The sequence below is a fragment of the Heterodontus francisci genome, chromosome 48 (assembly GCF_036365525.1).
Source record: "Heterodontus francisci isolate sHetFra1 chromosome 48, sHetFra1.hap1, whole genome shotgun sequence".
In the NCBI taxonomy this organism is placed as follows: domain Eukaryota; kingdom Metazoa; phylum Chordata; class Chondrichthyes; order Heterodontiformes; family Heterodontidae; genus Heterodontus; species Heterodontus francisci.
Window position 1 is genome coordinate 11,076,708 of NC_090418.1, and position 64,060 is coordinate 11,140,767.

At 47.3% G+C, this 64,060-nt stretch overlaps 1 protein-coding gene across 2 annotated transcripts; it reads left to right on the top strand.

Moving 5' to 3' along the window:
- Positions 1-25,060: 25,060 nt before the first annotated feature.
- LOC137357356 (solute carrier family 2, facilitated glucose transporter member 4-like) lies at positions 25,061-58,069 on the top strand. Of its 2 annotated transcripts, XM_068023620.1 has the most exons (11): positions 25,061-25,141; positions 41,614-41,709; positions 47,928-48,103; positions 48,845-48,969; positions 49,323-49,438; positions 49,639-49,801; positions 50,389-50,576; positions 53,080-53,184; positions 54,574-54,675; positions 56,627-56,830; positions 57,630-58,069. In XM_068023620.1, exons 1-11 carry the CDS (start codon positions 25,103-25,105, stop codon positions 57,834-57,836), a joined length of 1,521 nt encoding a protein of 506 aa, XP_067879721.1. In that variant the 5' UTR covers positions 25,061-25,102; the 3' UTR covers positions 57,837-58,069. The 2 variants fall into 2 exon arrangements, with proteins under 2 accessions (XP_067879721.1, XP_067879722.1); XM_068023621.1 differs by lacking the exons at positions 25,061-25,141; positions 47,928-48,103 and having other exon boundaries at positions 41,696-41,709.
- The last annotated feature ends 5,991 nt before the right edge of the window (positions 58,070-64,060 follow it).

Sequence of the window (64,060 nt, forward strand, 5' to 3'; positions counted from 1 at the left end):
CACAGTGCTGTTAGGGAGGGAGTTCCAGGATTTTGACCCAGCGACAGTGAAGGAACGGCCGATATAGTTCCAAGTCAGGATGGTGTGTGACTTGGAGGGGAACTTGCAGGTGGTGGTGTTCCCATGCATCTGCTGCCCTTGTCCTTCTAGGTGGTGGAGGTTGCGGGTTTGGAAGGTGCTGTCGAAGGAGGCTTGGTGAGTTGCTGCAGTGCATCTTGTAGATGGTACACACTGCTGCCACTGTGCGTCGGTGGTGGAGGGAGTGAATGTGTGTGGATGGGGTGCCAATCAAGCGGGCTGCTTTGTCCTGGATGGTGTCGAGCTTCTTGTGTTGTTGGAGCTGCACCCATCCAGGCAAGTGGAGAGTGTTCCATCACACTCCTGACTTGTGCCTTGTAGACCTTGGACAAGCGTTGGGGAGTCAGAAGGGAGATAATTGTTACAGAATTCCCAGCCTTTGACCTGCTCTTGTAGCTACAGTATTTATATGGCTGATCCAGTTCAGTTTCTGGTCAATGGTGACTTCTCAGCATGTTGATAGTGGGGGATTCAGTGATGGTAATGCCATTGAATGTCAATGGGAGATGGTTAGTTTCTCTCTTGTTGGAAATGGTCATTGCCTGGCACTTATGTGGCTCGAATGTTACTTACCACTTATCAGCCCAAGCCTGGATATTGTCCAGGTCTTGCTGCATTTCTACATGGACTGCTTCAGTATCTGAGGTGTCGCAAATGGTACTGAACATTGTGCAATCATCAGCGAACAGCCCCACTTCTGACCTTATGATTGAAGGAAGGTCATTGATGTAGCAACCACAAGCATCCTCCTTTGCACTAGGTACGACTCCAACCAGTGGAGACCTTTCCCCCTGATTCCTATTGACTTCAATTTTGCTGGGGCTCCTTGATGCCATACTTGGCTAAATGCTGCCTTGGTGTCAAGGGCAGTCACTCTCACCACCTCTTACGTTCGGCTCTTTTCTCCATGTTTCAACCAAGGCTGTAATGAGGTCAGGAGCTGAGTGGCCCTGGCCGAACCCAAACTAAGCACTGGTGAACAGGTTATTGGTGTGCACGTGCCACCCTTTTAGCATTGTTGAGACAACTTACATCATTTTCCTGATGATTGAGAGTAGACTGATGGGGCGGTAATTGGCCGGGTTGGACTTGTCCTGCTTTTTCTGGACTATTTCCCACAGTGTCGGGTAGATGCCAGTGTTATAACATAAAGGAGACAAATTTGCAGGGTTACGGAGAAAGAGTGGGGGAGGTGGGTGGGTGAGTGGGGCGAATTGGATAACTGTCAGAGATCTAGCACTAGCATGAATGGCCTCCTTCTGTGCTGCAACATGCTCTGATCCTGTTCAACAAAAGGGATGAGGTCTACTTCATCCCATCCAATATTGAATATGTATCCAAAAGAGAAGACTGCAGTGGGAATGATTTAGATTTTAGATTTAGAGATGCAGCACTGAAACAGGCCCTTTAGCCCACCAAGTCTGTGCCTCACCATTAACCACCCATTTATACTAATCCTACATTCCTACCACATCCCCACCTGTCCCTATGTTCCCCTACCACCTACCTATACTAGGGGCAATTTATAATGGCCAATTTACCTATCAACCTGCAAGTCTTTGGCATGTGGGAGGAAACCGGAGCACCCGGAGGAAACCCACGCAGACACAGGGAGAACTTTCAAACTCCACACAGGCAGTACCCAGAATTGAACCCGGGTCGCTGGAGCTGTGAGGCTGCGGTGCTAACCACTGCGCCAACTGTGCCGCTGAGTTTCCGCTAGGCTTCCCACCTCCCCATCCTTGGCCAGGATGCCGAGGCCAATGACAGCTATCTCACCAGAGACCAGAGTTTCAACCCAGTGTGAAGGCAGGGATGAAATTCTCCTTCCTCACTACCACAGTAAAAGAAAGAGAGGCTTGCATTTATATAGTGCCTTTCACAACATCAAGACATCCCAGCATGCTTTACAGCGAATGAAGTACCCTTTTTGAAGTGTAGTCACGGTTGCAATGTTATGAGGGACATCAACTCAGCCCCAAAGGCGAACCAAACACTTTTTCTCTTCGTCGGTACTGCGTAGGTCAACACAGACTTTACCCGCTGAGGGAATACTGCTCTGTCGGAGGTGCTGTCTTTCAGGTGGGATGTCAAACCGAGGGTCCCACCTGCCCTTTAAGCTGGATGTATAAGATTCCAAGGCCACCATTTTGAAGAGGAGCAAGGGGAGTTCCCTCCAGTGTCCTGGCCAACATCTCTCCCTCAACCTACATCTCTGAAAGATAACAGATGATCTGGGTCATTCTCGCATTGCTGTTTGTGGGAGCTTGCTGTGCGCAAATTGACTGCTGCTCTTCCTGCATTACAACAGTGACTTCAAAAATACCTCACTGGCTCTCAGGCACTTTGAGATGTCTTGAGGTCACGAAAGGGGCAAAGGAAGAAATTAAGGAGAAACCTCTTTCCCCAGGGAGCAGTGAGAATGTGGAACTTGCCACCACAGGGAGTGGTTGAGGTGAATAGTGTCGATACATTTAAGGGGAAGCTGGATAAACACATGAGGGAGAAAGGATAGGGTGAGATGAAGTGGGATGGGAGAAGGCTCGTGTGGAGCAGAAACACCAACATGGAGCAGTTGGGCCGAACGGCCTGTTTCTGTGCTGTACATTCTATCTGACGTAAGTTTAAGTCCTTCCTTGTCTCTTTGCGAGGGAGCTGGTAGTTTTTATAGAGGGCTGTCACAACCCCTAGGAATGCTGGGATAGTTCCACCTCCATTGCACTCTGTTGCCTTCCTCTGTCCTCCAAGGAGAGAAAGCAAGAAGAAACACTTGCACACCCGAGACAGGCAGTCTGTAAAGTGAGGAAGATCATGAGAAGAGAGAGGCGGAGTACAGTGATGCTGCTTGGATCATATACCGGGGCGGAGCACCATTTTTAATTACATTTATGATCTTTGCAGCAAGACAATGTATTAGGTAGCTACACCTGGTGTGTGTCAGCTGTAGCTCAATGGGGAGTAGTCTTCGCTCCAAATCCAAAGGTTGTGGGTTTAAGTCCCACTCCAGGTTGATACTCCCAGTGTAGTTCTGAGGGAGTGCTGCACTGTTGGGTGTGCTGATGGGTGAGATGTTAAACTGAGCCTCTCTACCTCGTCACTTGGATGTTAAAGATGTTATGGTGCTATTGGTATGGGAGTTGTGTCCTGGCTGTTATTCCTCCCTTGAGCAAGGTGAGATTAATGAGAATCGTTATATCATTGCTGTCTGGGGGAACTTGAGTTTGGAAAAGTAAGAGGAACAAAAGTCAAACTGTGCCATTGTAGGAAGGCTGAGTGTTGATTGCTGATGAGCATTGTAACTTTGTTTCCCTTTCTCCAAAGTTCGGGAGTAAAGAGCAGCAGAATTAAAAATTTCAATTTACTTTTATTATTTAAAAAAAGGGGATAAGTAAAACATTTAGTTCAGTTCCCCATATTTAAGTGACAGCAACAGAAAGGAAGTGAGCTGGTGAGTTTTTTTTAAGTAATAAGGTTTAATAGTAGTGGTAACATTTATTATCTAATAGATAAAGGAATGGCAGGGCAGTTCCAACCTCTTGAGTGCACATCCTGTGCTCTGTGGGAACTCCAGGACTCTTCCCATGTCCTAGATAACCATATGTGCAGGAAGTGTCGTCAATTGCAGCAGCTGACAATTGCAGTTGCGGAACTTGAGCAGCAGCTGGCATCCCTGCAGCACATCCATGGGGACAAGAGCTTCATGGATAGTACATTTGTAGATGTGGTCACCCCACAGCTTAAGTGTATGCAGGGAGAGAGGGAATGGGTGACCACCAAGTAGTCGAGGAGAATCAGGCAGGTAGTGCAGGAGTTCCTTGAGTGCATCTCACTCTCCAACCAGTATTCAGTTCTGAATACTGATGAGAGTGATGGTTCATATGGGGAGTGCAAACTGAGCCAAGTCCATGACACCACGGGTGGCTCAGCTGTACAGGGGTTACAAGGAAGACTGGAAGAGCAATAGTGATAGGTGATGCGATAGTTAGCGGAATAGAGAGGGTTTCTGTGGCTGTGGATGTGCCTCCCTAATGCCAGGGTCAAGGATGTCACTGAACGACTGCAGAGCACCCTGAGGGCGGAAGGTGAACAGCTAACAGTCATGGTCCACATTAGTACCAATGACATAGGTAAAATGAGGGATGTGGTCCTGCAGTCAGTATTTAGGGAGCGAGGTAGGAAATTAGCAAGTAGGACCTCAAAAGTAGTAATCTCCGGATTACTCTGGTACCACATGCAGGTGAGTATAGAAATAGGAGGATAAAGCAGATGAATACGTGGCTGGAAAGATGGTGCAGGAGGGAGGTATATAGGTTCCTGGGACATTGGGACCAGCTCTGGGGAAGATGGGACCTCGACAGGCCGGACGGGTTGCACTTAAACAGAGCCGGAACCAATTTCCTTGCGGGGCAATTTGCTAGTGCTATTGGGGAGGGTTTAAACTAACTTGGCAGGGGTGTGGGAACCAGGAGGAAATATCAGAGAGGAATACCAAGTGGCACAGAATACTGGGAGAGACAGATAGTACTAGAGTAGGAAATAGTAAGTTACGAGGTGGGTTCAGAGTAAGGGGGAAAGTAATAAAGTCTAAATTAGGGTTAATGTGCATGATTGTGATTGCGCGGAGTGTGGTTAATAAGACTGGTGAGGTGCAGACGCAGATTGCCATGTGGAAATATGATGTTGTGGTTGGAACAGAGACCTGGCTCAAAGAAGTTGAGGACTGGGTATTAAATATTCCTGGATACAAGGTGTTCAGGAAAGATAGGAAAGGGGGAGGGATGGTGGTATTGATTAAGGAGAACATTGCAGTGCTGGAGATGTCCCAGAGGGGTGAAGGGCAGAATCTATTTGGCTAGAGCTAAGAAACAAAAAAGCTGCAATTACATTGCTCGGTGTTGACCAGTGGGAAGGACGCGGAGAAACAAATTTGCAAGGAAATTACAGAGGAGTGCAAGAATTATAGAGCATTATAATTATCTGAATATAGACTTGGATAGTAGTAGTGTAAAGAGCAGAGAGGGGCAAGAGTTCCTAGAGAGTGTTCAGGAGAATTTTCTGTGGCAGTATGTTTCCAGTTTAATGAGAAATTAAGCAAATGGATCAAGTACCAGTAGGAAACATTTAGGGGACAGTGATCATTGTATCATAAGGTTTAGGTTGGCTATGGAAACGGACAAGGAATAATCCAGGATTAGAATAATTAACTGGGGGAAAGCCAACGTCAATAGGGTAAGAATGGACCTGACCCAGACAAATTGGAATCAAAGGTTGGCAGGCAAAACTGTAACTGAACAATGGGCTACAGTCAAAGAAGAGATAGTTCGGGGAGAGTCAAAGTATATTCCCATGAAGCGGAAAGGTAGAGCAAACAAATCCAGAGCTCCCTGGATTACAAAGGAGATAGAGATTAGGATGAAGAAGAAAAACTGTGCTTATGACCGATGTCAGGTGGATAATACAACTGAGAACCTGGCTGAATATAGACGGTTCAGAGGGAAATTGAAAAAGCAAATATGAGAAGCAAAGAGAGAGTAGGAGAAGAGACTGGCAGTGAACATAAGAGGGAATTCAAAAGTCTTCTATAGGCTTATAAGTGGTAAAAAGGTGGTAAAAGGAGGAGTGGGGCCAGTTGGGGAACAGAAAAGGGATACAGGCATGGAGGCAGAGGGCATGGCTGAGGTATTAAATGAATACTCTGCATTTGCCTTTACCAAGAAACACATGAAAAATAGAACATACGAACATACGAATTAGGAGCAGGAGTAGGCCACTCAGCCCTTCGAGCCTGCTCTGCCATTCAAGTTCACAATCAAGTTGTCTCTTACTCTTCTAAATTCCAGTGGATACAAGCCTAGCCTGTCCAATCTTTCCTCATAAGACACCCTGCCCATTCCAGGTATTAGTCTAGTAATCCTTCTCTGTACTGCCTCCAACGCATTTACATCCTTCCTTAAATAAGGAGACCAGTACTGTACACAGTACTCCAGATGTGGTCTCACCAATGCCCTGTATAACTGAAGCATAACCTCCCTACTTTTGTATTCCATTCCCCTCGCGATATACGATAACATTCTATTAGCTTTCCTAATTAGGTGCTGTACCTACATACTAACCTTCTGCGATTCATGCACTAGGACACCCAGATCCCTCTGCATCTCAGAGCTCTGCAATCTCTCACCATTTAGATAATATGCTTCTTTTTTATTCTTCCTGCCAAAGTGGACAATTTCCCACTTTCCCACATTATACTCCATTTTCCAGGTCTTTGCCCACTCACTTAACCTGTATCCCTTTGTAACCTCCTTATGTCCTCATCACAAGTTACCTTCTTACCTATCTTTGTGTCATCAGCAAATTTCGGTGAGAGTGACTGCCCTTGACATCAAGGCAGCATTTGACCGAGCATGGCATCTAGGAGCCCTCGCAAAACTGAGATCAATGGGAATCAGGAGGAAAACCCTCCGCTGGTTGGAGTCATACCTAGCGCAAAGGAAGATGGTTGTGGTTGTTGGAGGTCAATCATCTGAGCTCCAGGACATCACTGCAGGAGTTCCTCAGGGCAGTGTCCTAGGCCTAATCACCTTCAGCTGCTTCATCAGTGACCTTCCTTCAGTCATCAAGTAAGAAGTGGGGATGTTCGCTGATGATTGCACAATGTTCAGCACCATTCGTGACTCCTCAGATACTGAAGCAGTCCGTGTAGAAATACAGCAAGACCTGGACAATATCCAGGCTTGGACTGATAAGTGACAAGTAACATTCGAGCCACACAAGTGCCAGGCAAAGACCATCTCCAACAAGAGAGAATCTAACCATCTCCCCTTGACATTCAATTGTTGAATCCCCCACTATCAACATCCTAGGAGCTACCATTGACCAGAAACTGAACTGGACCAGCCATATAAATACCGTGGCTACAAGAGCAGGTCAGAGGCTAGGAATCCTGCGGCGAATAACTCACCTCCTGACTCCCCAAAGCCTGTCCACCATCTACAAGGCACAAGTCAGGAGTGTGATGGAATACTCTCCACTTGCCTGGATGGGTGCAGCTCCAACAACACTCAAGAAGCTCGACACCATCCAGGACAAAGCAGCCCGCTTGATTGGCACCCCATCTACAAACATTCACTCCCTCCACCACCAACGCACAGTGGCAGCAGTGTGTACCATCGACAAGATGCACGGCAGCAATGCACCAAGGCTCCTTCGACAGCACCTTCCAAACCCGCGACCTCCACCAACTAGAAGGACAAGGGCAGAAAATGCATGGGAACACCACTGCCTGCAAGTCCCCTCCAAGTCACACACTATCCTGACTACATCGGAACTATATTGCCGTTCCTTCACTGTCGCTGGGTCAAAATCCTGGAACTCCCTTCCTAACAGCACTGTGGGTGTACCTACCCCACATGGACTGCAGCGGTTCAAGAAGGCAGCTCACCACCTCCTTCTCAAGGGCAATTAGGGATGGGCAATAAATGCTGGGCTGGCCAGCGATGCCCACATTCCATGAATGAATAAAAAAAAATTAGCAATAATACATTCAGTCCCTTCATCTAAGTCATTTATATAAATTGTAAAAAGTTGAGGCCCCAGCACAGATCCCTGTGGCACACTACTCATTACATCTTGTCAACCAGAACATGACTCATTTATGCCTACTCTCTGTTTTCTGTTAGCTAACCAATCTTCTATCCATGCCAATATGTTCCCCCCTACACCATGAGCTTCTATTTTCTGCAATAACCTTTGATGTGGCACCTTATCAAATGCCTTCTGGAAATCCAAGTACAATACATCCACTGGTTCCCCTTCATCCACTGGACATGTAACTCCCTCAAAGAACTCCAATAAATTGGTTATACACGATTTCCCTTTCTCAAAACCATGTCGACTCTGCCTGATTACCTTGAATTTTTCTAAATGCCTTGCTATACCATCTTTAATAATAGTTTTTAACATTTTCCCTAAGACAGATGTTAAGCTAATTGGCCCATAGTTTCCTGCTTTGTGTCTCCCTCCCTTTTTGAATAAAGGAGTTACATTCGCTATTTTCCAATCTAACGGTACCTTCCCCTTAGTCCAACTAAGGAACTAAGGAAGAAGATGCTGTGCAGGACATGGTGAAAGAGGAAGTAATTCAGACACTTGAAGGGCTTGAAATTGATGAGGAGGAAGTATTGGATAGGCTGTCTGTACTTAAAGTTGATAAGGCACCAGGAATGGAGGGCCGAATGGCCTGTTCCTGTGCTGTACTGTTCTTTGTTCTTTGACTGGATGAGATGCTTCCAAGGATACTGAGGGAAGTGAGGGTGGAAATTGTAGAGGCACTGACCATAATTTTCCAATCTGCTTTGGACCAAAGGGTGATGCCAGAGGACTGGAGAATTGCAAATGTTAGACCCTTGTCCAAAAAAGGGTGTAAAGATAATCCCAGCAATTACAGGCCAGTCAGTTTAATCATGGTGATGGAGAAGCTTCTAGAAACGATAATTCGGGACAAAATTAATGGTTACTTGGAGAAATGTGGGTTAATTAAGGAAAGCCAGTATGGATTTGTTGAGGGAAAATCGTGTCTTTTTATAACTTGCTTGAGTTTCTTGATGAGGTAACAGAGAGGGTTGATGAAGGTAATGTGGTTAAGTGGTGCACATGGACTTGCAAAAGGTGTTTGATAAAGACACAACAGACCTGTGAGCAAAGTTATAGCTCATGGAATAAAAGGGATAGTAGAAACAAAATTGGCTGAGTGACAGGAAACAGAGAGTTATTGGTTATTTTTCAGACTGGAGGAAGGTATGTAGTGGAGTTCCCCAGGGGCAGTGTTCAGACGCCTGCTTTTCTTAATATATATTAATGGCCTCAATCTTGGTGTACAGGGCACAATTTCAAAATATGCCGATGACACTAAACTTGGAAGTATTGTGAACTGTGAGGAGGATAGTGTAGAACTCCAAAAGGACATAGACAGGTTGGTGGAATGGGCGGACAAGTGACGGATGACATTTCATGCAGAGAAGTGTGTAGTGATTCATTCTGGTGCAAAGAACACAGGGAGACAATATAAAATACAGGGTACATTTCGAAAGGGGGTGCAGGAGCAGAGGGATCTGGGTGTATACGCGCATAAATCATTGAAAGTGGACAGGTTGAGAGAGCATACAGCATCCGAGGTTTTATTCAAAGGGGTATAGAATACAAAAGCAACAAAGTTATGTTAAACTTGTGTAAAACACTGGTTCAGCCTCAACTGGAATATTGCCTCCCGTTCTGGGCACCACACTTCAGGAAGGATGTGAAGACGTTAGAGAGAGTGTGGAAAAGATTCACGAGAATGGTTCCAGGGATGAGGAACTTCAGTTACACAGATAGATTGGAGAAGCTGGGGCTGTCTTTTTCGGAGAAGAGAAGGTTGAGAGGAGATTTGATGGAGGTGTTCAAAATCATGAGGGGTCTGGACAGAGTAGATAGGGAGAAACTGTTCCCATTGGTGGAAGGATCGAGAACAAGAGAGCACAGATTTAAGGTAATTGGCAAAAGAAGCAAATATGACAAGAGGGAAAATCCTTTTCACGCAGGGAGTAGTTAGGTTCTGGAATGCACAGCCTGATAGGGTGGTGGAGGCAGGTTCAGTTGAGGCTTTCACGAGGGAAATGTGCAGGGATACAGGGGAGAAAACGGGGCACTAGATGAATTGCACCTACAGAAAGCCAGCACAGACATGACGGGCTGAATGGCCTCCTTCTGTGCATTCTATGAATCAATGATTCTTATACTCCTATGACAAAGGAACTTCACAGAGTGCTTCATTGTCTGTGGAAGTTCTCTGCAACGTCTGAAAGTCACTGTAGAAATGCAACGTTTTCCCTCTAGATTTGTGCTGCCTGCCCGACGTTTCCTTGAAAGCCATCTGAAAGGCCTCACCGCCCAAAGCACCAACAAACCCCAAACAAAGGGCGGCACAGTGGCGCAGTGATTAGCACCGCAGCCTCACAGCTCCAGGGACCTGGGTTCGATTCTGGGTACTGCCTGTGCGGAGTTTGCAGGTTCTCCCTGTGACCGCGTGGGTTTTCGCCGGGTGCTCCGGTTTCCTCCCACAGCCAAAGACTTGCAGGTGATAGGTAAATTGGCCAATGTAAATTGCCCCTAGTGTAGGTAAGTGGTAGGGAATATGGGATTACTGTAGGGTTAGTATAAATGGGTGGTTGTTGGTCGGCACAGACTCGGTGGGCCGAAGGGCCTGTTTCAGTGCTGTATCTCTAAATAAATAATAAATAAACCCCCCTTCATTCAGAAGGCTGATTCGCCACCAAATAAAAGCACAGGCGGTGTATTCCGATTTAAGTTGCAGGCCGGGAGCTGAAACAGCGTTAGTCACTAAAGCACTCAGTGGAGATCGGCATCTGGATCAGGAGTGAGTCGGGACAGGATTAGCTCAACAGGGAGTGTTAATGACAAGTCGGCACTTTTGGCTTGGTGTAACTGGTGGTGACGTGGGTGAGATTAGCAAAGGCCGTGTGTAATCCTGTTTCTGCTTTTGTGTACATGACGTGGACATTAACTCGCTGAACCCAGGGAGAGTTACAGGGCAAAAGAAACTTCCAGCGTCCAAAACCCTCAGCTGAGAATCTCAACTCTTAACCTATTTGAACCCTTTCCTTTCCCTCATCCCTTTCAGTACATTAGAAATGTTCCCAATTCCCTGACACTCCTTCACCTCCTTTGCGGTGGTGGCTCGCTGGGCAGCCCTCTCACCTCTGAGTCTTTGGGTTCAAGTTCCACCGCCAGTACTCGAGCAGAAAAATCTGGGCTGACGCTCCCAGTGCAGTACTGAGGGAGTGCTGCACTGTCAGGAGGTGCTGTCTTTCAGGTGGGATGTTCAACCGTGGCCCTGTCTGCCCTGTCAGGTGGATGTAAAAGATTCCACGGCCACTATTGGAAGAAGAGCAGGGGGGGACTTTTCCCCAGTGTCCTGGGCCCACTATGTATCCCCCAACCATCATTGCTCAACAAAAAATGATAATCTGGTCATTATCGTGTTGTTGCTTGTGGGATCTTGCTGTGCGCACATTGGATGTCCCATTTCCTACACTGCAACAGTGCCTACACTTCAAAAGTACTTCATAGGCTCCAAAGCGCTCTGGGGGCATCCTGAGGTCATGAAAGTCGCTATATAAATGCAAATCCCATTCTTTTATTCCCTTTTCCCGACAGTGAATTTTCAGTGGACAGTGGAGGACGCGGGGGGTAGCTAGGTTTGAACTTGTAAAAGGTAAATTTAAGACCAATATCAAGAAGTCCTTCTTCCCAGAGTGAGCGAGCGGCACACGGCATGGGCTCCAGAGTAGAGGAACCGAGGGAAAAAATCTGGAATATTTTCAGAAACAATTGGAAGGGGCTGTAGACCGGGGGGAAGGGGCAGGGAGGTGGATGGGCAAAACCGTTTTGGCGCCAACCATTTACAAAGTCACAAACGTAAACTGCTCACTTCCCCAAAAAAAAAGTCTGTGTTCGTCACTTCCCCACTGCCGCCCCACCGGGTTTTCTACAGGCCCTGAGGCCCCCAGGTCCAACCTACGCTGAGCTGGCCAGTCTCGGTTGGGTGCGAGTGTAGATCGGGTAAGGACAGGGTCTGATGTAGTCGTGTTGGCATTCACTCTCCAGTCTCGCGTGCCACTATTGGCCACTCAGGCGGGGTAGCTGAGTGCCCTTGGGGTGGGGTGAGGGGGAGCCATAGTCCAGTGGGAGTCAGGGAGGCCGAGACTATGAGACAGGGAAACAAAGCTTAATAAAAAGGGATAGTACATTTCTGAGCTCCCAGAGCCTCGGTGTCCCAGCTCGCCTGATAAGATGCGCAAAGAGGGTGTATCTCGAATCTGGGAAACTAAATAACATGACACAGCACAAACAGAGCGCGTGCCAGCACATGCTAGACATAGACGCCTAATGTCACCCATTGCAGCAAGCACACTCTGTACCGTCTGCATTGGTCACCAGACCCTGGGCGGGAGCATGCGGACAGCACAGAGTCATTGCAGCCATGTGGCCACTGGTCAGCAGACAGCTCCCAAAGCCAAACTAAACCTACCCTTTGTGAAGCATATGGGGCTATATATAGTCTGACTGTAACTAATACATGTCACACACCTGCTACTCCGTGCCAGTCGCAGAATTGGTTCATGTGGTGATCTTTGCATTGGGAGTGCGGGGGGGGGGGGAAATCAAAGGTTAGTCCAGTGTAACTCCCTCATTGAATTCTAAACCCGCGTCAACAGTGGCCCAGTTGGTTGACACACACGAGCCTCTGAGTCTGGAGGTAACCGGGTCAAGCTCGCCTGCAGAGACTTGAGCCCCATAACCTCGGCCGACACTTCCCAGCGAAGTACTGAGGGAGTGCTGCACTGCCAGAGGCGCTGTCTTTCACATGAGACATTAACCCAAGGCCCTGTCTGCCTTCTCGGTTGGACGTAAAAGATCCCCAGGCCGCTATCAGATAAAGAGCAGACGACTTTTAAAAATTCCTTCTCGTTGTCGCTAGCGTTTATTGCCCTCGAGAAGGTGACGTGAGCTTTCTTTATAAATTGTTATACAGTCGGTTGTCTCAAAAACCATCCCTGAAGAATGGAAGGTGAGCTCATTGAAATGTATAAAATACTTTGAGGGTTTGACAGGGTAGATGCTGACAGGCTGGTTCCCCCTGGGCTGGAGAGTCTAGAACAAGGGGGTATAATCTCAGGATAAGGGGTTGGCCATTTAGGACAGAGATGAGGAGAAATTTCTTCACTCAGAGGGTGGTGAATCTTTGGAATTCTCTACCCCAGAGATCGAAAGATTTTTTGGGCACTAACGCAATTCCTGCCCCTTCTTACGCGCTCAAGCTGCATCGCTGAAACGGATCATCTCTCAGTTATGCCATTGGCTGCTTGTGGGATCTTTCTGTGCGCCAATTGGCAGCCGCGCTTCCCTGCCTTACAGCAGTAACGACACTTCAGAAGCACGCCAGTTGGCTGTGATGTGATCTCGGCACGTCCCGAGGATGCGAGAGGTGCTATACAAATGCAAACCCGTCAAGATTGTGCCCGGTCATTTCCTTTAAGCACTTTTATTTAAGCAGTGATGATGTGGAGGGATGAGGGAGGGGGAGACTGTCAGTCAACAATGATCTAATTGGTCACTTTCCAATTGGTGCAGGAAGGTGGGTGCGCCCATTGGATGGGCATGTTGGGTGACCAATGGCAGACTTTTGGGGGCGGGACGGTTGGGAGTCACATGATGAAACCAAATTGAGTTGGCAATCACTTCCACAGTCTCAGTTCCTACTCACTAACAGTGACGGAGATTGTTAGTTATACACACTGGCCAGATAGTAGGTAGAGAGAGAGGCTTCAAGCCACTCAGAAGGTCAGACGCAAAGCAACCCAGTGTGCACTCTTACAAGTATTTGAATTGTGTGTCACTTAGCAGCCAAGCCTGGAATGTCTTCAGAGGACATTTGGCATAGGGTTAGGGATTGTCGGGGGGGAGTTTTTAGGTATATTCTATTGGATCCAGTTACGAAACAATGGCCCACATGCAGGCCAACTCTCCTAGTGTGGCAGTGAGGGAGTGCTGCATTGTCGGAGGTGCCGTCTTTCTGATGCGACATTAAACCGAGGCCTCGTCTGCCCTCTCGGGTGGGCGTACACGGCCCCACAGCTGCTACTGGAATAAGAGCAGGGCAGTTCTTAATTAGGTCACGGCAGATCTGTAGCTTAACTCCATCTACCCGCTTAGGGTCTGTAACCACTGCCCGAGAAAAATCTAACAAGCACAGTTGTGAAATTTCCAATCGACCCCCAGCCCTGGCAGTTTTTTTGGGAGGGAGGGAGATCCAGATTCCCACTCCCCTTTGTGTGAAGAAGTGCTTCCTGACATCATCCCTGAACAGCCTGGCTTGAATTTTAAGGTTATGTTCCCCCCCCCCTCCACACCCCCAATCTCCCAGCTCCCTCTTGTTCTGCACTCACCCACCACAGGAAAACGATCCCATGGACATAATTCAAAGAAGAGCAGGGGAGTTCTCCCCAGTGTCCAAGATCAATATTAATCCCTCAACCAACATCTCTACAGAAAAGAGAATCAGGTTCTCTGGTCATCACCATGTTGCTGTTTGTGGGATCTTGCTGTGCACAAATTGGCTGCCGCGTTTCCCACACTACAACAGTGACTACACTCCAAAAAGCACTTCATTGGCTGCACAGCACTCTGGGACGCCCCGAGGTGATGAAAGGCTCTTTCGAAATGCAATTGCCTTCCCCTCCTTTTTTAATGCCTTGCACTGAGTCAACTCGGAAAGATCCCGGATCGAAGCGCTAACTGTACCAGCTCAGCTGAGGCTGCAGGGGGCGTTGCAGTTGGCACCATCGGCCTTGAGCCAGTGAGCAGGAAAGTCAGCCGTTGATTCCTGCTCCTGAGTGGTCTCCGGTGACCAGCGCCCCCTCGCCTCGCCTCCTCACCCACCCCGGACACCAGACGAGGCTCCCAGGATGAGGATAACCACTTGGTGTCAGGTTGCTACAGGGGTACCAGTGCCAGCACGAGCCGTTACCTACGGGAGAGAGAGAAATGGAGCGAGCTGAAGTCGATGGTGCTTGAGATTTCCTGTTTCCTCCTTCAGCCACTCCTCTCTGGCCCCTTCCCCTACCGCAGATCACCTTTGTCCTCTGAAGCTGGCATTCAGGAATCAAAAGGATTTTGGTGGGTAGCATCGGTGAATATTTTTCAGGCCGGTGACGCAGCAGGTGCGGCAGTCTCAGTACATTCCTGGAGGCGGTGAAGTGAGATCAGCTGCAGCAAATCAAGACCCGAACCAACGCTGACAGACATCACTTCCTGACCCTAGGCCCCGCACAGTGCGACCCTTTCTCTCTCTACACGCTCCGACTCCTTCTGTCCTTGTGTTTCTCTCACTCCCTCTCTCTAAGCCTCCAACAATTCCATTCTCTCTCTCTCTGTACAGTCTGTCTCCTTCTTTTGTTGTGTGATTGCCTTTAAGAGTGATGTCCCTTTAAGATCTTAGTATGCTAATGAGCTAAATGCCAGGATGCAGTCATGTGACACAGAGCCAGTCACTCTGTAACTGTAGCAGCTAGATGAAGGTTCTGTAAATAGTTAGTTCTGTACTGTATTAGATAGTTAGTTGCTAATAAACTTGTTTTAAGATTGTCAGCCAACTGGACTCCACGCATTTCATTTATGCTGCATCAGACAACATAAAAAGAACTCATTACATGGTTGCAGCTCCTCATTACATGGTGGCAGCTCCTCATTACATGGTGGCAGCTCCTCATTGCATCTTCCCCAAGCAATGACTCATACCCGGTCTCTCTGTCCCTTTGTCCATCTCTATTTCTATGTCTCTTTGTCACCCTGTCTGTCTCTGTATCTCTCTCTATCCCGATCTCTCTTTCTGTATCTCTTAATCTCGATCGCTATCTCAGTCTTCCCTCTAGCTCTTTGTCACTATCTCTCTCCTGTCTATTTCTCTCTCTCTATCCCTACCTATTTCTATTCCTCACTTACTCTTTGTCCCTGTTTCTCAGTCTCTATCTGTCCCTGTCCTCTATCTCTATCCTCTCTCTCTCGCCTTACCCATATCTATCTCTATTTCTTGCTATGTCTCTCTCCCTGTACCTCACACTAATCAGCTCTGGCTCAGCTCTACCCCTCTTGCCCCTGAGTCAGAAGGTTGTGCGTTCAACTCCCACATCAGAGACTTGAGCACAACAATCTAGGCTGACACTCCCATTGCACTACTGAGGGAGTGCTGCATTGTCAGAGATAACATCATTAAGGAAAGCTCAAGAATGCTGCTGGGATGTGCATCAGGAGCAAGCATTTCAAAGGATCAAGGAGATGCTGATTTCACCAAATATCTTAACGCATGGGCTCAGGTGTGTGTGTGTGTGTGTGTGAGTGAGTGGTGACAGGGAATATCGAAGATACAGAAGAAATGATTTCAAATTGCTAGGTATGTGCAGTGCACAAACAGGATCAGAGGAACCCCTTATCTCGACCCGATCCCCAACCAAACCGTGGGAACATCTGGAAAATCCTACCTGATCGTCATCGACTGTTTTTCAAGGTGGATCGAGGTCAAACGGTTGTACACAACAGCGCTGAGGCAGTCATTTGTGCGTTACAAGAAATCTTTGCCGCACATGGTATACCTGAACAGATAGTGTCCGATAATGGGCCACAATTTTCAAACGACTACTTCACACACTTTGCGGAAAACCGTGGATTTGTACATCTTACAACTTCACTTAGATATCCACAATCTAATGGAGAAGCTGAGAGAGGAGTCAGAACTATTAAAGCACTGTTAAAGAAAAATGAAGATTTTCATATGCACTCCTGAATTAGATAACTACCCCATTGCTATGATTCTCACCATCCGAACTGTTGATGGGAAGGAAGCTTAGAACACAACTTCCAATCCTAACCAAAAAGTTACTTCCAGGGCTTCAAGTCCTGGATTACCAAAGAGTTCAAGATAGAGAAAAGTCTTACCGAAAGCAACAAGCCTGTTATGATAATAGGAAATATCATACCAGGAACCTACCAAAGTTGACAGAACGACAAAAGATATGGGCATGAGACCAAAGCAGAGAAGGAGTAATCGTGCAGAGAGATGAGAATCAGCAGCGACCTTATTCAGTGCGTACTTCAGAAGAGGCAGGAGGAAAATTACTCTTGATCGTCAAAGACGTCAATCGGTCAGATATTTGGATGAACCAGACATTGACCCTGAAATTCAGAAAGCACCAGATACTACAAATCTCAAAGAAGGCCATCCAAGTCAAGGAACAAGAGTTCAGAGAAAGACTACTGATGTTCTGAATTCTGACAACAACACGAGGGAGAGTTGTGAGGCCTCTTGACAGACTGAATCTGTGATATCAGAGACATTGGGGAGAGATGGGGTGGTAAGTAAATATAAAAAACTGAATGTATGAATATAAGGGAATGTATGAATATATATATGGACAAAGACTTGGGGGAGATGTAGCACAAGGGGCAAAAAGAGTTAGTGATTGACACAGTGTAAGGAATACCTCCCACCATGATGTTGAAAGAGATCATATGTGAGAGAGACTTGGAGGGAGATTCAGTATGGGATCAGAGGAGTCACACAGACAGGTGTGAAGCTGTACATAGTTTGAACGTAATAAAGAGTTAATGTTCAAAGTACAGAAAACATCATTTTTGGTACGATAGACTAACCAAGTATATTATGGTGACAGCAGACAAAGTAAACTTACAATAGCTCTTTGTATAATCCTCCTCTGTCTCTATTCCCCCTCTCTGTGTCCAATCCCTCTCTGTCTATTGTCCACTTTTTTAAAAGAAAAATCAATTTTTGTAACTGCTCGGGTTGAGTTCTTGTATTTTCAATTGCTGCACTCTACGTGACCGGAACATCTATCTATAGCATGCTGCATCCTCTATTTAGCATGCATGTAGTCCTGTGTTGTACCTTCACCAGATAGGCATGCCTGGTGCTCCTCCTGGCATGCTTTCCTACACCTCATTGAACCAGGGTTGATCTCCTGGCTTGATGGTAATGGTAGAGTGGGGGATATGCCAGGCCATGAGGTTACCAGATTGTGGTTGAATATAATTCTGCTGCTACTGATGGCCCACAGCGCCTCACGGATCCCCTGTTTTGAGCTGCTGGACCTGTTCTGAGTCTATCACATTTAGCACAGTGGTAGGACCACACAACACAATGGAGGGTATCCTCAATGTGATGGCAGGACTTTGTCTCCACAAGGACTGTGGTCACTCCTACCAATACTGTCATGGACAGATGCATCTGCAACAGGTAAATTGGTGAGGATGAGGTCAAGTATGTTTTTCCCTCTTGTTCTCTCACCACTTGCCGCAGGTCCAATTTAGCAGATTTGTCCTTCAGGATTCAGTCAGTAGTGGTGCTACCGAGCCACTCTTGATGATGTACATTGAAGTCCCCCACCCAGAGTACACTCTGTGCCCTTGCCTCCCTCAGTGCTTCTTCCAAGTGGTGTTCAACATTGAGGGGTACTGATTCATCAGCTGATGGAGGACAGTAGGTAGTAATCAGTAGGAGGTTTCCTTGCCCATATTTGGCATGGTGGCATGAGACTTCATAGGGTCCAGAGTCAATGTTGAGGACCTCGATGTCCACTCCCTCCAGACTGTATACTACTGTGCCGCCACCACTGGTGGATCTGTCCTGGGGATGGGATAGAACATACCCAGGGGTGGCAATGGAGATATCTGGGCGTTGGTCGTAAGGTATGATTAGGTGAGTATGACTTTGTTAGCCCATTGCTCAACTAGTCTGTGGGACAGCTCTCTCAATTTTGTTTATATATATATATATATATATACCCTTGTCTTTCTCTGTATACCTTGATTTATCTATTACTGTCCCCCTGTCCTTTCCCATCCCTGACTCTCAGTTTATACATATACATCTCGCAGCGTCTCTCTGTATCCCAGTCTCTCCCTATGTACATCCTTTTTTCTCTTTCTATCCCTCTCTCTCCTTCTCTCTCTTTCTATCCTTGTCTCTTTTTTCACTCTGTCTATCCCTCTCCATCTCCCTATCTCTCTCGACCTATCTCCATTCGTCTCTCTATGTCACTTTCTCTCCATCACTGTCCCTCTCATTCGATTCATGTTTCTTTCTGTCTATCCCTCTCTCCCTCTCCTTATCACTCTATCTCTATCTCCCTTTCTCTCTATTCCTCCTCCTCTCCCTCTCCTTATCTCTCTCTCTCTCTCCCTGTCTCTCTCTTCCTCTCCATCACCCTCTCTCTATCCCTGTCTCTGTCTCCCTCTCTCCCTCTCTCTATCCCTATCTCTGTCTCACTCTCTCCCTCTCTCTATCCCTGTCCCTGACTCACTCTCTCTCTCCCCCTATCCCTGTCTCTCTCTTCTCTTTATCCCTGTCTCTGTCTCTCTCCTTCTCTCTATCCCTGTCTGTCTCACTCTCTCCCTCTCTCTAGCCCTGTCTCTGTCTCACTCTCTCCCTCCCTCTATCCCTGTTTCAATCTCTCTCTCTCTTTCCCTATCCCTGTCTCTGTCCCTCTCCCTCTCTCTATCACTATCTCTCTCCTTCTCTCTATCCCCGTCTGTCTTTTTCCCTCTGTCTATCCTTGTCTCTGTCTCAATCTCTCTCCCTCTCCCTAACCCTGTTTTTGTCCCTCTTCTCTCTATCCCTGTCTATGTCTCTTTCCCTGTCCCTATCCCTGACTCAATCTCTCTCTCTCTCTCCCTATCCCTGTCTCTCTCCCTCTCTCTATCCATCTCTCTCCTTCTCTCTGTCTCTGTCTCTTTCCCTCTCTCTGTCTCTGTCTCTTTCCCTCTCTCTATCCCTGTCTCTGTCTCCCTTTCTCTCCCTATCCCTGTCTCTGTCTCTTTCCGCTCTATCCCTGTCTCTGTCTCACTCTCTCCTTCTCTCTATCCCTGTTTCTGTCTCAATCTCTCTCTCCCTAGCCCTGTTGCAGTCTCAATCTCTATCTCTCTATCCCTGTCTCTCTCCCGCTCTCTATCCATGTCTCCCTCCTTCTCTCTCCCTCTCCCCGTCTGTCTCAATCTCTCTCTCTCTTGCCCTATCCCTGTCTCTGTCCCACTCCCTCCCTCTATCCCTGTCCCTCTCCTTCTCTCTATCCCTGTCTGTCTCACTCTCTCCCTCTCTTTATCCCTGTCTGTCTCACTTTCTCCTTCACTTTATCCCTGTCTCTGTCTCACTCGCTCCTTCTCTTTATCCCTGTCTCTGTCTCACTCTCTCCTTCTCTCTATCCCTGTCTGTCTCACTCTCTCCCTCTCTATATCCCTGTCTGTCTCACTTTCTCCTTCTCTTTATCCCTGTCTCTGTCTCACTCACTCCTTCTCTTTATCCCTGTCTCTGTCTCACTCACTCCTTCTCTTTATCCCTGTCTCTGTCTCACTCTCTCCTTCTCTTTACCCTTGTCTCTGTCTCACTCTCTCCCTCTCTCTATCCATGTCTCTGTCTCACTCTCTCCCTCTCTCTTTCGTTTTCTCTCTATCCCTGTCTCTGTCCCTCTCCCTCTCTCTATCCCTGTCTCTGTCGCACTCTCTTCTCTCTATCCCTGTCTGTCTCACTCCCTCCCTCCCTCTATCCCTGTCTCTGTCTCACTCTCTCTTTCTCTCTATCTCTGTCTCTGTCTCACTCTCTCCTTCTCTTTATCCCTTTCTCTGTCTCACTCTCTCATTCTCTTTATCCCTGTGTCTGTCTCACTCTCTCCTCTTTATCCCTGTCTCTCTCTCGCTCTCTCCTTCTCTTTATCCCTGTCTCTGTCTCACCCTCTCCTTCTCTTTATCCCTGTCTCTGTCTCACTCTCTCCCTCTCTCTATCCCTGTCTCAGTCTCACTCTCTCAATCTCTTTATCCCTGTCTCTGTCTCACTCTCTCCTTCTCTCTATCCCTGTCTCTGTCACTCTCTCCTTCTCTCTATCCCTGTCTCTGTCTCTCTCTCTCCTTCACTCTATCACAGTCTCTCTATCCTTCTCTGTATCCCTGTCTCTGTCTCACTCTCTCCTTCTCTTTATCCCTGTCTCTGTCTCACTCTCTCCTTCTCTCTATCCCTGTCTCTGTCTCACTCTCTCCTTCTCTCTATCCATGTCTCTGTCTCACTCTCCCCTTCTCTCTATCCCTGTCTCTGTCTCACTATCTCCTTCTCTCTTTCCCTGTCTGTCTCACTCTCTCATTCTCTTTATCCCTGTCTCTGTCTCAGTCTCTCTATCCTTCTCTCTATCCCTGTCTCTGTCTCACTCTCTCATTCTCTTTATCCCTGTCTCTGTCTCATTCTCTCCTTCTCTTTATCCCTGTCTCTGTCTCACTCTCTCCCTCTCTCTATCCCTGTCTCTGTCTCACTCTCTCATTCTCTTTATCCCTGTCTCTATCTCACTCTTTCCTTCTCTCTATCCCTGTCTCTGTCTCACTATCTCCTTCTCTCTTTCCCTGTCTGTCTCACTCTCTCATTCTCTTTATCCCTGTCTCTGTCTCACTCTCTCGCTCTCTCTATCCCTGTCTCTGTCTCATTCTTTCCTTCTCTCTATCCCTGTCTCTGTCTCACTCTCTCCTTCTCTTTATCCCTGTCTCTGTCTCACTATCTCCTTCTCTCTTTCCCTGTCTCTGTCTCACCCGTTCCTTCTCTTTATCCCTGTCTCTGTCTCCCTCTCTCCCTCTCTCTATCCCTGTCTCACTCTCTGATTCTCTTTATCCCAGTCTCTATCTCACTCTTTCCTTCTCTCTATCCCTGTCTCTGTCTCACTCTCTCCTTCTCTCTATCCCTGTCTCTGTCTCACTCTCTCCTTCTCTCTTTCCCTGTCTCAGTCTCACTCTCTCATTCTCTTTATCCCTGTCTCTGTCTCACTCTCTCCTTCTCTCTATCCCTGTCTCTGTCACTCTCTCTCCTTCTCTCTATCCCTGTCTCTGTCTCTCTCTCTCCTTCTCTCTATCCCTGTCTCTGTCACAGTCTCTCTATCCTTCTCTCTATCCCTGTCTGTCTCACTCTCTCCTTCTCTTTGTCCCTTTCTCTGTCTCACTCTCTCATTCTCTTTATCCCTGTCTCTGTCTCACTCTCTCATTCTCTTTATCCCTGTCTCTGTCTCACTCTCTCATTCTCTTTATCCCTGTTTCTGTCTCACTCTCTCATTCTCTTTATCCCTGTCTCTGTCTCACTCTCTCCTTCTCTTTATCCCTGTCTCTGTCTCACTCTCTCATTCTCTTTATCCCTGTCTCTGTCTCACCCTCTCCTTCTCTTTATCCCTGTCTCTGTCTCACTCTTTCCTTCTCTCTATCCCTGTTTCTGTCTCACTCTCTCCTTCTCTCTATCCCTGTTTCTGTCTCACTCTCTCCTTCTCTCTATCCCTGCCTCTGTCTCACTATCTCCTTCTCTCTTTCCCTGTCTCAGTCTCACTCTCTCATTCACTTTATCCCTGTCTCTGTCTCACTCTCTCCTTCTCTCTATCCCTGTCTCTGTCACTCTCTCTCCTTCTCTCTATCCCTGTCTCTGTCTCACTCTCTCCTTCTCTTTACCCTTGTCTCTGTCTCACTCTCTCCCTCTCTCTATCCATGTCTCTGTCTCACTCTCTCCCTCTCTCTATCCCTGTTTCACTCTCTCTCTCTCTCGTTTTCTCTCTATCCCTGTCTCTGTCCCTCTCCCTCTCTCTATCCCTGTCTCTGTCGCACTCTCTTCTCTCTATCCCTGTCTGTCTCACTCCCTCCCTCCCTCTATCCCTGTCTCTGTCTCACTCTCTCTTTCTCTCTATCTCTGTCTCTGTCTCACTCTCTCCTCTTTATCCCTTTCTCTGTCTCACTCTCTCCTTCTCTTTATCCCTGTCTCTCTCTCGCTCTCTCCTTCTCTTTATCCCTGTCTCTGTCTCACCATCTCCTTCTCTTTATCCCTGTCTCTGTCTCACTCTCTCCTTCTCTTTATCCCTGTCTCTGTCTCACTCTCTCCTTCTCTCTATCCCTGTCTCTGTCTCACTCTCACCTTCTCTCTATCCATGTCTCTGTCTCACTCTCCCCTTCTCTCTATCCCTGTCTCTGTCTCACTATCTTCTTCTCTCTTCCCCTGTCTGTCTCACTGTCTCATTCTCTTTATCCCTGTCTCTGTCTCAGTCTCTCTATCCTTCTCTCTATCCCTGTCTCTGTCACAGTCTCTCTATCCTTCTCTCTATCCCTGTCTCTGTCTCACTCTCTCATTCTCTTTATCCCTGTCTCTGTCTCACTCTCTCCTTCTCTTTATCCCTGTCTCTGTCTCACTCTCTCCCTCTCTCTATCCCTGTCTCTGTCTCACTCTCTCATTCTCTTTATCCCTGTCTCTGTCTCCCTCTCTCCCTCTCTCTATCCCTGTCTCACTCTCTCATTCTCTTTATCCCAGTCTCTATCTCACTCTTTCCTTCTCTCTATCCCTGTCTCTGTCTCACTCTCTCCTTCTCTCTATCCCTGTCTCTGTCTCACTCTCTCCTTCTCTCTTTCCCTGTCTCAGTCTCACTCTCTCATTCTCTTTATCCCTGTCTCTGTCTCACTCTCTCCTTCTCTCTATCCCTGTCTCTGTCTCTCTCTCTCCTTCTCTCTATCCCTGTCTCTGTCACAGTCTCTCTATCCTTCTCTCTATCCCTGTCTCTGTCTCACTCTCTCCTTCTCTTTAACACTTTCTCTGTCTCACTCTCTCATTCTCTTTATCCCTGTCTGTCTCACTCTCTCATTCTCTTTATCCCTGTCTCTGTCTCACTCTCTCATTCTCTTTATCCCTGTTTCTGTCTCACTCTCTCCTTCTCTTTATCCCTGTCTCTGTCTCACCCTCTCCTTCTCTCCATCCCTGTCTCTGTCACACTCTCTCTATCCTTCTCTCTATCCCTGTCTCTGTCTCACTCTCTCTCCTTCTCTCTATCCCTGTCTCTGTCTCACTCTCTCTCTCCTTCTCTCTATCCCTGTCTCTGTCACTCTCTATCCTTCTCTCTATCCCTGTCTCTGTCTCACTCTCTCTATCCTTCTCTCTATCCCTGTCTGTGTCTCACTCTCAATCTTCTCTCTATCCCTGTCTCTGTCTCACTCTCTCTCTCCTTCTTTCTATCCTGTCTCTGTCTCTCTCTCTCCTTCACTCTATCCCTGTCTCTGTCTCACTCTCTCTCTCCTTCTCTCTATCCCTGTCTCTGTCTCACTCTCTCTCTCCTTCTCTCTATCCCTGTCTCTGTCTCTCTCTATCCTTCTCTCTCGCCCTGTCTCTGTCACACTCTCTCTCTCTCTCCTTCTCTCTATCCCTGTCTCTGTCACACTCTCTCTATCCCTGTCTCTGTCTCACTCTCTCTCTCCTTCTCTCTATCCCTGTCTCTGTCTCACTCTCTCTCCTTCTCTCTATCCCTGTCTCTGTCTCACTCTCTCTATCCTTCTCTCTATCCCTGTCTCTGTCTCACTCTCTCTCTCCTTCTCTCTATCCCTGTCTCTGTCTCACTCTCTCTCCTTCTCTCTATCCCTGTCTCTGTCTCACTCTCTCTATCCTTCTCTCTATCCCTGTCTCTGTCTCACTCTCTTTCCTTCTCTCTATCCCTTTCTCTGTCTCACTCTCTCTATCCTTCTCTCTATCCCTGTCTCTGTCTCACTCTCTCTCTCCTTCTCTCTATCCCTGTCTCTGTCTCACTCTCTCTATCCTTCTCTCTATCCCTGTCTCTGTCTCACTCTCTCTCCTTCTCTCTATCCCTGTCTCTGTCTCACTCTCTCTCCTTCTCTCTATCCCTGTCTCTGTCTCACTCTCTCTAACCTTCTCTCTCTCCCTGTCTCTGTCTCACTCTCTCTCTCCTTCTCTCTATCCCTGTCTCTGTCTCACTCTCTCTCCTTCTCTCTATCCCTGTCTCTGTCTCACTCTCTCTAACCTTCTCTCTCTCCCTGTCTCTGTCTCACTCTCTCTCTCCTTCTCTCTATCCCTGTCTCTGTCTCACTCTCTCTCCTTCTCTCTATCCCTGTCTCTGTCTCACTCTCTATCCTTCTCTCTATCCCTGTCTCTGTCTCACTCTCTCTCTCCTTCTCTCTATCCCTGTCTCTGTCTGACTCTCTCTATCCTTCTCTCTATCCCTGTCTCTGTCTCACTCTCTCTATCCTTCTCTCTATCCCTGTCTCTGTCTCACTCTCTATCCTTCTCTCTATCCCTGTCTCTGTCTCACTCTCTCTCTCCTTCTCTCTATCCCTGTCTCTGTCTCTCCAGTGCTCAGTCTGTTTCATTCCTGCTTTTGAACCACTCCTCTTTGGCAGCGAATTGCATGTTCCTCGAGAGTGAACCCAGTGGCCCCCGAAGCCAGTGCCAGGAGCCGACGCCTCCCAGAGCCGCTGCTCCGCCCCGCAACCGCAGGCGGCAGCTCCCTGCACACAAAGCCGGCGGAGAGAAGGGCACGACAGACAGCTCCCGGGAGCGGCACCCAGCGCAGCACAAGACGGCTCCAGCTGTCTCATCGAGCAGGGACAGGAGAAGATGATGTCTGATGGGTTCCAGCAACTTGGAGGAGCGGAGGTAGGAGACTGAGAAAATAGCAGCAACTTTACTCAGATCCGACAGAGCACTGAAACATAATGCGAGATATTGTCCAGTACACTGTATACAATATAACAGAGTACACTGTCTGAAAACACAGTATACTGTCCTTTAACAGAGTACACTGTCTGAAAACACAGTATACTGTCCTTTAACAGAGTACACTGTCTGAAAACACAGTATACTGTCCTTTAACAGAGTACACTGTCTGAAAACACAGTATACTGTCCTTTAACAGAGTACACTGTCTGAAAACACAGTATACTGTCCTTTAACAGAGTACACTGTCTGAAAACACAGTATACTGTCCTTTAACAGAGTACACTGTCCTTAAACAGAGTACACTGTCTGAAAACACAGTATACTGTCCTTTAACAGAGTACACTGTCTGAAAACACAGTATACTGTCCTTTAACAGAGTACACTGTCTGAAAACACAGTATACTGTCCTTTAACAGAGTACACTGTCTGAAAACACAGTATACTGTCTTTTAACAGAGTACACTGTCTGAAAACACAGTATACTGTCCTTTAACAGAGTACACTGTCTGAAAACACAGTATACTGTCCTTTAACAGAGTACACTGTCTGAAAACACAGTATACTGTCCTGTAACAGAGTACACTGTCTGAAAACACAGTATACTGTCCTTTAACAGAGTACACTGTCTGAAAACACAGTATACTGTCCTTTAACAGAGTACACTGTCTGAAAACACAGTATACTGTCCTTTAACAGAGTACACTGTCTGAAAACACAGTATACTGTCCTTTAACAGAGTACACTGTCTGAAAACACAGTATACTGTCCTTTAACAGAGTACACTGTCCTTAAACAGAGTACACTGTCTGAAAACACAGTATACTGTCCTTTAACAGAGTACACTGTCTGAAAACACAGTATACTGTCCTTTAACAGAGTACACTGTCTGAAAACACAGTATACTGTCCTTTAACAGAGTACACTGTCTGAAAACACAGTATACTGTCCTTTAACAGAGTACACTGTCTGAAAACACAGTATACTGTCTTTTAACAGAGTACACTGTCTGAAAACACAGTATACTGTCCTTTAACAGAGTACACTGTCTGAAAACACAGTATACTGTCCTTTAACAGAGTACACTGTCTGAAAACACAGTATACTGTCCTTTAACAGAGTACACTGTCTGAAAACACAGTATACTGTCCTTTAACAGAGTACACTGTCTGAAAACACAGTATACTGTCCTTTAACAGAGTACACTGTCTGAAAACACAGTATACTGTCCTTTAACAGAGTACACTGTCTGAAAACACAGTATACTGTCCTTTAACAGAGTACACTGTCTGAAAACACAGTATACTGTCCTTTAACAGAGTACACTGTCTGAAAACACAGTATACTGTCCTTTAACAGAGTACACTGTCCTTTAACAGAGTACACTGTCTGAAAACACAGTATACTGTCCTTTAACAGAGTACACTGTCTGAAAACACAGTATACTGTCCTTTAACAGAGTACACTGTCTGAAAACACAGTATACTGTCCTTTAACAGAGTACACTGTCCTTTAACAGAGTACACTGTCTGAAAACACAGTATACTGTCCTTTAACAGAGTACACTGTCTGAAAACACAGTATACTGTCCTTTAACAGAGTATACTGTCTGAAAACACAGTATACTGTCCTTTAACAGAGTACACTGTCCTTTAACAGAGTACACTGTCTGAAAACACAGTATACTGTCCTTTAACAGAGTACACTGTCTGAAAACACAGTATACTGTCCTTTAACAGAGTACACTGTCTGAAAACACAGTATACTGTCCTTTAACAGAGTACACTGTCTGAAAACACAGTATACTGTCCTTTAACAGAGTACACTGTCTGAAAACACAGTATACTGTCCTTTAACAGAGTACACTGTCTGAAAACACAGTATACTGTCCTTTAACAGAGTACACTGTCTGAAAACACAGTATACTGTCCTTTAACAGAGTATACTGTCTGAAAACACAGTATACTGTCCTTTAACAGAGTACACTGTCTGAAAACACAGTATATTGTCCTTTAACAGAGTACACTGTCTGAAAACACAGTATACTGTCCTTTAACAGAGTACACTGTCTGAAAACACAGTATACTGTCCTTTAACAGAGTACACTGTCTGAAAACACAGTATACTGTCCTTTAACAGAGTACACTGTCTGAAAACACAGTATACTGTCCTTTAACAGAGTACACCATCTGAAAACACAGTATACTGTCCTTTAACAGAGTACACCGTCTGAAAACACAGTATACTGTCCTTTAACAGAGTACACTGTCTGAAAACACAGTATACTGTCCTTTAACAGACTATACTGTCTGAAAACACAGTATACTGTCCTTTAACAGAGTACACTGTCTGAAAACACAGTATACTGTCCTTTAACAGAGTACACTGTCTGAAAACACAGTATACTGTCCTTTAACAGAGTACACTGTCTGAAAACACAGTATACTGTCCTTTAACAGAGTACACCATCTGAAAACACAGTATACTGTCCTTTAACAGAGTACACCGTCTGAAAACACAGTATACTGTCCTTTAACAGAGTACACCGTCTGAAAACAGAGTATACTGTCCTTTAACAGAGTACACTGTCTGAAAACACCGTATACTGTCCTTTAACAGAGTACACTGTCTGAAAACACAGTATACTGTCCTTTAACAGAGTACACCGTCTGAAAACACAGTATGCTGTCCTTTAACAGAGTACACTGTCTGAAAACACAGTATACTGTCCTTTAACAGAGTACACTGTCTGAAAACACAGTATACTGTCCTTTAACAGAGTACACTGTCTGAAAACACAGTATACTGTCCTTTAACAGACTATACTGTCTGAAAACACAGTATACTGTCCTTTAACAGAGTACACTGTCTGAAAACACAGTATACTGTCCTTTAACAGAGTACACTGTCTGAAAACACAGTATACTGTCCTTTAACAGAGTACACCATCTGAAAACACAGTATACTGTCCTTTAACAGAGTACACTGTCTGAAAACACAGTATACTGTCCTTTAACAGACTATACTGTCTGAAAACACAGTATACTGTCCTTTAACAGAGTACACTGTCTGAAAACACAGTATACTGTCCTTTAACAGAGTACACTGTCTGAAAACACAGTATACTGTCCTTTAACAGAGTACACTGTCTCAAAACACAGTATACTGTCCTTTAACAGAGTACACCATCTGAAAACACAGTATACTGTCCTTTAACAGAGTACACCGTCTGAAAACACAGTATACTGTCCTTTAACAGAGTACACCGTCTGAAAACAGAGTATACTGTCCTTTAACAGAGTACACTGTCTGAAAACACAGTATACTGTCCTTTAACAGAGTACACTGTCTGAAAACACAGTATACTGTCCTTTAACAGAGTACACCGTCTGAAAACACAGTATGCTGTCCTTTAACAGAGTACACTGTCTGAAAACACAGTATACTGTCCTTTAACAGAGTACACTGTCTGAAAACACAGTATACTGCCCTTTAACAGAGTGCACTGTCTGAAAACACAGTATACTGTCCTTTAACAGACTATACTGTCTGAAAACACAGTATACTGTCCTGTAACAGAGTACACTGTCTGAAACTGCGTGCAGTTCTGGTCACCGCATTATAGGAAGGATGTGGAAGCTTTGGAAAAGGTGCAGAGGAGATTTACTAGGATGTTGCCTGGTATGGAGGGAAGGTCTTACGAGGAAAGGCTGAGGGACTTGAGGTTGTTTTCGTTAGAGAGAAGGAGGAGGAGAGGTGACTTAATAGAGACATATAAGATAATCAGAGGGTTAGATAGGGTGGATAGTGAGAGTCTTTTTCCTTGGATGGTGATGGCAAACACGAGGGGACATAGCTTTAAGTTGAGGGGTGATAGATATAGGACAGATGTCAGAGGTAGTTCTTTACTCAGAGAGTAGTATGGGCGTGGAACGCCCTGCCTGCAACAGTAGTAGACTCGCCAACTTTAAGGGCATTTAAGTGGTCATTGGATAGACATATGGATGAAAATGGAATAGTGTAGGTCAGATGGTTTCACAGGTCGGCGCAACATCGAGGGCCGATGGGCCTGTACTGCACTGTAATGTTCTATGTTCTAAAACACAGTATACTGTCCTTTAACAAAGTACACTGTCTGAAAACACAGTATACTGTCCTTTAACAGAGTACACTGTCTGAAAACACAGTATACCGTCCTGTAACAGAGTATACTGTCCTTTAACAGAGTACACTGTCTGAAAACACAGTATACTGTCCTTTAACAGAGTACACTGTCTGAAAACACAGTATACTGTCCTTTAACAGAGTACACTGTCTGAAAACACAGTATACTGTCCTTTAACAGAGTATACTGCCTGAAAACACAGTATACTGTCCTTTAACAGAGTACACTGTCTGAAAACACAGAATACTGCCCTTTAACAGAGTACACTGTCTGAAAACACAGTATACTGTCCTTTAACAGAGTACACTGTCTGAAAACACAGTATACTGTCCTTTAACAGAGTATACTGTCCTTTAACAGAGTATACTGTCTGAAAACACAGTATACTGTCCTTTAATAGAGTACACTGCCTGAAAACACAGTACACTGTCATTTAACAGACTATACTGTCCTTTAACAGAGTATACTGTCTGAAAACACAGTATACTGTCCTTTAACAGAGTACACTGTCTGAAAACACAGTATACTGCCCTTTAACAGAGTACACTGTCTGAAAACACAGTATGCTGTCCTTTAACAGAGTACACTGTCTGAAAACACAATATACTGTCCTTTAACAGAGTATACTGTCCTTTAATAGAGTACACTGCCTGAAAACACAGTACACTGTCATTTAACAGACTATACTGTCATTTAACAGACTATACTGTCATTTAACAGACTATACTGTCCTTTAACAGACTATACTGTCTGAAAACACAGTATACTGTCCTTTAACAGAGTACACTGTCTGAAAACACAGTATACTGTCCTTTAACAGACTATACTATCTGAAAACACAGTATACTGTCCTTTAACAGAGTACACTGTCTGAAAACACAGTACACTGTCATTTAACAGACTATACTGTCCTTTAACAGAGTACACTGTCTGAAAACACAGTATACTGTCCTTTAACAGACTATACTGTCTGAAAACACAGTATACTGTCCTTTAACAGAGTACACTGTCTGAAAACACAGTATACTGTCCTTTAACAGAGTACACTGTCTGAAAACACAGTATACTGTCCTTTAACAGAGTACACTGTCTGAAAACACAGTATACTGTCCTTTAACAGAGTACACCATCTGAAAACACAGTATACTGTCCTTTAACAGAGTACACCGTCTGAAAACACAGTATACTGTCCTTTAACAGAGTACACCGTCTGAAAACAGAGTATACTGTCCTTTAACAGAGTACACTGTCTGAAAACACCGTATACTGTCCTTTAACAGAGTACACTGTCTGAAAACACAGTATACTGTCCTTTAACAGAGTACACCGTCTGAAAACACAGTATGCTGTCCTTTAACAGAGTACACTGTCTGAAAACACAGTATACTGTCCTTTAACAGAGTACACTGTCTGAAAACACAGTATACTGTCCTTTAACAGAGTACACTGTCTGAAAACACAGTATACTGTCCTTTAACAGACTATACTGTCTGAAAACACAGTATACTGTCCTTTAACAGAGTACACTGTCTGAAAACACAGTATACTGTCCTTTAACAGAGTACACTGTCTGAAAACACAGTATACTGTCCTTTAACAGAGTACACCATCTGAAAACACAGTATACTGTCCTTTAACAGAGTACACTGTCTGAAAACACAGTATACTGTCCTTTAACAGACTATACTGTCTGAAAACACAGTATACTGTCCTTTAACAGAGTACACTGTCTGAAAACACAGTATACTGTCCTTTAACAGAGTACACCATCTGAAAACACAGTATACTGTCCTTTAACAGAGTACACTGTCTCAAAACACAGTATACTGTCCTTTAACAGAGTACACCGTCTGAAAACACAGTATACTGTCCTTTAACAGAGTACACCGTCTGAAAACACAGTATACTGTCCTTTAACAGAGTACACCGTCTGAAAACAGAGTATACTGTCCTTTAACAGAGTACACTGTCTGAAAACACAGTATACTGTCCTTTAACAGAGTACACTGTCTGAAAACACAGTATACTGTCCTTTAACAGAGTACACCGTCTGAAAACACAGTATGCTGTCCTTTAACAGAGTACACTGTCTGAAAACACAGTATACTGTCCTTTAACAGAGTACACTGTCTGAAAACACAGTATACTGCCCTTTAACAGAGTGCACTGTCTGAAAACACAGTATACTGTCCTTTAACAGACTATACTGTCTGAAAACACAGTATACTGTCCTGTAACAGAGTACACTGTCTGAAACTGCGTGCAGTTCTGGTCACCGCATTATAGGAAGGATGTGGAAGCTTTGGAAAAGGTGCAGAGGAGATTTACTAGGATGTTGCCTGGTATGGAGGGAAGGTCTTACGAGGAAAGGCTGAGGGACTTGAGGTTGTTTTCGTTAGAGAGAAGGAGGAGGAGAGGTGACTTAATAGAGACATATAAGATAATCAGAGGGTTAGATAGGGTGGATAGTGAGAGTCTTTTTCCTTGGATGGTGATGGCAAACACGAGGGGACATAGCTTTAAGTTGAGGGGTGATAGATATAGGACAGATGTCAGAGGTAGTTCTTTACTCAGAGAGTAGTATGGGCGTGGAACGCCCTGCCTGCAACAGTAGTAGACTCGCCAACTTTAAGGGCATTTAAGTGGTCATTGGATAGACATATGGATGAAAATGGAATAGTGTAGGTCAGATGGTTTCACAGGTCGGCGCAACATCGAGGGCCGATGGGCCTGTACTGCACTGTAATGTTCTATGTTCTAAAACACAGTATACTGTCCTTTAACAAAGTACACTGTCTGAAAACACAGTATACTGTCCTTTAACAGAGTACACTGTCTGAAAACACAGTATACCGTCCTGTAACAGAGTATACTGTCCTTTAACAGAGTACACTGTCTGAAAACACAGTATACTGTCCTTTAACAGAGTACACTGTCTGAAAACACAGTATACTGTCCTTTAACAGAGTACACTGTCTGAAAACACAGTATACTGTCCTTTAACAGAGTATACTGCCTGAAAACACAGTATACTGTCCTTTAACAGAGTACACTGTCTGAAAACACAGAATACTGCCCTTTAACAGAGTACACTGTCTGAAAACACAGTATACTGTCCTTTAACAGAGTACACTGTCTGAAACCACAGTATACTGTCCTTTAACAGAGTATACTGTCCTTTAACAGAGTATACTGTCTGAAAACACAGTATACTGTCCTTTAATAGAGTACACTGCCTGAAAACACAGTACACTGTCATTTAACAGACTATACTGTCCTTTAACAGAGTATACTGTCTGAAAACACAGTATACTGTCCTTTAACAGAGTACACTGTCTGAAAACACAGTATACTGCCCTTTAACAGAGTACACTGTCTGAAAACACAGTATGCTGTCCTTTAACAGAGTACACTGTCTGAAAACACAATATACTGTCCTTTAACAGAGTATACTGTCCTTTAATAGAGTACACTGCCTGAAAACACAGTACACTGTCATTTAACAGACTATACTGTCATTTAACAGACTATACTGTCCTTTAACAGACTATACTGTCTGAAAACACAGTATACTGTCCTTTAACAGAGTACACTGTCTGAAAACACAGTATACTGTCCTTTAACAGACTATACTGTCTGAAAACACAGTATACTGTCCTTTAACAGAGTACACTGTCTGAAAACACAGTACACTGTCATTTAACAGACTATACTGTCCTTTAACAGAGTACACTGTCTGAAAACACAGTATACTGTCCTTTAACAGAGTATACTGTCTGAAAACACAGTATACTGTCCTTTAACAGAGTACACTGTCTGAAAACACAGTATACCATCCTGTAACAGAGTATACTGTCTGAAAACACAGTATACTGTCTGAAAACACAGTTTTTTGTCCTTTAACAGAGTACACTGTCTGAAAACACAGTATACCATCCTGTAACAGAGTATACTGTCTGAAAACACAGTATACTGTCCTTTAACAGAGTACACTGTCTGAAAACACAGTATACCATCCTGTAACAGAGTATACTGTCTGAAAACACAGTATACTGTCTGAAAACACAGTTTTTTGTCCTTTAACAGAGTACACTGTCTGAAAACACAGTACACTGTCCTTTAACAGAGTATACTGTCCTTTAACAGAGTATACTGTCTGAAATCACAGTATACTGTCCGTTAACAGAGTACACTGTCTGAAAACACAGTATACTGTCCTTTAACAGAGTACACTGTCTGAAAACACAGTATACTGTCATTTAACAGAGTATACTGTCTGAAAACACAGTATACTGTCATTTAACAGAGTATACTGTCTGAAAACACAGAGTACACTGTCTGAAAACACAGTATACTGTCCTTTAACAGAGTACACTGTCTGAAAACACAGTATACTGTCCTTTAACAGACTATACTGTCTTAAAACACAGTATACCGTCCAAAACACAGTGTACAATCAGATAGCACAGTATACTGTCCTATTGCATGGTATACTGTCTGAAAACACAGTATACTGTCCTATTACATAGTATACTGCCTGAAAACACAGTATACTGCCTGAAAACACAGTCTACTGCCTAAAAACACAGTATACTTTCCGAAAACATAGTATACTGTCCATAAACACAGTATATTGTCCTATTATATAGTATAAAGTCCTATTACGTAGTATACCGTCCTATTACACAGTATACTGTCCGAAAACACAATGGCGCAGTGGTTAGCACCGCAGCCTTACAGCTCCAGCGACCCGGGTTCAGTTCTGGGTACTGCCTGTGTGCAGTTTGCAAGTTCTCCCTGTGACCGCGTCGGTTTCTGCCGGGTGCTCCGGTTTCCTCCCACAGCCAAAGACTTTCAGGTTGATAGGTAAATTAGCAATTGTAAATTGCCCCTAGTGTAGGTCGGTGGTAGGTGGTGGGGATGTGGTAGGGAATATGGGATTAATGTAGGATTAGTATAAATGGGTGGCTGTTGGTCGACACACACTCGTTGGGCTGAAAGGCCTGTTTCAGTGCTGTATCTCTCTGTGACTCTATACTGTCTTATAATACAGAATATTGTCTGATTACAGTATATTGTCCTATAAAACAGTATACTGGTCTGAAAACACAGTATTGGATTAGAATTAGATTAGAATTAGAACATTACAGCGCAGTACAGGCCCTTCGGCCCTCGATGTTGCGCCGACCTGTGAAACCATCTGACCTACACTATTCCATTTTCATCCATATGTCTATCCAATGACCACTTAAATGCCCTTAAAGTTGGCCAGTCTACTACTGCTGCAGGCAGGGCATTCCACGCCCCTACTACTCTCTGAGTAAAGAAACGACCTCTGACATCTGTCCTATATCTATCACCCCTCAACTTAAAGCTATGTCGCCTCGTGTTTGCCATCACCATCCGAGGAAAAAGACTCTCACTATCCACCCTATCTAACCCTCTGATTATCTTATATGTCTCTATTAAGTCACCTCTCCTCCTCCTTCTCTCCAACGAAAACAACCTCAAGTCCGTCAGCCTTTCCTCGTAAGACCTTCCCTCCATACCAGGCAACATCCTAGTAAATCTCCTCTGCACCCTTTCCATAGCTTCCACATCCTTCCTATAATGCGGTGACCAGAACTGCACGCAATACTCCAGGTGCGGTCTCACCAGAGTTTTGTACAGCTGCAGCATGACCTCGTGGCTCCGAAACTCGACCCCCCTACTAATAAAAGCTAACACACCATATGCCTTCTTAACAGCCCTATTAACCTGGGTAGCAACCTTCAGGGATTTATGCACCTGGACACCAAGATCTCTCTGTTCATCTACACTACCAAGAATCTTCCCATTAGCCCAGTACTCTGCATTCCTGTTACTCCTTCCAAAGTGAATCACCTCGCACTTTTCCGCATTAAACTCCATTTGCCATCTCTCAGCCCAGCTCTGCAGCCTATCTATGTCCCTCTGTACCCTGCAACATCCTTCGGCACTATCCACAACTCCACCGACCTTAGTGTCATCCGCAAATTTACTAACCCACCCTTCTACACCCTCTTCCAGGTCATTTATAAAAATGACAAACAGCAGTGGCCCCAAAACAGATCCTTGCGGTACACCACTAGTAACTAAACTCCAGGATGAACATTTGCCATCAACCACCACCCTCTGTCTTCTTTCAGCTAGCCAATTTCTGATCCAAAGCTCTAAATCACCTTCAATCCCATACTTCCGTATTTTCTGCAATAGCCTACCGTGGGGAACCTTATCAAACGCCTTACTGAAATCCATATACACCACATCCACTGCTTTACCCTCATCCACCTGTTTGGTCACCTTCTCGAAAAACTCAATAAGGTTTGTGAGGCACGACCTACCCTTCACAAAACCGTGCTGACTATCGCTAATGAACTTATTCTTTTCAAGATGATTATAAATCCTGTCTCTTATAACCTTTTCCAACATTTTACCCACAACCGAAGTAAGGCTCACAGGTCTATAATTACCAAGGCTGTCTCTACTCCCCTTCTTGAACAAGGGGACAACATTTGCTATCCTCCAGTCTTCCGGCACTATTCCTGTCGACAATGACGACATAAAGATCAAGGACAAAGGCTCTGCAATCTCCTCCCTAGCTTCCCAGAGAATCCTAGGATAAATCCCATCTGGCCCAGGGGACTTATCTATTTTCACACATTCCAAAATTGCTAACACCTCCTCCTTGTGAACCTCAATCCCATCTAGCCTAGTAGCCTGAATCTCAGTATTCTCCTCGACAACCTTTTCTTTCTCTACTGTAAATACTGACGCAAAATATTCATTTAACACTTCCCCTACCTCCTCTGATACCACACACAACTTCCCACTACTATCCTTGATTGGCCCTAATCTAACTCTAGTCATTCTTTTATTCCTGATATACCTATAGAAAGCCTTAGGGTTTTCCCTGATCCTATCCGCCAATGACTTCTCGTGTCCTCTCCTTGCTCTTCTTAGCTCTCCCTTTAGATCCTTCCTGGCTAGCTTGTAACTCTCAAGCGCCCTAACTGAGCCTTCACGTCTCATCCTAACATAAGCCGCCTTCTTCCTCTTGACAGGCGCTTCAACTTCTTTAGTAAAGCTTTGGTATACTGTCCTATTAAGTCGTATACTGTCCAAAAACACAGTATACTGTCCTATTATGCAGTATATTGTCTGAAAACATAGTATACTGCCCAGTTCACAGTATACTGTCTGATAACACAGTATACGACCCTGTGATAACATAGTATACTGCCCTATATCACAGTATACTGTTTGATAACATAGTATTTTTTTAATACAGTATATTGTCTGATAACAGTATACTGTCCTATAACCCAGTATACTGTCAATAGCATGAATAAAATGCAATAATACCATATAGGCTCCAATAATACCGAAAGAAAAGAAGGACTTGCCTTTATATAGGAACACAGAAGCCAATTTGTACACAGCAAGCTCCCACAAACAGCTATATGATAATGACCAAATCATCTTTTTGGTGTGGATTGAACATAAGAACTAGGAGCAGGAGTAGGCAATTCAGCCTCTCGAGCCTGCTCCGCCATCCAATATGATCATGGCTGATCTCATCTCGGCCTCAACTCCACTTTCCTGCCCGTTCTCCAAAACCCTTCAACACATTTCTAATTAAAAATCTGTCTATCTCCTCCTTAAATTTACTCAATGTCCTGGCATCCACCGCACTCTGGGGTACTGAATTCCACAGACTCACAATCCTTTGAGAGAAGTAATTTCTCCTCATCTCTGTTTTAAATCTGCTACCACTTATCCTAAAACTATGACCTCTCGTTCTAGATTGCCCCACAAGGGGAAAGATCCTCTCTACGTCTACTTTGTCAATCCCCTTAATCATCTTATATACCTCAATTAGATCTCCTCTCATTCTTCTAAACTCTCGAGAGTAAAGGCCTAAACTGCTCAATCTCTCTTCATAAAAGACAAACCCCTCATCTCTGGACTCAATCTAGTGAACCTCCTCTGAACTGCCTCCAATGCAACTACATCCCTCCTCAAGTCAGGGGACCAAAACTGTACGCAATACTCCAGGTGCAGTCTCACTAATGCCTTGTAAAGTTGCAGAAACACTTCCCTACTTTTATATTCTATTCCTTTCACAGTAAATGCCAAAATTCCATTTGCCTTCCTATTACCTGCTGTACCTGCAAACTAGCTTTCTGCGATTCATGCACGAGGACACCCAGATCCCTCTGCACCAAAACATTCTGAAGTTTCTCTCCATTTAGATAATTTGCCTTTCAATTCTTCCGACCAAAGTAGATAACCTCACACTTATCCAAGTTAAACTCCATCTGCCAAATTTTGGCCCATTCACCTAACCTATCCATATCCATTTGTAAATTTCTTATTTCGTTACTGCAATTTACTATCCCACCTATTTTAGTGTCATCTGCAAAGTATCTTCTATCCCTGCATCTAAGTCATTAATATAGATTGCGAATAGTTGGGGCCCAAGGACCGAACCCTGTGGCACCCCATTAGTTACATCTTGCCAACCAGAAAAAGACCCATTTATCCCGACTCTGTTTTCTGTTGGTTAACCAATCCTCTATCCAAGCTAATAAATTGCCCCTAACCCCATGTGATCTTACCTTGTGTATTAACCTTTTGTGCGGCACCTTATCAAATGCCTTCTGGAAGTCCAGATATACTCCATTTACAGGATCCCCATTATCCACTTTGCTTGTTACAGCTTCGAAGAACTCTAGCAAATTAGTCAAACACGATTTACCCTTCATAAAACCATGCTGACTCGGATGGATTGCGTTTTGACTTTCTAAATGTCCTGTTATTACTTCCTTAATAATGGATTCTAACAATTTCCCAACGACAGATGTTAAACTAACTGGTCTGTAGTTTCCTACTTTCTGCCTCAATTGATTGAGGGCTCAGTATTGGCCCCAGGACACCAGGAATAGCTCCCCTGCTCTTCTTCGAAACAGCGGCCGGGGGATCTTTTACGTCTACCTGAGAGGGCCTCGGTTTAACGTGTCAGTGGAAGACGGCACCTCTGACAGTGCAGCGCTCCCTCAGTACTGGCACTGGGTGTGTCGGCCTGCAATTATCGTCTCAAGTTTACACAGGAGGAACAGCAAAACCTGTATAAGAGTTACATTCATTGTCTTACCTTTTCAAACATGGGCTTTGTCTCGTCCGTCTGCTTGGGTGTATATTAGTGTAACATCCATTTGGTAACATTCTGACCGTTCTAGATATAATCAACTTGCAACCCAACATCCTGCGATTAGTCACATTTACCAGGTGTGACTAGGCTTTACCACCTGCAGATTTTACATTGCACAAAGCACTTTTGGAAGTGGGAAAATTGCTAGTTTCTGAACAGTACAAATCGAACAAAACCTTGGATCAGTTGATAGCACTCTCTGTCCCAGCGCTAAAAACCAGGTTGACACCCCACTGCAGTTACTGAGGGAGTGCTGCACTGTCGGAGGTGCCGTCTTTCAGACGAGATATTAAATCTGCTCTCTCAGGTGGACGTAAAAGATCTCACGGGCACTGTTTCGAAGAAGAGGAGGCCCCCCCCTGGTGTCCTGGGACCAATATGTTTCCCTCAGTCAACGTCACAGAAAACATATTATCTGGTCATTATCATAGTGCTGTTTGTGGGAGCTTGCTGTGCGCAAATCTGCTGCCTCGCTTCTTACCTGACAACAGTGGCTACACTCCAGAGGTGCCTCGTTGGCTGTAAAGCTCTCTGAGACATCCAGTGGTTTTGACAGGCGCTACAGAGATGCAAGTCTTTCTTGTATTGTGAGCTGTTCTGTAGCTGTCCCACAGACTAGTCAAGCAACGGCCTGACATAGTCATACTCACGGAATCATACCTTACAGACACTGTCCCAGACACAGCCATCACTATCCGTGGGTATGTCCTGTCTCACCGGCAGGACAGACCCAGCAGAGGTGGCAGGACAGTGGTCTACAGTAGGGAGGGAGTTGCCCTGGGAGTTCTCAACATCGACTCTGGACCCCATGAAGTCTTATGGTATCATGTCAAACACGGACAAGGTAACCTCCTGCTGATTACTACCTACCGCCCTCCCTCAGCTGATGAGTCAGTACTCCTCCATGTTGAACACCACTTGGAAGAAGCACTGAGGGTGGCAAGGGCACAAAATGTATCCTGGGTGGGGGATTTCAATGTCCATCACCAAGAGTGGCTCGGTAGCACCACTACTGACCGAGCTGGCCGAGTCCTAAAGGACATAGCTGCCAGACTGGGTCTGCGGCAGGTGGTGAGGGAACCAACAAGAGGGAAAAACCTACTTGACGTCATCTTCACCAATCTGCCTGCCGCAGATGTATCTGTCCATGACAGTGTTGGCAGCAGTGACCACCGCACAGTCCTTGTGGAGACATAGTCCTGTCATGACCTTCCCTCCATCAGAAGGTCAGAAGTGGGGATGTTCACTTGTTCAGCACCATTCGCGACTCCTCAGATACTGAAGCAGCCCATGTCCAGATGCAGCAAGACCTGGACAACATCCAGGCTTGGGCTGATAAGTGGCAAGTTACATTTGCGCCACACAAGTGCCAAGCAAGGACCATCTCAAACAAGAGAGAATCTAACCATCTCCCCTTGATGTTCAATGACATTACCATCGTTGAATCCCCCACTATCAACATCCTGGGGGCTACCATTGACCAGAAACGTAACTGGACCAGCCACATAAATTCTGTGACTACAAGAGCAGGTCAGAGGCTGGGAATTCTGTGGTGAGTAACTCACTTCCTGACTCCCCAAAGCCTGTCCACCATCTACAAGGCACAGTCAGGAGTGTGATGGAATACCCTCCACTTACCTGGATGGGTGCAGCTCCAACAACACGCAAGAAGCTCGACACCATCCAAGACTTAGAAGCTCGCTTGATTGGCACCCCATCCACCACCTTAAATATTCACTCCCTCCACCACCAATGCACAGTGGCAGCTGTGTGTACCATCTACAAGATGCACTGCAGCAACTCACCAAGGCTCCTTCGACAGCACCTTCCAAACCCGCGACCTCTACCAACTAGAAGGACAAGGGCAGGAGACGCATGGGAACATCACCACCTGCAAGTTCCCCTACAAACCACACACCTTCCTGACTTAGATCTATATCACCTTGCTTCACTGTCGCTGGGTCCAAATCCTGGAACTCCCTCCTTAACAGCACTGTGGGTGTACTTACCCCACATGGACTGCAGCGGTTCAAGAAGGCAGCTCACCACCACCTTCTCAAGGGCAATTAGGGATGGGCAATAAATGCTGGCCTGGCCAGCGACGCCCACATTCCATGAACAAATAAAAAAAGTGTAGAGGGAGCTTTATTCTGTATCTAACCCCGTGCTGTACCTGTCCTGGGAGTGTTTGATGGGACAGTGTAGAGGGAGCTTTATTCTGTATCTAACCCCGTGCTGTACCTGTCCTGGGAGTGTTTGATGGGACAGTGTAGAGGGAGCTTTACTCTGTATCTAACCCCCATGCTGTACCTGTCCTGGGAGTGTTTGATGGGGACAGTGTAGAGGGAGCTTTACTCTGTATCTAACCCCGTGCTGTACCTGTCCTGGGAGTGTTTGATGGGACAGTATAGAGGGAGATTTACCTGTTCTGTACCTGTTGAGGTGATAAAGATGCGGATTACATTCAGAAATGTAATCCAAGTGAATCATTCTCTTGGGGCGTTTTTGATTAGAAATGTTTGTAAAGACTTTTAAAGGGGAAAAGTGAGAAACTGCTGCGTGTGGGGCATTTTCTGGTGCAGGATCTGTTGCGTGTGGGGCATTTTCTGGTGCAGGATCTGCTGCATGTGGGGCATTTTCTGGTGCAGGATCTGTTGCGTGTGGGGCATTTTCTGGTGCAGGATCTGTTGCGTGTGGGGCATTTTCTGGTGCAGGATCTGTTGCGTGTGGGGCATTTTCTGGTGCAGGATCTGTTGCGTGTGGGGCATTTTCTGGTGCAGGATCTGTTGCGTGTGGGGCATTTTCTGGTGCAGGATCTGTTGCGTGTGGGGCATTTTCTGGTGCAGGATCTGTTGCGTGTGGGGCATTTTCTGGTGCAGGATCTGTTGCGTGTGGGGCATTTTCTGATGCAGGATCCACGGTTTTCAACAGGAGATTTGGGACTGAGGGGATGGTCGGGACAGTGGGTGCGATTGTCTTCCATCACTCTAAATTCTCCCCATCTTTCCTTCTCAGCGAGTCACAGGCACCCTGATCCTCGCAGTGTTCACAGCTGTACTGGGATCTCTGCAGTTCGGGTATAACCTCGGGGTCATCAATGCACCTCAGAAGGTAAGAGTGCCAGGGAGAGATGGGGGCGGGGGGAGGTGGGGGGGAGAGAGAAAGAGAGGGAGGAGGGAAAGAAAGAGACAGGGGAGAGAGAGAGAGATGAGGAGTGACAGAGAGAAAGAATGAGGGGATAGAGAGAGGGGGAGAGAACAAGACAGAGGGGTGAGAGGGGGAGAGAAAGAGACAAAGAGAGTGAGATGGGGGGAAGAGCGAGAGATGGAATGTGGGGGAACAAAAGACAGAGAGAGAGGGGCAAGAGAGAGAGGTAGAGAGTGAGCGAGGGAGAGGTGGAAGAGAAACAGACATGGAGACAGACGGGAGAGAGCGAGATGAGGAGAGAGAGAGAGAAAAAGGAATCGGGATAGACAGAGGGAGAGAGAGAGCGAGAAAGAGACAAAGACAGATGGGGGGTGAGAGAGAGAGAGATGGAGAGTGTGTAAACAAAAGACAGAGCCTGGGACAGAGAGATGGAGAGATGGCGAGAGAGTGAGACTGGGATGGAGAGATGGGGAGAGAGTGTGATGGGAAAGATAGAGGGCCAGAGGGACATGAAGAGAGAGAGGGAGGAAGATGAGGGCAGTGGAGAGAGGATAGAGGGAGAAAGGGGAGATGAAGAAAGATGGGGAGACAGTGAGAGAAAGGGGCAGGAGAGGGAGACACAGGGAGAGGAGAAAAGAGAGACACAGAAAGTGAGGAAGGGAGAACAGTGAGATCAAAAGAGAGGAACATATCAGAGACAGGGACATGAGGCAGAGAAAGACGGGGAGGGAGATAGGAAAATAGAAGCAGAGAGATGGCGATTAGAGACACAGAGGTGGCAGTGTTAGACACAGGGTCAAAACTCAGAAGAGGTCATGAGAGAAACAGTGATAAGAGAGACGAAAGCAAAACTGGATAAAGAGAAGAGAAAAAGCACAAAACATGGACAGAGAGAGTGAGAACGAGTGAGAGAGATTGAGGGAGACAGAGAGAAGCAGCGCTTTAGTGTTGGGCAAGGGTTAATGCAATAATGTGAGCTCAAGCAGGAGTTGAAATGCTCACAGTTCAGGCAGGGCAAGTACCAGCTGCATGCCAGGACAAAGTGTTCGAGGCAGAGCCAGAGGGGATCTGGAACTTGTGACGGATGAGGTTTTGAGCAAACAGTTGCCATAGATGGCAGGGCCTAGGTATCAACGGACGGAAGCTGACAGTCACCAAGGACATGAGAGAGACTGGAAGGAGCTGGGTGATCGTGTGTCAAGGGTTTACAAGTGGCCGTTATCAGATTGTAGAGATTAAAGGAGATTGCCACTTGGAATATTCTTTTGCTTCTGTTCCTTCTCTCACAATGGGTTTGGGTACCCCATCAAAGCACACACAAACCCAGAAACACACACACAGAAACACACACACAGAAACACACAGAAACCCAGAAACACACACACGCGCACAGAGAAACACACACACACACACGCACACAGAAACACACACACACACACACACGCACAGACAAACACACAGACACAGAAACATACACAGACACAGAAACATACACACACACAGAAACACACACAAACACAGAAACACACACAAATCCACAAACACACACAAACACAGAAACACACACAAGCACAGAAACACACAGAAACACACACAAACACACACAAACACACACAAACACACACAAACATAGAAACACACAGAAACACACACACACACGCAAACACAGAAACACACACAAATCCAGAAACACACACACACACAGAAACACACACACACGCGCACAGACAAACACACAAATCCAGAAACACACACACAAACACGCGCACAGACAAACACACAAATCCAGAAACACACACACACGCGCACAGACAAACACACAAACACAGAAACACACACAAACCCAGAAACACACACAGAAACACACACACACACACAGACACGCGCACAAACACACAAACACAGAAACACACAAACACAGAAACACACACACGCGCGCACATACAAATACACAGACACAGACGCACAGAAAGGAACACACACAGAGACACAGACACACACACACAGAAACACACACACACAGGGAAACAGAGACACAGACACACATAGAAACACACACACACACACACACATATCTACAGATAGAAACACAGAGATACAGACACAGACACACACAGAAACACACACACACACACATATCTACAGATAGAAACACAAACAGAGATACACACACACACACAGAAACACACACACAGACACGCGCACAGACAAACACAGAAACACACACAAATCCAGAAACACACACACAAACACACATACACACAGAAACACACACACACACGCGCACAGACAAACACACAGACACAGACGCACAGAAAGGAACACACACAGAGACACAGACACACACACACAGAAACACACACACACAGGGAAACAGAGACACAGACACACATAGAAACACACACACACATATCTACAGAAACACAAACAGAGATACACACACAGACACACACAGAAACACACACACACATACACACACACACATATAGACACAGGCATTCACTCACATACAGAGGCGCTCACATACACCCCAAAACACACACACACTGAAACACACACCAAAACACACACACACATAGACAGACAAATACAGACACAGGCCCTCACACACACCTCAAAATACACACACACAGAGCAACATCCATCCCGGCGATCACAACATAATGACTGTGAAATGCTAAATCAAGACAGAGTCACCAGCAACAAATGCCTCGACTAACTTTTCCGCAGCCCGGGCTAAATTTGGAGAGTCTTGCGTGGAGTGTTAGCCTGTAGGTCGTGGGAGGCTGGGGCGGGGAGGGGATTGGTGCAGGAGAGGGGCTGGCGAAACTCTTGACAGAGGCTTGGGACAGTGAGCAGCACAGAACATGTGACAGTGAGTGTATGAAAAGGTGGGAGTCCGGCAGACAGCTGCTGGAGAGGGGAATCTGGTTTCACTTGCAGTCTCACTGACAGCACAAGCTCATCAGAGTGCAGCATTCCTTCCACCGACTAAAAATAAAATACTGGGAATAAAATATCCCCAAGCCTCGTGACAGAGCGTGACTATAAACTACAGGGTAACTCCCCACCTCTTGCATTCACCAAGCTCTTGTCAGAGACCCACCCTGGGATGCGGAGGATCAAACAACTCAGCCAGGGTCATTTTCACATTGGGTGCCAGCAGGGGCTCGGTCACCTCCAAGTCAGAAGTTTGTGGGTTCAAGCCCCACTCCAGGACCTGAGCCCATAATCCAGGCTGACATTCACCCTTCTGGCCTCTCGGGGGGCCGTATAAAAATCCCCACAGCCACTAATGGAAGGAAAGCAGGGAGGGGAGCCCTTCCTGGTGTCCCAGGGCCAATTTTTATCTCTCGACCAGCATCGCGCGCACACAAAAAAAACCAGCTGATCTGATCTTTACATTAGTAGCCTTAGAGGGGGGGAACATCAGGCCTTTGATTGAGTTTTCTGTTGGTGGGATCTTGCTGTGTGCCGGTTGTCTGCCAGGTTGCCCGCCACCACACTTCAAAGAGAAAAAGTTCCACATTGGCTGTGGGATGTCCCGAGGTGGGAGAAAGGAGTCATAGAGTCAAAGAGTTATACAGCACAGAAACAGGCCCTTCGGCCCATCGTGTCTGTGTCAGCCATCAAGCACCTAACTATTCTAGTCCCATTTTCCAGCACTTGGCCCGTAGCCTTGTATGCTATGGCGTTTCAAGTGTTCATCTAAATACTTCTTAAATGTTGTGAGGGTTCCTGCCTCTACCAACCCTTCAGGCATTGTGTTCCAGATTCCAACCACCCTCTGGGTGAAAACAATTTTTTTCAAATCCCCTCTAAACCTCCTGCACCTTACCTTAAATCTATGCCCCCTGGTTATGACACCTCCGCTAAGAGAAAAAGTCTCTTCCCATATAACCTTTCAATGACCCTCATAATTTTGTATACCTGTATCATGTCCCCCTCAGCCTTCTCTGCTCCAAGGAAAACAACCCTAGCCTTTTCAGTCTCTCTTCATAGCTGAAATGCTCCAGCCCAGGCAACATCCTGGTGAATCTCCTCTGCACCCTCTCCAGTGCAATCACATCCTTCCTATAGTGTGGTGCCCAGAACTGTACACAGTACTCCAGCTGTGGCCTAACTAATGTTTTATACAGCTCCATCATAACCTCCCTGCTTTTATATTCTATACCTCGGCTAATAAAGGCAAGTATCCCATATGCCTTCCTAACCACCTTATCTACCTGTGCTGCTGCCTTCAGTGATCTGTGGACAAGTACACCAAGGTCTCTCTGACCCTCTGTACTTCCTAGGGTCCTACCATCCATTGTATATTCCCTTGCCTTGTTAGTCCTCCCAAAATGCATCACATCACACTTCTCAGGATTAAATTCCATTTGCCACTGCTCCGCCCATCTTACCAGCCCATCTATATCATCCTGTAATCTAAGGCTTTCCTCCTCACTATTTACGACACCACCAATTTTCATGTCATCTGTGAACTTACTAATCATACCTCCTATATTTACATCTAAATCATTAATGTACACGACAAACAGCAAGGGTCCCAGCACCGATCCCTGTGGTATACCACAGTGGCTTCCACTCGTAAAAACAACCCTCGACCATCACCCTCTACCTCCTGCCACTAAGCCAATTTTGGATCCAATTTGCCAAATTGCCCTGGATCCCATGGGCTCTTACCTTCTTAACCAATCTCCCATGCGGGACCTTATCAAAAGCCTTACTGACGTCCATATAGACTATATCAACTGCTAGACCCTCATCTACACATCTAGTCACCTCCTCAAAAAATTCAAGCAAGTTAGTTAGACGCGATCTCCCCCTGACAGAGCCATGCTGACTGCCTCTCCAAGTGGAGATTAATCCTGCCCCTCATAATTTTTTCCAATAGTTTCCCAACCACTGATGTTAGACTCACCGGCCTGTAATTACCTGGTCTATCCCTGCTACCCTTCTAGAATAATGGTACCACATTCACTGTCCTTCAGTCCTCTGGTACCTCTCCTGTGGCCAGAGAGGATCTGAAAATTTGTGTCAGAGCCCCTGCTATCTCCTCCCTTGCCTCACATAACAACCTGGGATACAACTCATCTGGGCCTGGGGTTTTATCCACTTTTAAGCCCGCTAAACCATCTAATACTTCTTCCCTTTCAGTGTTAATATGTTCAGGTATATCGCAATCCCCCTTCCTGATTTCTACACCCACATCGTCCTTATCCATAGTGAAAACAGATGAAAAGTAATCATTTAAAACCTCGCCTATGTCCTCCAGCTCCACACACAGATTGTCACTTTGGACCCTAATGGGCCCTACTCTTTCCCTGCTTATCCTCTTGCCCTTAATATACTTATAAAACGCCTTAGGATTTTCCTTTATCTTGCCCACCAATGTTTTTTCATGTCCCCTCTTCGCTCTCCTAATTACTTTTTTACGTACCCCCCTACACTTTCTATACTCCTCTAGGGCCTCCGCTGTTTTCAGCACTCTGAATCTTCCATAAGCCTCCTTTTATTTCCTGATCCAATCCTCTATATCACTGGACATCCAGGGTTCCCTGGACTTGTTGTTCCTACCCTTCACCTTAACGGGTACATGTTGGCTCTGAACCCTCACTATTTTCTCTGAATGACTCCCACTGGCCTGATGTAGACTTTCCTACAAGTAGCTGCTCCCAGTCCACTTTGGCCAAATCCTGTTTTATCAAATTGAAATCGGCCTTTCCCCAATTCAGTACCTTTATTTCTGGCCTGTCTTTGTCCTTTTCCATAACTACCTTAAATCTTACAGAGTTATGATCACTATCCCCCAAATGCTCCCCCACTGACACTTCTACCACTTGTCCAGCTTCATTCCCTAGGATTAGGTCCAGTACCACCCCTTCTCTTGTAAGATTTTAAATGCTATTGCAAAGCACCTTCTTTGTTTTATGCTGGGGTGTCAGGTTGAGGGTGGGGATTGGATTGTGGGGCTAAATTGTTTGAATATCCCCCGCTGACGCTCTGTGCGTGCTGAGGGGGGTGGGGGGGAGCGGGCGGGATCGTGGAAGGGTGACCTGGGCACCTGCCCACGGGGTGGGGTGGGAGTGTTAGAGCAACGGGGGCATAAGCTAGAAATAACTATTTCCTTCCTCCTCCGTTCCCCCCCCCCCCCCCCCCCCCCCCCACCCCGGCTGTAGATCATCGAGCGGAGTTATAATGAGACATGGATGCGGCGGCAGACAAATGTGGAGGAGCCAGAGCCGATCAGCCTAGCCACGCTCACCACCCTCTGGTCTCTGTCGGTCGCCATCTTTTCCATCGGGGGAATGTTTTCCTCATTCCTGGTGGGCACGCTCGCTGAATGGCTGGGCAGGTAAGACCACCCGGAGGTGGTGGTAGGGGGAGGGCGGGGGTGAGGGAGAGGAGGTGGGGAACTGGTGGCCGCCCATTCGGGCAAGCCACTCAGCCACAACACAGCTCGTTCCATTCCCCCCACCTCCCCGCACCCCCCACTCCCACTTACTGTTTCAATAGGGTGGGGGGGGGGGGGGGGGGAGGGGGATTGGGCGTGGTTTTGGCACTGTAGCTGGCCTCAGCATCTCTAGACTTGATTGTCAAGGGAAGGTCTTGAGTTTCCATGTGAGGCCCAGAGGAGCACCCCAGCCTGGGCCTCTTCTGACCCACAACAGCTGTATTCTGATGGGGAAGACATCGCTACTCCTGCCCCTCCCCCCTCTCCAAAGGCCTGCGACTAAAACTGCAACTTTTTAAGCTCACTTTTCATTTTTAAAGACGGACCCTGCTACCTTATTCCTGTATGGGGACACCAAGAGAAGGCAAGCCCCACCAATCTCCCCCCACCCCCCTCCGCCAAAACCCCCCGGCCCGTTTCCCTGCAAAGGGAGAGGAGTTAAAATTGGGCCTATGACTAGGCCGGGTGGGAGCAGACAGCCGGATCTCTTTGGCTGTTATTGGGAAAACCGTGAGCTGCCATTACACCGGAATACTCAAGGAGCTCTGAGCTAAAACACCCAGCACCACCTTGTCCTCTCAGCAATTCAGCTCAAATGGCCAGAGTGAATTGGACTGAATAACCCGTTGCCTCGCCTTACAGGAAGAAGGCCATGCTAGTTAACAATGTCCTCGCCGTGCTTGGAGGGATACTGATGGGGCTGTCCCAATACTGCCAGTCATACGAGATGTTAATCCTGGGCCGGTTCATTATTGGCGCTTACTCCGGTGAGATTCCCAAATTCTGTGTCCTGTTTTGTGATTGGTGGACCCTGTGGAGGAATGAGTCCTGTTTTGTGATTGGTGGAGCCTGTGGAGGAATGAGTCCTGTTTTGTGATTTGGTGGACCCCCCCCCCCCCCAAACGGGGAATGAATGCTGCTTTGTGATTGGCGAATCCTGTGGAGGAACATGTCCTGCGGTGTGATTGGTGGAGCCGTTGGAGAATGAGTCCTGTTTTGTGCTTGGTGGACCCCAAGGGGGAATGAGTCCTGTTTTGTGATTGGTGGAACCCAAGGGGGAATGAGTCCTGTTTTGTGATTGGTGGACTCTGTTAGTGGTAATTCCATGACTTTCCTGCAGGTATTTCATCTGGCTTGGTTCCAATGTACATTGGAGAAATTTCACCAACTAGACTACGAGGGACGCTGGGAACGTTACACCAACTGGCCATTGTCTCGGGCATCCTAATTGCTCAGGTAAGGCACAGGACACACGGGTACAACACCCGTGCACGTTTACCCTCAGGAGGATGAGTGCAAATGAATGGAGGTGGGTAAAGAGAGAGAGAGAGAGAGAGAGAGAGAGTGGCGAACAGCAATGATTTCATCATGGATACAGGCCAACTTGAGGCCCGCATGAAGCCTAACAGACAGGTCTCTCTTGTGTGTCTTGGCAGATCTTTGGCCTGGATGTTATCCTGGGAACGGATGAGCTTTGGCCTTTGCTCCTGGCAGTGACGGTGTTCCCTGCTATCCTGCAGGCCACCCTTCTACCCCTGAGCCCCGAGAGTCCGCGGTACCTCTACATTGTACGCAACGAAGAGGGAAAGGCCAAGAAATGTGAGTCGACAACGGCCGCCTGTGGCCAACTTACCCCAGACCTGCGGCCTTCTGGGTCTGTGCCGCATGTACGCCAGTGCAGGGAGCTGGAAAAGAGTGTGCATTTCTATAGTGCCTTTTGAGGGCCGCAGGACATCCCAAAGCGCTTCATAGTCAATGAAGTACTTTTTGAAGTGGTCACTGTTGTAATGGTTTTGGTCAAGGGTTAAGTGTTGGCCCCGGGACACGGGTGGGGGGGAGTGGGTGGTGCAGGGGGAGGAGAGGGGGAGCTCCCCCGCTGTTCTTCCAATAGTGGGAGCCTCTACGTCCACCTGACAGGGTGGACAGGGCCTCGGTTTAACGTCACACCTGAAAGACGGCACCTCCGACAGCGTAGAGCCCCCTCAGTACTGGCGCTGGGAGGGTCAGCCTGGATTTTGTGCTCCAGTGTCTGGAGCGAGGTTCAAACCCACAACCTTCTGACTCAGAGGCGAGGGAGCGCTAGCCGACACCGAGGGAGAAACGAAAAATTGAAGGTGACAAAATGTTTTTCTTTATTTTAAATCCACACCCTCCCCACCCCCTCACTCCCCCGGATCTGGGAGCAGGTTTGAGGATGTTGACAGGGAGACAAGATGTTACCAAATCGCTGACCGAGATGAAGGAGGAAAAGAGGAGAATGGACATGGAGGCTAAAGTGACCATTGCACAGCTCTTCAGGATGCCTTCATACCGCCAGCCCATTTTCATTGCAATTACTCTTCAGTTGTCGCAGCAACTGTCGGGTATCAACGCGGTAGGTGTGACCACTACAGCTTGGCAGTGTTGGCAGAAATTCATTGAATTCCAGCGCCACAGCCCCACTTGCATTAAATAAAAGGCTGTGTTTGCTGACACCGCAACCACTAGGTGGCGCAGTACTGGCACATGCAAAAATGCAGCCTCATCCACTGAAACGTCACTGTCTGCGACGTCCCAGGCAGCTGCCAGTAACAAAGATGGCGCTGCTCAATTTGTCACAAAAAACAAATTAAATCCAACCCCCGCCCCCCCCCCATTTCAATGGCTGCAATCGCCAGCTCCATCCCACCCCTAACATTACCCTACTCCCTCCTGCCATCGCGCTTCTCTTCGCCTCGCCCATCTGCTCGCCGCTCACTGCCCGCCTCGCCGCTGCTTACCCTCAGCCACTCGCTCTCGCCCTTGCCGCTTAAGCACCCCCTCGGCCGTTAGCTTCTGAGGGCGGGAGCGAATGGCCAAGGGGGGAGAAGCGGCGAGGGCGGGAGTGAGCGGCTGAGGGGCGGGGAGTGGGGGGGAGGTGAAGCCGCGAGTAGTCGGGAGCACACTACTGTTCGGAGGAATGCAGCCAGTGATCACGGCCATTGAGGGGCGAGGACATCATTGGGTGGTGATGTCAGCGCGCGTGCGGGCATTCATACTGGCAAGGTGGTCATCAGCCCGCACCGATGACATCCGCGATTGCCCTGCGTTGTCAGCTGCTTCCGCTCCGTAAATAGAAACAGAAAGCGCTAGAAATACTCAGCAGGTCGGGCAGCAACTGCGGAGAGAGAAACAGAGGTCGGAAGTGAAAGGGGGAAGAACAAAAGGGAAGGTCTGTGACGGGGCGGCACAGATTTACCGACAGAGATGTCACAGAACAAAATGCAAAGGGAGGGGTAATAGTTGTGATAAAAGACAAAGCAGAAAGAGCAGAATAATGAACAGGTCCGAAAGCAAAAACAGGAAAAATGAGTTTAAGACTGGCACGTGGTTTAAAAAAAAAACAATCAAATTAGGGCCCATGATCTGAAATTGTTGAACTCAATGTTGAGTCCAGAAGGCAGTAAACTCTGTTTCTCTCTCCACAGATGCTGCCAGACCTGCTGAGTATTTCCAACACTTTCTGTTTTTATTTCAGATTTTTAGCATCTGTAGTATTTTGCTTTTATTACCCGCTTGTATTAATATTTATGGCCTGGCCTGACCACGAGAACAACAAGCGTCATTAATGTTGCAAAACATCCCGAAGTGCTCCACCGGAGCGATTATTAAACAAAATTTGACACCGAGCCATTAGGGACATGTGACCAAAAGTTCGGTCAAAGAGAGGCTTTTAAGGAGGAGAGAGGGAGGCGGAGAGGGTTTAGGGAGGGAATTCCAGAGTTCGGGGCCCCCAGGCAGCTGAAGGCATGGCCGCCAATGGTGGAGCGATGGGAATCGGGGGGAATGCTCAAGAGGCCGGGATTGGAGGAGCGCAGAGATCTCGGAGGGTTGTGGGGCTGGAGGAGGGTTACAGAGATAGGGAGGGGGCTGAGGGCCATGGAGGGATTTGAAAACGAGGATGAGAATTTTAAAATCTGGGCGATGCTGCACTGGGAGTCAGTGTCGGTCAGCGATCTCTGGGGAAGAGAATTTCAAAGATTCACGACCCTCTGAGCGAAGAAAATTGATCCTCATCGGCATCTTAAATAGTCGACCCCTTATTCACAGAATCACAGTGCAGAAGAGGCCCTTCGGCCCATCGAGTCTGCACCGACGCATTAAAGACACCTGACCTGTCTACCTAATCCCATTTGCCAGCACTTGGCCCATAGCCTTGAATGTTATGACGTGCCAAGTGCTCATCCAGGTACTTTTTAAAGGATGCGAGGCAACCCGCCTCTACCACCCTCCCAGGCAGTGCATTCCAGACCGTCACCACCCTCTGGGTAAAACAGTTCCTCCTCAAATCCCCCTTAGGCCTCCCGCCCCTCACCTTAAACTTGTGACCCCTCGTAACTGACCCTTCAACTCAGGGGAACAGCTGCTCCCTATCCACCCTGTCCATGCCCCTCATAATCTTGTACACCTCGATCAGGTCACCCCTCAGTCTTCTCTGCTCCGGCGAAAACAACCCAAGACTATCCAACCTCTCTTCATAGTAAATATTCCATCCCAGGCGCCAGCCTGGTGAATCGCCTCTGCAACCCCCTCCAGTGCAATCACATCCTTCCTATAATGTGGCAACCAGGAGCTAGGCTGCAATCGCAGTCGCAGAATTGGGCCCTATCGCACCGCCCGCAGCAGTTGAATAGCCCCTCGCCGTTTGCCACTCGGGTGTGCACGAAGAATGGCCACTTGAAGTACTAGAGGTCAGAGGTCCCTTTGAACCCTGTGCTCCGGTGAACAGGGAGGTGGATTGTGTGTTCGGGGGTGGGGGGGGGGGGTGGGGGGGAGAGGTTGCACATTACTGTACTGTCCGAGTGACGGAGAGGAAAGCGTTAACGCCTCTCGTTCTCTCTCTCTCTCTTTCCCGTCAGGTCTTTTATTACTCCACCAGCATCTTTATCAGCATGGGGATCCGGCAGCCAGTCTACATTACCATCGGTGTCGGGATCATTAACACGGCCTTTACTGTGGTGTCTGTAAGTACTGGGTCTGCCCTGATCACACCAACTGAGCCAGAGCTGGGGACAGCCAGACAGCCACCTTCGAACAGAAAAGACACCTGCCTTTCTATAGCGCCTCTCACCCTCTCACGATGTCCCGAAGCACTCCTCGGCCACTGAAGCCCTTATTTGAAGTGTGGTCTCCACTACCACGTAGGAAATGCGGCAGCCAGTTTGCGCACAGCAAGATCCCACAGAGAGCAATGTGATAACTGGGAGTGTTTGATGGGGACAGTGTAGAGGGAGCTTTAATCTGTATCTAACCCCGGTTTTTCTTTTGAAGGCGGCCTTTATACCCCAGGCCCCTTTTATGTATGTTATGCCGAGGGGGCCTTTATTCCTCAGGCCCCCTTTATATACATTTTAAAAATAACTTTATTAAAATCAAATAAATAAACCAAAAACTCAAATTAAAATGCCATTCTCGGCGTCGACGGTGCACTCCAGTCCCTGCGGTGCCCACCGGTCGCGGAAGGCCTCAAGCGTACCGGCGGACAACGCACGCTCCTTCTTCAGGGACACCTGTGCGCGAACGTAACCGCGGAAGAGGGGCAGGCAATCGGGGAGGACGGACCCCCCCGACGGCCCGCAACCTGGTCCTGTGAATTGCCACCTTGGCCAGGCCCAGGAGCAGACCGACGAGGAGATCCTCCTCCCGGCCCAAGCCCCTCCGCACCGGGTGCCCAAAGATCAGGAGCGTGGGACTGAAGTGCAGCCAGAACTTGAGGAGCAGCCCCTTCAGATACTCAAAGAGGGGCTGCAACCTCGCACACTCCGTATAAACATGGAACACGGACTCGTCCAGGCCGCAGAAAGTACAGGCGGCCTGGGAGTCCGTGAACCTGCTTAAAAGTCTATTGCACGGGACTGCCTTGTGCAACACCCTCAACCCCAGGTCCCTGTTCAAACAAACAACCCTAACTAAGGTCTTCCGGCCTCTTTCTTTCCCCCTCCTCACAACAATCAATGAAAGGGCTACAAAACCCAAACTCACAAGAGCTGTCAGTTCTTCTAGCCTCCTGCTTTCTTCTTTCAGAATAAAGACAGATGGAAAACCTTCCTTTCAAACTCAGTCTCTCTCCTTGCAGAGGTCACACAGCCACAGTCAGCTGCACCTCTTGATGCACTCAGCACCTCCAATTAGACAGCAGCCAACCCCCGTGCTGTGCCTGCCCCGGAAGTGCCTGTTGGGGACAGTGCAGAGGGAGCTCCACTCTGTATCTAACCCCATGCTGTACCTGCCCTGGGTGTGTTTGCTCCCGATCACTATTCTCCCTCGGTGGAGAGAGATATGGCCCCTGTGTGAGTCTGGAAAGGTCTGTATGGGATTGAGTGAAGATAACTCCCACTTATTTTATTCCACAGCTATTCCTCGTGGAGAGAATGGGCCGCAGGACTCTCCACCTGCTGGGATTGGCTGGGATGAGTGTCTGTGCCTTTGTAATGACCATTTCCTTGGCACTACTGGTGAGTAACAGCTCGTCTGATTGGCTATTGTGTTGCACCTACTGTTTGCACCTACTCAGTATCCATTTATTTAATTATCATAGAATACAGAAGGAGGCCCTTCAGCCCATCGTGCCTGTGCTGGCTCTTTCAAAGAGCTGCCCAATTAGTCCCACTCCCCACTGCACTCCCCCACCACCCCCCAGCCATTTTTTCCCCTGCAAATTTTTCCCCTTCGTGTATTTCTCCAATTCCCCTTTTGAAAGTTACTATTGAATCTGCTTCCACCGCCCTTTCAGGCAGCGCGTTCCAGATCACAACAGTTCTTTGATATGGCAGTGTGCTTTAACCATAATTCCTATTTCACTGATATGTTGGGTGTGGGTAAAATGTTGGAAAAGGTTATAAGAGACAGGATTTATAATCATCTTGAAAAGAATAAGTTCATTAGCGATAGTCAGCACGGTTTTGTGACGGGTAGGTCGTGCCTCACAAACCTTATTGAGTTTTTCGAGAAGGTGACCAAACAGGTGGATGAGGGTAAAGCAGTGGATGTGGTGTATATGGATTTCAGTAAGGTGTTTGATAAGGTTCCCCATGGTAGGCTATTGCAGAAAATACGGAAGTATGGGGTTGAAGGTGATTTCGAGCTTTGGATCAGAAAGTGGCTAGCTGAAAGAAGACAGAGGGTGGTGGTTGATGGCAAATGTTCATCCTGGAGTTTAGTTACTAGTGGTGTACCCCAAGGATCTGTTTTGGGGCCACTGCTGTTTGTCATTTTTATAAATGACCTGGAAGAGGGTGTAGAAGGGTGGGTTAGTAAATTTGCGGATGACACTAAGGTCGGTGGAGTTGTGGATAGTGCCGAAGGATGTTGTAGGTTACAGAGGGACATAGATAGGCTGCAGAGCTGGGCTGAGAGATGGCAAATGGAGTTTAATGCGGAAAAGTGCGAGGTGATTCACTTTGGAAGGAGTAACAGGAATGCAGAGTACTGGGCTAATGGGAAGATTCTTGGTAGTGTAGATGAACAGAGAGATCTTGGTGTCCAGGTGCATAAATCCCTGAAGGTTGCTACCCAGGTTAATAGGGCTGTTAAGAAGGCATATGGTGTGTTAGCTTTTATTAGTAGGGGGATCGCGTTTCGGAGCCACGAGGTCATGCTGCAGCTGTACAAAACTCTGGTGAGACCGCACCTGGAGTATTGCGTGCAGTTCTGGTCACTGCATTATAGGAAGGATGTGGAAGCTATGGAAAAGGTGCAGAGGAGATTTACTAGGATGTTGCCTGGTATGGAGGGAAGGTCTTATGAGGAAAGGCTGAGGGACTTGAGGTTGTTTTCGTTAGAGAGAAGGAGGAGGAGAGGTGACTTAATAGAGACATATAAGATAATCAGAGGGTTAGATAGGGTGGATAGTGAGAGTCTATTTCCCCGGATGGTGATGGCAAACACGAGGGGACATAGCTTTAAGTTGAGGGGTGATAGATATAGGACAGATGTGAGAGGTAGTTTCTTTACTCAGAGAGTAGTAGGGGCGTGGAACGCCCTGCCTGCAACAGTAGTAGACTCGCCAACTTTAAGGGCATTTAAGTGGTCATTGGATAGACATATGGATGAAAATGGAATAGTGTAGGTCAGATGGTTTCACAGGTCGGCGCAACATCGAGGGCCGAAGGGCCTGTACTGCGCTGTAATGTTCTATGTTCTATATGTTCTATGTCTCTGTTCCATATTAAATCCACGTATCACCCACTCCTCCCCCTACACTCCCCACTCTGGCACAGGTCAGTCGAGGATATGGGATGGACAAGATTGGATCCCAGCGTCCAGGGTTGCACCTGATCTGCTCCCCCATTCCCGATGAGCTTGACATTGTCCCTGTCACTCCCCCAAACATGACATAATTCTCCCCCCCACCCCTCCCCCGAGCTTGATGCTGTTCTCTCTCTCTCTCTTCCCCACCACCCGCAGGACAAGCTGCCCTGGATGAGCTACATCAGCACGGTGGCCATCTTTGGCTTCGTGGCCTTCTTCGAGATCGGGCCGGGCCCTATCCCATGGTTCATCGTGGCCGAGCTCTTCAGCCAGGGGCCGCGGCCGGCCGCCATAACTGTGGCCGGATTCGCCAACTGGACCGCCAACTTCGTCGTGGGGATGACCTTCCAGTACATTGTGGTGCGTGCGCGGACGAGCACGCGGGGCAAAGCAACCCGAGGGCGGTCAGTGGGTCTCGCGAGGTTGGGGAATCAGCGCCTCCACTTTGGAGGTGGAGGGCGAACGTGTGTGTGTGAGTGGGTGCCCAGTGAAGGAAGAAGCGGACGGGGCTGTGGTAGCAACAGAGGAAAACATTTCAAAAAAAGAGTCCATGGTCCCTCTATGTTGCATCCTGGCATTTTATTAATCGTATAATGCCGACAGGGGGAGATAAAGTAGGGATGGATGGAGGCTTGTGTGAAACAGCACGGACCAGGTGGGCCGAACGGCCTGCTTCTGTGCTGTAGAGTCAGCAATTACAGCATCAGCCGCTGCTCAGTGGGTTTCACTCGTGTTTCTGTCTCAGACTATCGTGGGTTCGAACCCCACCTCAGAGATCTGTGCAACATAATCCAGGCCGACACTCCCAGTGCAGTACTGAAGGAGTGCTGCACTGTCGGAGGTGCCGTCTTTCGGATGAGGTGTAGAACGGGGGCCCCCCGTCCACCTTCTAGGGTGGACATAAAAGATCCCACCAACAATATTGGTGTCCTGGGGCCAATATTTATCCCTCAACCAACGTCAGTAAAAAAACAGATAATCTGGTCATTATCTCATTGCTGTGTGGGATCTTGCTATGCAGATATTGGCTGCCATGTCTCCTGCATCCCAACTGAGACTACACTTCAAAAAGTGCTTCGTTGGCTGTGAGACCGTTTGGGACCTCCTGCAGTTGTGAAAGGTGCTATCTAAATGCTGGACTTTCCTTGCTTTTTACCAGGAACTGTGCGGCCCTTTCGTTTTCCTCATCTTCGCCTTCCTGCTCCTCGGGTTTTTTGGCTTCACCTACTTCAAGGTGCCGGAGACTCGGGGCAAGACCTTCGACCAGATTGCTGCCACCTTCCGCAGAAACCCCTCCCTCCTGGACCGAGAGTTCAAGCAGAACAGCACTGAGCTCGAATACCTCGATGATGACTCCAGCGTGTGAGAGAGAGGGAGTGAGAGAGGGAGTGAGATGGGGAGTGTGTGAGAGTGAGGGAGTGAGTGTGTGTGTGAGAGTGAGGGAGGGAGTGTGTGTGAGAGAGGGAGTGAGTGTGTGAGAGAGAGAGGGAATGAGTGAGAGAATGATTGAGTGAGAGGGAATGAGAGAGGGAATGATTGAGTAAGATGGAGTGAGAGAGGGAATGAGAGAGGGAGTGAGTGTGTGAGAGAGCGAATGTGTGAGAGTGAGGGAGTGTGAGAGAGAGAGGGAATGAGAGAGGGAGAGAGGGAATGATTGAGTAAGATGGAGTGAGAGAGGGAGTGAGTGTGAGGGAGGGAGTGAGTGAGTGTGAGAGAGAGAAGGGGAATGAGAGAGAGAGGGAATGAGGGAATGAGAGAGGGAGAGAGGGAATGATTGAGTAAGATGGAGTGAGAGAGGGAATGGGAGAGTGAGTGTGAGAGAGGGAATGTGTGAGAGTGAGGGAGTGAATGTTTAGAGAGAGAGAGATACAGCACTGAAACAGGCCCTTCGGCCCACCGAGTCTGTGCCGACCATCAACCTACACTAATCCCATATTCCTACCGCATCCCCACCTGTCCCTATATTTCCTTACCACCTACCTATACTAGGGGCAATTTATAATGGCCAATTTACCTATAAACCTGCAAGTCTTTGGCTTGTGGGAGGAAACCGGAGCACCCTGAGGAAACCCACGCAGACACAGGGAGAACTTGCAAACTCCACACAGGCAGTACCCGGAATCGAACCCGGGTCGCTGGAGCTGTGAGGCTGCGGTGCTAACCACTGCGCCACTGTGTGTGTGTGTGAGAGAGAGGGAATGAATGTGAGTGAAGGAGTGTGAGACCAGCGGTGGAGGAAGAGGCGAGAGGATGGAAGCATCAGGTTTTATCCCCGCTCCCTTGCTCCGTTTCCCACCTCACCAACACAAGCACAGCAAGAAATGGACATTTTAGCAACTGTTATGGCTCTCTGCAGTTTTATTAAAAAGTGTTTTGTGTTTTTTTTAAAGAAAAATCTGCGATTATATTTTGGAGGATGAAAAGGAGCCAAAGAAAGAGTGAGAGCGTGAGAGAGAGAGAAAGAAAGGGTGAATGAGAAGGGGTTCCAGTAATCTGGGTCCGTTGTTCATCAGACGCTTTTACAGGGGGAGAAAACAAACGAAATCCACAATAAACAAATTGGCGGCTGTTCTGTTGCATCGCACTGAGGCGGGGAAAGCAAAGTGGGGCATCTCGCTGTCTCCTCGAAAGGAGCCACACTGCTCACACTATTTGCCAGCCACACTGTCCCATCCCCTGCACGAGACAACTTCCCCCTTTGTCAATTGGAAGGTGTCGGCCCGAGGCTTCGAAGCACTGGCGAAAGATGACCAGGCGTAGTAGCGAGTGGGACCACGCACCCCTCTTCCCAACCCTCACAACCCAATCCAGTTTTGAACAGACGGGTTCAGTTACATCAGCTTCAACAGCACAGAAACAGGCCATTCGGCCCATCTGATCCATGCTGGTGTTCATGCTCCTCACGAGCCTCCTCCCACCCTCGACTTCATCTCACCCTATCACCATATCCTTCTATTCCTTTCTCCCTCGTGTGTTTATCCAGCTTCCCCTTAAATGTATCGACACTATTCACCTCAACCACTCCCTGTGGGAGCGAGTTCCACATTCTCACCACTCTCTGGGGAGAGAAGTTTCTCCTGAATTCCCCATCGGATTTATTAGTGACTGTCTTATATTGATGGCCCCTAGTTTAGGTTTATGACACCTAGCTTTAGTGTGACCCTTGGTTTTGTTTTTTTATTTATTCATTCATGGGATGTGGGCATCACTGGCCAGGCCAGCATTTGTTGCCCATCCCTAATTTCCCTTGAGAAGGTGGTGGTGAGCTGCCTTCTTGAACCGCTGCAGTACGTGTGGGGTAGGTACACCCACAGTGCTGTTAGGAAGGGAGTTCCAGGATTTTGACCCAGTGACAGTGAAGGAACGGCGATATCGTTCCAAGTCAGGATGGTGTGTGACTTGGAGGGGAACTTGCAGATGATGGCATTCCCATGCAACAGTTGCCCTTGTCCTTCTAGGTGGTAGAGGTCGCGGGTTTGGAAGGTGCTGTTGAAGGAACCTTGGGGCATTGCTGCAGTTCATCTTGTAGATGGTACACACTGCTGCCACTGTGCGTCGGTGGCGGAGGGAGTGAATGTTTGTAGATGGGGTGCCAATCAAGCGGGCTGCTTTGTCCTGGATGGTGTCGAGCTTCTTGAGTGTTGTTGGAGCTGCACCCGTCCAGGCAAGTGGAGAGTATTCCATCACACTCCTGACTTGTGCCTTGTAGATGGTGGACAGGCTTTGGGGAGTCAGGAGGTGAGTTACTCACCACAGGATTCCAAGCCTCTGACCTTCATTTGTAGCCACGGTATTTATATGGCTACTCCAGTTCAGTTTCTGGTCAATGATAGGCCCTAGGATGTTGATAGTGGGGGAATTCAGCAATCATAATGCCACTGAATGTCAAGGGGTGATGATTAGATTCTCTCTTGTTGGAGATGGTCATTGCCTGGCACTTGTGTGGCGCAAATGTTACTTGCCACTTATCAGCCCAAGCCTGGATATTGTCCAGGTCTTGCTGCATTTCTACACGGACTACTTCAGTATCTGAGGAGTCACGAATGGTGCTGAACATTGTGCAATCATCAGCGAACATCCCCCCACTTCTGAACTTATGATTGAAGTAAGGTCATTGATGAAACAGCTGAAGATGGTTGGGCCTAGGACACTACCCTGAGGAACTCCTGCAGTGATGTCCTGGAGCTCAGATGATTGACCTCCAACAACCACTACCATCTTTCTTTGTGCTAGGTATGACTCTAACCAGTGGAGAGTTTTCCCCCCGATTCCCATTGACTCTAGTTTTTCTGGGGCTCCTTGATGCCATACTCAGTCAAATACTGCCTTGATGTCAAGGGCAGTCATTCTCACCTCACCTCTGGGGTTCAGCTCTTTGGTCCATGTTTGGACCAAGGCTGTAATGAGGTCAGGAGCTGAGTGGCCCTGGCGGAACCCAAACTGAGCAGGTTATTGCTTAGCAAGTGCCGCTTGATGGCACTGTTGCTGACACCTTCCACCACTTTACTGATGATCGAGAGTAGACTGACGAAGCGGTAATGGGCCGGGTTGGACCTGTCCTGCTTTTTGTGTACAGGACATACCTGGACAATTTTCCACATTGCCGGGTAGATGCCAGTGTTGTAGCTGTACTGGAACAGCTTGGCTAGGGGTACGGCAAGTTCTGGAGCACAGGTCTTCAGTACTATTGCCAGAATATTGTCAAGGTCCATAGCCTTTGCAGTATCCAGTGCCTTCAGTCGTTTCTTGATATCCCTCAAAGTGAATCGAATTGGCTGAAAACTGGCATCTGTGATGCTGGGGACTTCAGGAGGAGGCCGAGATGGATCATCCACTGTGGTTGTTGAAGAAATACAGATGGGAGATGCTGGACTATCAGTCGGTACAAGTACCAACCTAACCAGATTCTGCTGCCAGCCTCCACTGGGAGTGGAATGTTCTCTGGCTGGCCAGTTGGAGCAGGCCTCGGACACCGAACCTGTACAGATTACTTTCAGCGCCTGTCTCTGTGGGCAGGACATTGTGAATGGGACAGAGTTGACCCTTACCACATCCAACCAGTTAACAATGTCAACATGAGTGTTGATCGCTCATCACAAAAACAGTAGCAGGGATGATAGTGATCGCAGTGAAACGTCCCCAGGCACTTACAGGAGCCTTGATGAAGCCAAATAAGGAGATAGGAGGAGGGAGCGGTGACCTAAAGCTTGGTCAAAGGGGTCGGTTTTAAGGAGTGACTCAAGACAGGAAAGAGGCAGAGCTTGGGACTGCGCCAGCTGAAAGCACAGCCAATGGTGGAGTAATGGAAATCGGGGGATGCTCAAGGGGGGGCAGAATTGGAGAAGCACAGAGATCTTGGAGGGTTGTGGGGCTGGAGGAAGTTAGAGATGGGGTGCGGGAGGCCATGGAAAGATCCGAGGAGGAGGAGGGGTAATATGGAAAAGGAAACTCGGGTACCATTTCAAACTAAAGTGAGCGAGGAGGACAAGGCGGTTCGGAATGGAACCAAGCAAGGGCAAGTTCAGTAATGCCAGGCAGCGATCAAAACATGGAGGTAGGGGAATGGAGGCTGAAACCCTCGGAATGCTCTCAGAGTTGGCCACGTGCTGTTGGCGGAACTGTCGGCTTTCAATGGACCGAGAAGGTGGTGGGGGCTTGCCGGCGCTGCCTCCTGTGCTCAAATAGCCAACCACTTGCTCTCCAGAGACTAGCGCGAAGACTTGGTGCTCATTCCTACCCAGCCCCAGGGTAACCCCAGCAAGAGTCAGAGCTGCAACAGCAAGCTCCTCGACAGAGCGAGCGGGGATGTTTCAAATAACAGGAGAAGCAGAGAGTGAAGTCACAGAAGGTTCTTTGGTTATTGGAATAATTTTGCTCATTTTTACTAACAGAAAAGCTACAGAAATAAGATGCAACAGGAAGACCAGGCCACTCAATGAATGGGTTGATGGAGCAGTGATTGACAGGGAGGAGGTGTTCAGAGAGTTTGTGATGCACCATTGCAGAATTTAGGCTTCAAGGCACTGCACGTCCTCCAGTACTTTGGCTGACACAGATGGCCACAAAGGGGCAATGAGCTTTCATGCCCTTGACCACACTTCCCAACCACTCCTCATCCCAGATCGCCCACGCTAGCTGATTAACCTGCCACGTCAAGCCGCCCAACGCAGAAGAAATCTGCACCCTTACAATGTAGCACAACGGCCAAAAAAAAAAAAAAAAAGTTTGCACCAAATTGGGAGCCCCTTTTGCAGATTGTGGGCAGGTTCATGGCAAACAGAGACCAGCATCCACTGCGCTCCATACAGGAAATGGATAGAGGGGTTCCTGAAGCGCAAAGGATAGTGGGTAGCATCGCTGCCATTGCTGAAGGATTACAAGGATGAGTGAGTTGGGTGATCAATGGCCAAAGTGTGGGGGTCAGGGCCACAGTCTCACCTGGTTGGAGTGTTTGAGACCAAGTTTTCTCCCCCACCCCATGGACCTTACTTTTACGAATGCTCGTTGAATGCTCTCCACCTCTTGACTCACCGCCAAGATCAACCCAGGTTTTCCAATTTCTGTTCCATTGGCACTCTCAAGCAAGCACCGTGGGTTTCAGAGCACAACACCACCATCTAATGGCAGATCTCAGTACTACAATGATACTCAAAAGATGTCCAGCTTCAGACCACACCCACCCCCCCCCCCCCCCCCAAATAAAAACTCATGTGACAATTCTGTTCCCGTTATTTTTAATTGTAAAACTCCTCCGACCGTTTCACAGCTGTCGTCCCAGGCGAAGGGCAGTTATGCCCATCATTCCGCTGTGGCGTACCCCCAGGCAGTGGGCAAGCCAGTCAGAAGGTTGTGGGTGCACAGTCCTGCTCCAGAATCCAGGCAGATCCCTCCCATTGGCAGTACGGAGGGAGTGCTGCATTGTCAGAGGTGCCATCTTCCAGCTTAGACATCAAACAGAGACTTTGCCCTCTCGCGTGGGCATCTAACATTCCACAGCACCACTCCAAAGAGCAGTGGAGTTCTCCCCAGTGTCCTGGCCAATATTGATCTCTCAAACCGACAGTAAAAACAAGATGGTCTGGTCATTATCACATTGCTGTTTGTGGGAGCTTGCTGTGCACAAATTGGCTGCCGCGATTCCTCCATTACAGTGACTACACTTCAAGCAGCATTTCATTGGTTGCAGAGTGCTTTGGGAAGGGCCGAGGTGGTAGAAGATGCTATTTAAATGCAAAGCACTTGTTTTTTTTTTCTTGCTTCGGGCTTTCATGTGGGACCAGGGAGACCTAGAGTTCAATTGCTGTTGGGGGGGGGGGGGGGGGGGGGGGGGGGGTGGAGGAAAGGGATGGTTTGCTGCTCTGATGCATGGCTGCAGGGAGAGGGGTCAGCAGTTTGTCCCAGGACCACTGTGTAGAGGGAGGGGTGGGTCAGTAATAGCTGATGTTCCAGCTCCTGGATGTAGCAACACTGCCCCCTGCTGGGGTAGGAGAGTGGATATAATGGACTTTGCCTTCATGTCCAGCTGCAAGATTACCACGGCTAAATAGCCTTACTGACATTCACCTCTGAAGCTCAAGTACGCAAAAATGA

Bases quoted from the DNA above. Each gene is read 5' to 3' on its own strand.
- LOC137357356 (XM_068023620.1), top strand. From the start codon at position 25,103: ATGATGTCTGATGGGTTCCAGCAACTTGGAGGAGCGGAG. The intron at 49,439-49,638 runs GTAAGGCACAGG...GTGTCTTGGCAG, and splicing joins CGGGCATCCTAATTGCTCAG to ATCTTTGGCCTGGATGTTAT. The intron at 49,802-50,388 runs GTGAGTCGACAA...ATCTGGGAGCAG, and splicing joins AGAGGGAAAGGCCAAGAAAT to GTTTGAGGATGTTGACAGGG.